This window comes from Rhinatrema bivittatum, unplaced genomic scaffold (genome assembly GCF_901001135.1).
Source record: "Rhinatrema bivittatum unplaced genomic scaffold, aRhiBiv1.1, whole genome shotgun sequence".
In the NCBI taxonomy this organism is placed as follows: domain Eukaryota; kingdom Metazoa; phylum Chordata; class Amphibia; order Gymnophiona; family Rhinatrematidae; genus Rhinatrema; species Rhinatrema bivittatum.
The window spans coordinates 212,317-279,495 of NW_021820345.1; the positions used below are offsets into that span (position 1 = coordinate 212,317).

Here is a 67,179-nt window from a genome sequence, read left to right on the forward strand (position 1 = left end):
CCATGGGGGGAGGTGGTGTATGCTACTAGAGCCCACATGTTGGGCTCACATAAACTTTGTGCGGGTCATAGCACGCCATGGCGAAGGTTAGAGTTACCACCATGAACGTAGATGGTATACACTCCCCGGTTAAGCGGAAAAAGTTATTAACTATGTTTAGTCGCATGCATTCACAAGTCGTTTTCCTTCAGGAAACACATTTGAATGATGCGGAACACCTTAAACTCAAACTGTAGTGGGTGGGTCAATGCATATATTCATCTTACACCTCTCGTAAGAGGGGAGTGGCCATCCTTATCCATAAGCACCTGCCCTTTCGCCTCATTAGAACTTGTCATGATAAAGAGGGGCGCTACGTGATTGCAGCTGGGGTTTTAGGTCACCAAAAGATAGCCTTTTGTAATGTTTATGGGCCCAATGTTTTTTCTCAGGAATTTTTTTCGTCCCTGGCGGGCTTGCTTACTGAGTTTTTGGATCATGTGTTGGTGGTTGGAGGTGACCTTAATGTTGTAGCGGATAATCTCCTGGATAGAAAGCCGCCCAAACCGGCCGAAGCCCGTGGCTGCTCATTGGGAGTTCAATTTTGTGCGACGAACTTCAGCTGTTAGATGTGTGGCGGGTTCTTCACCCTGGTGAACTTGATTTTACATTCTATTCTAACCCACATCAGGTTTACTCCCGCTTGGACTACTTGCTGGTGTCCGATAAGTGGTTTGCCAGGGTGGAGGAGGCGTCCATCAGTGTACGATCAATCTCTGATCATGCCCCAGTGTCTGTCTTGCTGCGGAGTGATATGGGAGAGAGGCCCCTATTCTCATGGCGTATGCGCCCTGACTTGTACCATGATGAGAAGTTTCGGGACCACTTACAAGGGTGTTGGAAGGAGTATGTCACACATAATTCTACACCGGATATTACCGCGGCTACCTTGTGGGAGGCAGGGAAAGCGGTGATGCGTGGGGAAATCATTGCGTACGTGGCCAAGACGAACCGTCAACGGAACGCTGAAATAGTCCGTCTTACTCAGGTCCTTAAAACGGCACAACAGCGTCACGTGGTTGATATGACCCCGGACGCTAAGGGTCAAGTTGACCAGGCGCGAGCCACGCTCAATTCTTTGCTCCATCAAAGGGCGTCTAAATCACTCAAATACTATCAATACCAACTTTATAAATATGGCAATCGGGCCGGTCGGTTGTTGGCCCACTTGGCTCGACCTAGGGGCCAGAGGAAGGCCATTGTCAGTATTAAAGACAGCCGGGGCGGGGGGGGGGGGGCGCTGACGTCACATACCAAGATGGACGCATAATTTGGGAGCTCCCACTATCTCCCGCTAAAAGCAGCGGAATCCGCACCCATCCGAGGCAGCACGCGCTTTAATTGTACTGCTTTGGCGGCGTTAACAACCAGCATGACGGCCAAAAAGAAAAATATTGACCTCCAGCGCTTCTCCTTTTCGAAAGAAGGAGCCCGGGCCTTCTCAGATATGCCTGACCGCGAGGTAGGGGATCAAGATGGCGCTGATCCGAGCTCTCCCGACTCGGACTTAGCCGGCAGTTCCGGCGAGCCGCTGCCTGCTCTTGACTCGACTCACCCCACTCGTGCGGAATTCCGCGAATGGTTCTCCCTCCTCCGTGCCGATATTAAAACTTATCGTAAGGAACTGTATGAACGGATGGAGGAGATGAGAGAAGATCTTACGGGCCTTGGGCGCAGGGTGGATGAAATGGACACTCGCATGGAGGGCCAGGCCGAGATAACCGCTGCCAACAAACAATCTTGTGCTGCCTTGAGCTCCGAAACCCAGGCCCTCACTACCAAGATAGCGGACTTAGAAAACCGCATGCGGCGCAATAATCTTCGATTCCGAGGATTTCCTGAGGCCGAGGGGCCCGAGAACTGCACGGAATTAATAATTAAATTCTGCTCTCATGTATTAAGGGAGTCAAACCGCTCGGACGACTACGTTCCTTCAGACATACGACTTGATCGGGCGCACAGAGCCCTGAGAGCTCCGCAACCAAATCGCAGCCGAGACATCATTGTCTGTTTTGCAGATTTCAATATCAAGGAACAAGTAGCGCAGGCGGCCCGGGCGCGTAACGCACGGGCTTGGGAGACCCACGACATCCTTATTTTCCCGGACCTCTCCGCCGCCACTCTGCAAAGCCGGCAGTCTTTTCGTGAAATCACCACCTTCCTACGCAGCAAAAACATAAATACCGATGGCTGCACCCTTCGGCTTGTCATACAATATGGAAGGCTCAACTCATAAATATATTTATCCGTCTGAAGCCGTACCCCACCTTTCCTCCTGTGGGTTCGCCGCTTCTTCAACCATGCCCAAGCCATCTGGAGATCGCTCTTCTCGGCTGTCAGTCCCAGCATGGCAGAGAGTGGGAAAACGCAATAGTAGGCTCCGTCGCCACTCTGGGAGTTCCCTCTCCCACCGTGATCCAACCTGAAGCTCCTGCCTCTTTCTAAAGAGTCGTTTTGCTGAGCATGCTGTAGGATCATCTAAAGCTATCAGTTCCTCAGTGCTCTCCTTTTGCGCTTTTTCATAGCTGTATTTTTTTACCAACAGCGTAATACTGGGTCCACACATCAATCTTTTCATGTTTGTATGGGTGTGTTGATTCTGCTAATTTCTGGTTTTACCTTATGAGTCCCGCTATAATAGCGGAAGCGGGAGAGGGTGTTACTCCTCTCCACCATTTTTTTTTTTGTTTTTATTTTTCATTTTTAGAATCTGGTTGTGTCGTTATCCCCCCCCACACAGGGGGTGTTTAGCGCCTGCATGGAGGTTAAGGCAGGTGATTGCTCTGTTTTGAGGACCCTTTTTAGTCCTCAGGGGTCTCATGCTACTCAAAATGTCTTTATTGTGCAGTCTCATGTCAGGTATTGCTTGCTGTTTGTGTTCACTATATATGTTTTATTGCTACGCTTGCTACACAGCCTCAGCTGCCCGTGCTCATTTATTGTGTTGTTCTATGTATTGGCGGGGGTTACCATTGATGGTATTCCATTTCAGCCTTCTATTTTGAGCGCCTACAGTCTGCGCTATGTTCCTCTCTTATCTCTGATTATGGCGAATCTAAACCTTCTCTCCGTAAATACAAAAGGTTTGAACTCGCCTCAAAAACGAGCCCTGCTCTTCAGAGAATTAGCTTCTTCTAAACCTGATGTTGTCTTTATACAGGAGACTCACCTCAAGACCCGATATGAATCCCTTATGAAGTCCCACCAATTTAACCATCAATACTATTCCCCGGCATCTAAAAATGCTAAATATACTGGCGTTGGCATATTATTTGCTTCTCATATTGTATTCGAATGTAAATTCTGTCTTAAGGATCCTGGGGGTCGCTACCTATTGTTACGTATTACTATCATGATTGTGATTTACATTGGTTAACATCTATGCACCACCACGGGAGCAGGCTACTTTTTTCCAAACCATATGCCCCTTACTCATTCAACATACAGTGGGTCACTTGGTGTTAGCAGGCGACTTTAATGTTACTATATATCCCCATCCCTAGACAACTCTAAGGCCACTCTCACACGTCTCCGATTCATATCAGAGCTCTTAAAGATTTGATGGAGGCTCATGAACTGATTGACCCTTGGAGGGTGACGTACCCTCATTCTCGTTCTTACTCCTTCTATTCTCCAGCCCATGACTCATACTCCCGTATTGACCATATCCTCCTGGATAAATCCTTATATCATGCGGTTACACACACTGACCTGGGCATTATTTCCTGGTTGGACCATGCTCCCATACGTCTAACTTTCAGACTACAGGGAGACGATCACGGCACCCGTTTTTGGAGATTAAACGACTCCATCCTACAAGACCCTCTATATATACAGTCCTCCACACAGACTATTCTGGATTATTTCCAGGACAATACACACGCGGTGCAATCCCCAGTTCTCCTCTGGGAAAGCTTTAAAGCCTTCATCAGAGGTCACTTTATTTCCCGAACCTCTTATCTCAGGAAGCAGAGAGAAGTGGCCTGCTCCACCCTTCGGGACCGAATCGCTGTACTGACTGCCCGCCATGTCAGTGAGGGTTCTCCTAGGATTTTGCTCAGCTCACTAAAGCCCGGGAGGATCTGCATAGGCTAGAGGTCGACCGTATAGCACACGCCATGAATATTACTCGCCAACGTTACTTTGAGGGGGGCAACAAAGCTGGGAAATTGTTAGCACACCAGCTAAAGAAAGTCTCTTGTCAAAATCACATTCTTAAGATTAAGGATGCTCAGGGCCATTTGCAACTACCAATAAAAATATCACGGCCCAATTTCTTAATTTTTATAAAAAATTATATGCAGCTGAAACTCAAATCCGGAGTGCAGATATCGAACAATACTTGCAATCTATTGATCTCCCCTCCCTGACCCCGGCTATGCGGGACTTTCTTAATGCTCCAATTACGAGTCCTGAAATCCTCCAGGCTATCAAACATCTCACGGTGGGAAAGGCTCCGGGCCCCGACGGCCTCACGGCTAAATTTTACAAACTTTATGGTCCGGCGGTGGTCACACACCTTCAGAACCATTTTAACCACCTTCGTGAAGGGGGAGCCCTACTACCTGAATCCAACAAGGCTGGTATTTCCATTATTGCGAAACCGGGCCGAGATCCCACCTTATGTGCCTCATACAGACCCATCTCCCTGATCAATTTAGATCTCAAGCTATTAGCCAAAATTCTCGCCGACCGCATGAATGGTTTTATTGGCCAGATCATTCATCCGGACCAAGCCGGCTTTATACCTGGACGGATGGCCTGCGACAATGTACGCAAGATTATAGATATTCTTTGGGGCGTCTCCAAACAGGACCAGGCTCATGTTCTTTTAGCTATTGATGCCGAAAAGGCGTTCGACATGGTCCATTGGCCTTTCCTGTTTGGGACCCTCACTCGCATGGGCTTCGGTCCTTTTTTCTTTAATTGGATTCAGGCTCTCTATTCCTCCCCCTCGGCCTGTCTAAAAATCAATGGTACTTATTCAGATCCCTTCTTAGTTCAGAGAGGTACCAGACAGGGGTGTCCCCTTTCACCCTTGCTGTTTGCCATATTTCTCGAACCCATGGCCATACGTATTAGACATAACCCCCGGGTCCAAGGGTACTCCTTAAATTCTCATCAATATAAATTGTCACTATTTGCTGACGACATCATGTTTACCGTCAGTGATCCTCTGCAATCCTTAAAGGAAATTGAAGACGAACTGGCCTGTTTCAGCATTGTCTCTGGTTTCAAGATAAACTGGGATAAGTCTGAAATTCTCAACATTTCTTGCTCTCCGGATTTGGCTCAGACTCTCCAAACTCTCCATCCATTTAAATGGGCTACTGCTAAATTGAAATATTTAGGTGTGAATATTGGTCGAGACCTCTCTAATTTATTTCAGCTTAATTATTCTCCCCTTATCCAAAAGCTTGATCAGGATTTTATCCGCTGGAACTCTCAACCCTTGACATGGCTGGGGCGGATTGCCACCCTCAAAATGAATGTTCTACCTCGTTTCCTGTATCTCTTCCAAACATTACCTATACCGATCCGCCCGGACATTCTGAAAACCTGGCAACGGAAGCTGCTACGGTTTTTGTGGAGGAGCAGACCCCCTCGCGTGGCACGAATGGTTCTGTACCAGTCCAAAGCGCAGGGTGGTTTAGCTCTCCCCAATCTACTCTGGTACTACGGGGCTGCCCAACTACGACCTCTTATCGACTGGCATCGCCCACTCGACGGCAAGCCCTGGGTTCAACTTGAGCAAGCTTGGCTATCTCCTATGCCGTTGTCGGCGCTGATTTGGCAACCCAATAACACCTGGAGGTCGCCACTGACTCTTACCCTCTGCGCCCGCCACACTCTCAACGTATGGCGCCAGTGGAAATGCCAGTTGGTGGGCTCGGATCTCTACTTTTTACAGAGCTCCCTCTTCCATAATACGCTCTTTCCACCGGGCCTTCCCCGTCACGCATATTCAACTTGGAAGACGAGAGGCATCTCCACAATTTCCCACGTACTCCACCAAGGAGCAATCTGTTCCTTTACTCAACTGCAGGACACTTTTCACTTCTCCAGTGCTGAATTCTTACCCTATATGCAAGTGCGCCACTTTCTACTTCATTTACAATCCCAGGGGATCTTGTCGACACGGCGCTCCCTTTTTGAAGGATACTGCTCCTCTACCCAGCTAATCAGGGGTCTGGTTTCTAAACTCTACAAGCTACTGGCGTCCCGCCCTACGGCCAAACCAGCGCACCTGCGAGCATGGGAAGCGGATCTGGGCAGATCCTTATCTGATGAGGAATGGGACATTGTCTTCCTTCGCATGTCACGAGGCCTAGTCTCTGCTCGGATATCAGAAGCTAACTACAAGTTATTATATAGGTGGCATTATACCCCGCTGCGTCTCCACCGCTTCTCATCTAGTCACGACCCCAACTGCTGGCGTAATTGCCGCCATCTAGGCACTTTCTATCACATGTGGTGGGACTGTGCTCTGATACAGAAAGTGTGGTCCTATGTTTCGCACATGGTTTCTGAGATCCTGGGCCGGACGATCGCTCTCCAACCCGCTCAGGCCCTTCTTCATCTTCCAGACGGGGATCTTCCACCTCCGGCGCAGACATTTATCCAGCTGGTATGCACGTCAACTGCTATGGAAATTGCATTCTCCTGGAAGAGGGCTCATCCGCCTACGCCCACTGAGATACTGTCACGTTTGGACAAGACGTGTACTCTATATCGCTTGACTGCATTTAAATGCCACCGTCTCGCTAAATTCTATCACATATGGAATCCCTATATTTCGTGGAGGGCGATCCCGCTGCCACCACTTTCCTATCCTTCCTGACTGCACGGATGCACGCAGTAATGCCGGGCATCTGCCGACAGCCTCTTCATATTCAATGCAAGCCTGATTTCTTGGACTTCTATATTGGACTTCTATATTTTCTCACACAAGTTTGAGTAGCATGATGGGGGGGAGGGGGGGAGGGGGGGAGGGTGCCCATTGTATCATTGTAAACCATGCCATGTACTCCTTGTTCTTGTACTTCCTGTTTCCACATTGTTTTGTAGTTTCGTCATGGCAATAAAAATTATAAATTAAAAAAAAAAAAGACAGCCGGGGCGTACGTCGAACGTCCTCTGGGGATATTGAGGCTAGGTTTCTCGAATACTATCGACAATTGTATGCGGAGCGTTGCAGCGATCCGCTGGTTCGGGAGGCTCTGTTCCAACCGATCGAATGGCTGAGGGTGACTCTCGATCAGTTGAATGCTCTCAATACTCCCATTACGGACCAGGAGGTGCATCGGGTTATCCACTCTCTTCAGTTGGGCAAGGCAGCGGGATCGGATGGGTTCGGCTCCGAGTTTTATAAAATCTTAAAATTCCAATTGCTTTCACCACTAGTGGCTTTCTATAATGCACTGTTGGAGGAGGGGGCCCTCTCCCCTGCGCTCAATCACTCGGTTATAGTTGTTCTTCCAAAACCAGGTAAGGACCCGGAGGAGGTAGGGTCCTATAGACCCATCTCCTTGATAAATGTAGATATTAAGCTCTTCGCAGCTATTCTGGCTGCTAGACTTAATGTGATTCTTCCTAAACTCGTTCAGGACGATCAAACTGGTTTTGTCCGGGGTCGACACGGGGTTCGGAATGTGCGCCGCCTGATGGCCTCTCAGTTATTCTGCTGGGGCTGACGCGGTTGTTCTGAGTCTTGACGCGGAGAAGGCCTTCGACTCATTGTCATGGGACTTTCTCTTTTGGGTGCTGCGCCAGTATGGCTTTGAGGGGGCTTTTGTACAGTGGGCGGAGGTTCTTTATAGCAACCCCAGTGCTACTATTTTATTGAATGGGGCAGTGTCCTCCCCGTTTGATTTGCATTGTGGAGTCCGGCAGGGGTGCCCCCTTGCTTTTTGTTTTAGCTCTGGAACCATTGGCCATTCGGTTGAGGGAGGAGCCTCAGATTTGGGGACTGCGTGTGGGCCAACAGTCCCTTCATACCGCTCTCTTGCTGATGATATTTTGCTTTTCGTTGGCAAGCCACAAACCAGTGTTCCCGTCATTATTAATCTATTTGACCAATTTCGGCGGGGGCGGGTCTGCATTTTAATTTTGGGAAGTCGGAGGCATTGGCCTTGAATCCCCAGCTGCAATCTTCCTGGGTGGGCTCTTTTCCATTCCGATGGGCGCCAGATAGGCTGAAATATTTAGGTATTTGGATTCCAAGGGATTTAAGGCATTTGTATGAGTTGAATGTTACTAGCCTCTTGGAGCGGATACGCTCACAGCTGGAGGCTTGGGCCCTGCTTCCCTTGTCCCTATTTGGTCGCTGCGCTCTCATCAAAATGATCATTGCCCCTAAGATATTATATGTCCTGTCTATGGTTCCCTGTTGGTTGCGGGATAAGGACTTAAAAGGGTTGTATGCGGCCATTCAGCACTTTCTTTGGAGGGGACGGAAAGCCCGTCTTAGTTATTTGACTATGACTTACTCACGAGATCAAGGGGGATGTGGCCTGCCTGATTTTCGTTTGTACAACGCTGCATGCCAGCTGCGCTTCATAGGGGAATGGGCTTACGGGGGGACTATAAATTCTGTGCACAGGGGCTTATATCTGGTATGGCTGCCCCTTGGTCGCCCCTGAGTCTCATCCAGTCCAGTGCCACGGAGCGTCGCAGGCTTGCATACCCTAGAGTTTTGCTATCTCCTTGCATTGCGGCCTGGCGGTGGTTACGGGGGCAGCGGGGTTTGGTTGGGGTGGCTTCCCTACTATTGCCCCTGACTGGCAATGTGGGATTTCTGCCGGGACGGGACTGTGGGGCTTTGTTTCATAAGTGGGCGTCTAATGGAGCGATGTTTGCCTTTCATTTCTATGACACTGACACTCATACACTGTTGGACTTTGCTACTTTGGCTCGCACATATCGCCTACCGACTCATCAGTTTTTGCGTATCTGCAAACCAGGCACTATTTGACCTCCTTTCACTGGACATCGGACAGGGTGAGCTTGGAATGCTCCTATGCTAACAAGATTTTGACACGGCTAACCTTGCCAATACCATAACGGGTTGGGCTACGCTTGGCAGATCGCTGCGTCTCAACCCGCGATTGGATGTGCTGGCGGTAAAATGGACTGCTACATTTGGAGAACCCATTACCGTGCAATATTTGGTGAACTGTTTTGCAGCGGTACACCGACAGCTACCGGACATTGGACTGCGCGAAGTACAGTTTCGCATACTTGAGCGGATAAACTGTGACGATGTGCGACGCTTCAAGATGGGGAGTACTGATTCTCCTCTTTGTATTAAATGTGGCCAAGAGGAGGGCACTTTGGTGCATAGACTGTATTCTTGCCCTACTCTCCACTCTTTTTGGGCCACGGTGGTGGGCGTGATTTCTACGTGCACTGGAGCGCCGCCGCCTATCACGGGGAAGTTTCTTCTCTCTAGCCCACAAGCCTGCACTGCCGAGGTCAGCCGATGAAAAGACCGCTTTGGACGCATTGCGGCCATGCTGGCATGCCGCACCATACTGTCCGGATGGGCGGAACCCGTGACGGCCCCCACTTCAGTCGAGTGGTTCCAGCGTATGGCCTTGGTTTTGCAGATGGAACGTTTGGATTTTTTGAAAGGCCATCGAAAGATTGACAAACTGTATGGTGCTTGTTGGACTCAATGTGTCTTATTGTTGCCGGCCTCAGTCCAGGCCGGTCTGCGGGAGAGTGGGTATACTAATGATTGGATTGACAATATGGTCTCTGGGGGGAAGGGGCTGAGCAAGGGGGGGGGGGCCCGGTGTGACTGAAGTATGAGTGGGATGGTTGTGGTGTATGAGGGTGGGAAGGAGGGGGGAGGGGTGGTAAATTCAGAAATAAGATAAGGGCAGAGAGCATCTACTGGCCTAGGCGGCTACTGTTATCTGGGAATATCATATGCCTTCTTGTTGTAGTTCCCCCATTGTGTGGGATTGCTTTTTGTCACGTTATGTTTTTACTTGGCAGGTTGGTTGTGTTTCTGCCAAAAAAAAATATTCTGAAAAAAAAAAAAGAATATAAAAAATAACAGCGGGATAAACACAGAAGCGAGAGATGGAGAGAATGAGAGATAAGAGGTCAGGAATATAAGCAGCTTGCTGAAAACAGAGCGAATACTCCAAATAAAACCTGAGAGGGAGAGAGAGGGAGGAGAGTGGGGGTAGGATAAGCTTGGAGGGAAAGGAAGAGAGTTACCATGGAGGGACAGGACTGAGTTATCCAGAGAAGGGCCGGTGTGATGACAGTAAAGACAGGAAGATTCTCTTAGCGTGAAAGGTGATGGCTTAATGAGAGGAAGAAAACTTTGTAAGCAATGGACAAGGCAGAAGACAGAATGCCGAGGATATGAAGAATATGGGAGGCTGACAGGCAACTGATGTTCTCAATGGACAGAAGTGGGGAATGAGATTGGGTAGGGTTAGTGTTAGGAAGAGGAAGGAGAATGGATCCGTAGGTAGGAGAGAAGGGAAAAAATGGCCCTGAGACAGCTAGAAGTATGCAGACAAGCTGAAACCTCCCTATTGTATCAGTGCATGGGGTAATGACATTCATGAAGCAAGCTCAGGCCTCTTGTTACTGCTGTTCATGTTCAGCTAATTGTAAAACAAGAATGTAAGCGACTGTACGTGCACGTGGGAGCCAGTGAGCAAAGATATGCTAGAGTTTTAAATCTCGTGCACAAGTACGTGGGTATGATGTAAAATAGGCCTAGCATATGTACTCGAGCAGATGTAAAGCACATTTCTTCCTTAAGAATTTGTCGGCTTTAACGCTTACAGGGAACAGGATTTTAAAACATGCTCAGGTTAAAGCCAGTCCCAGTTTTACCCATTAGCCTACCAGCTTGCCCAGTCTCTCTCGGGGTCATCCAGATGCTTCCAGTTCTTCATCCTGCACTCCCCCCAGTTGAGCAAGACCCCTCACCCTATTGTGTTAGTCCTAAAAAAGTGATTTCTGCAGACTTACACCTCATCAGGAGAAAACAGGAAATAGACGCAGCTAACAGCGTGCCACGAGCAGTGGCTGCCGGATTTACACACTGCACTGCTGGCCCCGCCCCTTTTTTAGCACGAGCAAGTAATTAGCAGCTTTTGAAATTCATGTCGCTCACATGCGGCCACGTATTCATCTTTTAGTGCCAGTAAACGCTTTTAAAATTTGGCCCATTCAGTTCTGTAACCGGGCAGGTGGGATCAGTAGTCCTGGGCCTGCTGCTGAGGGCTCAGTTAAGTCTCTTGAGAAACTTTGTGGATGCTCCCCAGCAGGTGCCTCACGTAACACATCTGAGATAAATTCCTAGACTGATTCACAAGGGGCCGTACACGTGAAAAGAGACAAACAACCAATCTCAGGTGCCAGCTCAGACACAGAGCAATGCTGGAGCTGGAGTCAGGAGGAAAGTCACAAACGACCTTCAGTAAATCAGTCCTAGAGTCCGCTAAACATGCAGATAATGCAATTTTTACCTAGGGAGATGAGGGTCTCATAATTCTCCTTCATCACCTCCCTGTAAAGCTCCTTCTGCCCTTCATCTAAATACCCCCACTCCTCCTGGGAGAAAGAGACAGCAATGTCCTCAAACGTCACCGGCACCTAAAACACAAACCAGAAACACTCAGAGACACGTGGAGGGGCTCAGGGTGCATTAGATCTCAGCCTGATTTATTCTCCTAACATTTTATCATGGAAAAGAGGATACCAGGACCCCTCTTCCCCAGGAAATGCCAGATTTGTTGTCCCTAGAATCAGTTCCCTCCATAGACCCCAGGGTTTTCAAATCAAACTGAAAAATATTCTCTAATACCAGAGACACAGAATATGAAATGTCATTGTGTGGATAAATCACATTATAATAAAAAGGAAGCTATAAGAGCATTATCCAGAACATCAGGAACATCTGGTTCTATTCCATCAGGAGGACTCACTGTGCTAAATCCGAACAGGACAGGAAGAGTTTGGTGTCCTGGGCAGTGACATATCTCCCATTGTGATGTACGAATTCTGTATTCAGGGGTGTTGCAAACCATGGGCACATAGGGATCGTGCCCCAAATCTCAAACAGCTGTTTGGTTTCATTCTCTGCGGGGCAAAGGAAAGGAGAAATTAATACTTACCTGATAATTTCCTTTCATCTACATTCAGGCAGGTCAATCCACACAAATGGGTTATGCATCTCTACCAGCAGGTGGAGACAGAGTAAAAGCTGACATCAAGAACATATAGCCCTGTCCCAACATCATTTATTTAACATTTTTTATATACCGAGGTTCTAGAGACAAAATCACTAAGCACTTCGGTTTACAGACAACTATTGAAATGACTGACGTGAGTCTTACAGAGAACAGGAAATATCAGCCTACAAGTATTCTCTAGAAAAGCCCAAACTGTACAAACTGCTCATAAGAACATGCCATACTGGGTCAGAACAAGGGTCCATCAAGCCCAGCAATCCTGTTTCCAACAGTGGCCAATCCAGGCCACAAGAACCTGGCAAGTACCCAAAAACTAAGTCTTTTCCATATTACTGTTGCTAGTAATAGCAGTGGCTATTTTCTAAGTCAACATAATTAATAGCAGGTAATGAACTTCTCCTCCAAGAACTTGTCCAATGAAGAAATTACTTACCTGATATTTTCGTTTTCCTTAGTGTAGACAGATGGACGCAGGACCAATGGGTATAGTGTACTCCTGATAGCAGTTGGAGATGGATCAGATTTCAATCTGACGTCAGCCCCTAGTACATATACCCCTGCAGGAAGTGCAGCTCTTCAGTATTCTCCTCGAAAAGCATTGTGGATATATGTGTGACTGACTAATTTGATTAACTTGGATAACTTCATAACTTGGTTAAACATTATAACTTGAATAACTTGATTAACTTGAACTGGTTGAATTGACTATAGCTGGAGACCGCCAGTGTACTGAACCGGAAAGCGTCGACACCCGGCAGGATGGATGCCCTAGGTAAATGAAAACGTGGCTTACCCCTGAATCATTTGAAAGGACCATGCGTTACGGCAGCCAAGGGTGGGATGCGGAGTCCATCTGTCTACACTAAGGAAAACGAAATTATCAGGTAAGTAACTTCTCCATTTCCTAGCGTGTAGCAGATGGACTCAGGACCAATGGGATGTATAAAAGCTACTCTCGAACTGGGTGGAAGGCTGCCCGTGACCCACTTAGTACTGCTCTTGCAAATGCCATGTTCTCCCGAGCCTGAACATCCAGACGGTAGAATCTGGAGAAGGTATGGATGGAGGACCATGTCGCCACCCTGCAGATCTCGGCGGGTGACAGCATTCTAGTTTCTGCCTAGGATACTGCCTGGGCTCTGGTAGAATGGGCCTTGACCTATAGATGCAGTGTCTTGCCTGCTTCTACATAGGCCGCCTGATAACTTCCTTGATCCAGCGGGCTATGGTTGCCTGCGAGGCCGCTTCCCCTTGTCTCTTTCCGCTGTGAAGGACGAAAAGATGGTCCGTTTTTCGTACGGGTTCCGACATTTCCAGATACCTGGATAGGAGTCTGCCGATGTTGAGGTGGCATAGACTACGGGCTTCTTTCGAACTCTTCAAAGTCATCCGCCGATGGTAGCGAGATGGTCTGGTTAAGATGGAAGTGTGAGACCACTTTGGGAAGGAACGAAGGGACCGTGCGTAGCTGGATGGATCCCGGGGTGAGCCTAAGGAACGGCTCACGGCAGAACAGTGCTTGTAGCTCCGAGATGCGGCAGGCAGAACAAACTGCCAGGAAAAACGCCGTCTTTAAGGTTAACAGGCGGACGGACAGGCCTCGGAGGGGTCTGAAGGCGGTTCCCGCTAGGAAATCCAAAACGAGATTGAGATTCCACAGAGGCACCGGCCACTTTAGTGGTGGGCGAATGTGTTTGACTCCTTTCAGGAAGCATGACACATAGAAAACATAGAAAATGACGGCAGAAGAAGACCAAATGGCCCATCTAGTCTGCCCAGCAAGCTTCACACATTTTTTCTCTCATACTTATCTGTTTCTCTTAGCTCTTGGTTCTATTTCCCTTCCACCCCCACCTTTAATGTAGAGAGCAGTGATGGAGCTGCATCCAAGTGAAATATCTAGCTTGATTAGTTAGGGGTAGTAGCCGCCACAATAAGCAAGCTACACCCATGCTTATTTGTTTTACCCAGACTATGTTATACAGCCCTTATTGGTTGTTTTTCTTCTCCCCTGCCGTTGAAGCAGGGAGCTATGCTCGATATGCGTGAAGTATCAGTTTTCTTTTTTTCTCCCCTGCTGTTGAAGCAGAGAGCCATGCTGGATATGCATTGAAAGTGAAGTATCAGGCACATTTGGTTTGGGGTAGTAACCGCCGTAACAAGCCAGCTACTCCCCGCTTTGTGAGTGCGAACCCTCTTTTCTTCTCCCCTGCCGTTGAAGCAGAGAGCTCTGCTGGATGTGTGAAGTATCAGGTTTTTTTTCTCCCCTGCCGTTGAAGCAGAGAACTATGCTGTATATGCATTGAAAGTGAAGTATCAGGCTTATTTGATTTGGGGTAGTAACCGCCGTAACAAGCCAGCTACTCCCCTCTTTGTGAGTGTGAATCCTTTTTTCCACATTTCCTCTTGATGTTGAAGCTTAGAGCGATGTTGGAGTCACAGTAAGCATGTGTATGTTTATTTAATAAGGGTATTGTCTCCAGGCAGTAGCCATCATTCTGGCGAGTCACCCACTCTTCATTGGTGGCCTCTTGACTTTATGGATCCACAGTGTTTATCCCACGCCCCTTTGAAGTCCTTCACAGTTCTGGTCTTCACCACATCCTCCGGAAGGGCATTCCAGGCATCCACCACCCTCTCCGTGAAGAAATACTTCCTGACATTGGTTCTGAATCTTCCTCCCTGGAGCTTCAAATCGTGACCCCTGGTTCTGCTGATTTTTTTCCTACGGAAAAGGTTTGTCATTGTCTTTGGATCATTAACACCTTTCAAGTATCTGAAAGTCTGTATCATATCACCTCTGCTCCTCCTTTCCTCCAGGGTGTACATATTTAGATTCTTCAATCTCTCCTCGTACGTCATCCGATGAAGATCCTCCACCTTCCTGGTCGCCCTTCTCTGTACCGCCTCCATCTTGTCTTTGTCCTTTTGAAGATACGGTCTCCAGAACTGAACACAGTACTCCAGGTGAGGCCTCACCAAGGACCTGTACAAGGGAATAATCACTTCCCTTTTCTTACTCGATATTCCTCTCTCTATGCAGCCCAGCATTCTTCTGGCTTTAGCTATCGCCTTGTCACATTGTTTCGCCGACTTCAGATCATTAGACACTATCACCCCAAGGTCCCTCTCCTGCTCCATGCACATCAGCCTTTCCCCCCCCATCGAATACAGTTCATTCGGATTTCCACTCCCCATATGCATGACTTTGCACTTCTTGGCACTGAATCTCAGCTGCCATATCTTCGACCACTCTTCCAGTTTCCTTAGATCTCGTCTCATTCTCTCCACTCCTTCCGGCATGTCCAGTCTGTTGCAGATCTTAGTGTCATCCGCAAAAAGACAAACCTTACCTTCTATCCCGTCCGCAATGTCACTCACAAAGATATTGAACAGGACCGGTCCCAACACCGATCCTTGCGGTACACCACTTAAAACCGCTCTCTCTTCAGAGAAGGTTCCATTTACCATCACACATTGTCTTCTGTCCGTCAACCAATTTGCAATCCAGGTCACCACCTCGGCACTCACTCCTAAGCTTCTCGTTTTATTCACCAGTCTCCTGTGCGGAACCGTATCAAAAGCTTTGCTGAAATCCAAGTATATGATATCGAGCGCTCTTCCTTGATCCAATTCCTTGGTTACCCAGTCAAAAAAGTCAATCAGATTTGTCTGACAGGATCTTCCTCTGGTGAATCCATGCTGCCTCTGGTCCATCAATTCTCCCGACTGTAGATAGTTCACTATTCTCTCTTTCAACAGTGACATCCAGGTGAAAAGCTATGCTGTCGCCCTCGCTCCTGGAGCCGTAGCAGGACAACGCGGCCACCTGTACCTTGATGGAATTGAGGGACAGTCCCTTCTGTAGTCCGTTCTGTAAGAATTCCAGGATCTCGGGAACTTTAAATGAGTGTGGCTTGATGTCGTGGTCTTCGCACCAGGCTTCAAATACTCTCCAAATCCTTATGTACGTTAACGATGTGGAGAACTTGCGTGCTTGGAGGAGGGTGTCGATTACAGCCCCCGAGTATCCGCTCTCTCTCAGGCGAGCCCTCTCAATGGTCAGACCATAAGAGAGAATTGAGCTGGGTCCTCGTGGAGGATCGGACCTTGTTTAGCAGTTCCCTGTGTGGAGGCAGAGGTGGGGAGGGGGAGGGGGGAGGTTTCCCTGCCAGCAGTCTTCTCATGTCTGCGTACCACGGTCTTCTTGGCCAATCCGGAGCCACCAGAAGAACTAGTCCCCTGTGTAGCTGTATCTTGTGAATGATTGCGCCTAATAGGGGGCTACGGTGGGAAGGCGTATAATAGGGTCCCCGGTGGCCAGGTCTGTACCAGGGCATCGATCCCTTGGGACTGCAGTTCCCACCTGCGGCTGAAGACTCTGGGTACTTGGGCGTTGGATCTGTTTGCCAGAAGGTCCATGTCCGGTGTCCCCCACCATTTCACTATCATTTGGAAGGCTGCGGACTACAGCCTCCATTCTCCTGGGTCTAGACTTTCCCTGCTGAGGTAGTCTGCCGTGATGTTGTCTTTCCCGGCAACGTGGATGGCTGAGATCGCCTGGAAGTTTACTTCCGCCCACGCCATTAGGAGGTCTATTTCCAGAGACACCTGCTGGCTTCTGGTTCCCCCCCTGCCGGTTGATGTAGGCCACTGTTGTGGCATTGTCTGACATTACTCTGACTGCTTTGTCTCCGGGTCTGTGCTCGAATCGTAGGCAGGCTAGTCTGACTGCCCTCGCTTCTAGGCGGTTGATGTTCCATCCAGACTCTTCTGCATTCCACTGCACTTGGGCGGTAAACTCCTCGCAGTGTGCTCCCAATCCTCGTAGGCTGGTGTCTGTGGTGAGCAGGGTCCAGGTTAGGGACGATAGTTTTGTTCCCCAGCTCAGGTGGCTGACCTGTAGCCGCCACTGTAGCTGGGTCCGGACTCTGCCCGGGAGTGATAGATGTACGGTGTAGTTCTGAGACTGTGGATTCCAACGTGATAGAAGTGAGCGCTGCAGGGGTCTCATGTGAGCTCGCGCACATGTCACTACTTCCAGAGTGGATGCCATCAGACCGAGGACTTGCAGGTAATCCCATGCTTTGGGACGAGGTTCGCTCAGCAGGATTTGTAACAGATTCCACAGTTTTGATCTCCTTGTGGGAGTCCGGTTGACCTTGCCTTCTTTGGTGTCGAACCGGATCCCTATGTATTCTAGAGACCTGTGAGGGTTGCAGACAGCTTTTATTTGTGTTGATCACCCATCCTAGGCTCTCCAGTAGAGTTTTGACTCTGTTGGTTGCTTGGCGGCTTTCCTCTGGGGATTTCGCCCTGATCAGCCAATCGTCTAGGTAAGGGTGTACAAGGATTCCTTCCTTCCTCAGTGCTGCCGCCACCACAATTATGATCTTGGTGAACGTGCGGGGTGCTGTGGCTAACCCGAAGGGTAGTGCCCGGAACTGGTAGTGATGGTCCAGGATTTTGACACGTAGATAGCGCTGGTGTTCCTGATGAATTGGGATGTGTAGGTAGGCCTCCAAAAGATCCAGGGATGTGAGAAACTCCCACGGTTATATCGCCCTTATCACAGATTGTAGGGTTTCCATGCGGAAGCGGGGAATCCTCAGGTGGCGGTTGACCGACTTGAGGTCCAGGATGGGTCTGAATGTTCCCTCTTTCTTGGGAACGATAAAATAAATGGAATAATGTCCAGTATTTATTTCTTGGGGAGGTACTGGGGTTATGGCCCCGAGGGCCATTAGTCTGGACAATGTAGCTTCCACTGCCGCCCTCTTGAAGAGGTTGTGGCAGGGAGACTCCATGAACTTGTCCGGAGGGGTTCGTAGAAAATCCAGGTAGTACCCCTCCCGAATGATGGCTAGGACCCACTTGTCCGAAATTCTCTCGACCCATCTGCGGTAGAATATTTATTTATTTAATTTATTTATTTAACATTTTTTATATACCGAGGTTCTGGTAACAATGTTACCAATCACTTCGGTTTAGGGTTAGTCTGCCCCCTATGGCTTCTTTCCTTGGACGGGTCAGCCGAATCTCATTGTGGGGTTCGGCTGGGGCCTGTACCCGAGCTGGTTTTCCTCTTGTTGTGCTTGTTCCGAAAGGACTGGTTCCTGCCTGTGGAACGGGGAGCTTAATAATTGCTCCTGTAAGGGTTGAAGCACTGTGAACTTCTGCCCCGGAGAACCTGGGGAAGGGTCACTGGTTTCTCTTTGTCTTATCCTCTGGCAGGTGCGGGTAATGGGGTTTCTGGGGGTGCCATGGCTGTCGGCGCGTAAATTCTTATGCGCTCCGGTGTGCCTAAGATGAGCGTGAGATATGCGCGTAGCTGTGCGTCTGGGTAGATATGCGCACAGCTCGGTATGTGTACAGGGTGCGAATATTCTTGTGCGCCCGGCCCTTGTGCGTGCAACTTATGCGCACAAGGATTAGTGCGTGTAAGCCTATGTGCACATGTGCTTTGTGAATCTAGCTCGGTTTTGTGCGCTCGGTCGAACGGCGTTGCGAAGAGGCCCAAGATGGCGATGATGAGCACGCGGGCAATATGGTGACTCCTTCGGATGGTCTCCACGTGGGTAGACCCTTGGAATAGCCGGGGCCTGGCCCTGTTATAGAGCGGATCAACCCGGTGGCACAGGTCCCGGCTGGTGACCTGTGCTCCTCCTCGATCCTTGGAGACCGGAATCAAGCAGAAGATTTCTACCTTACCTTGTCTTCGGCGCTTCCTGGTTTCGTCTCCGTCTGCGGGGGGGGGGGGGGGGGGGGGGAGAGCAAATACCTTCACCGCTGCGTTCCAAGGTGCACCTGCTGCCTCTCAGCCGCGCCCGAAGATCGGGGGCTAGGACCCTGCCACGATTCGGCCACTGGACCGAGGCTCACCTCCAAGGGACCACGGAAATCACCTCGGGAATCTCAACTGGGGGAGGGACCTGATGGTATCACCGCAGGAGAGCGGGGCTCGTCTTCAGGTAGGATTCTCCTGTAAATTTAGTTTTCTTATCTGAATTTGGTTCTCAAGCTATGAGAGTGTGCAGACAGTCCCTAACTGCTATGGAGATGGAAAATACTGGAGAGCTGCACTTCCTGCAGGGGTATATGTACTAAGGGCTGACGTCAGATTGAAATCTGATCCGTCTCCAACTGCTATCAGGAGTGCACTATACCCATTGGTCCTAAGTCCATCTGCTACACGCTAGGAAATAATGTATTTACTTCTTTCTTCTTTGGAAATGCAAATAATTTTAAATGATTAATTGCTAACTGCTGTAAACCGATTTGATATGCTTGCATGAAAAGTCAGTATATAAAATGTATTAAATAAATAAAGTATAAAGGCTTACAGGTTAAGGGTAGTAACCGCTACACCAGCAAGTTATTACCCCCATGCACTTTTCTCCTTTCTGGCCTACAAAAAAACAAAATAAAGAACAAACTACACCCAGGAAGAGTTATCTGGGTTACTACAGGACAGCGATTTCTCCAAACGGATTAACTTTACCCAGGTAGCACTGAATATCAAGTCTCTCCAGCTAAAATGTATCCTACCCAGAGCACCTCCACCAGCTAAATTTTTCTACAAATAATGAGTTATGAGCAACCCAAACAAAGTTTTGCAGGAGAGTAGGGGGAGAAAATTTATATCTCTAGTTCTGTAAAGGCAACTAAAAAGTTACCCAGACAAGCCCTTGGGAGCATCAAACTCTCAGTGTAAAAAGGCAAAGGTGAGAGGAGGAGGCAGAGGGGGAAGGTAAAGAAGTCACAGGAAGCAGAAACTGAGAGGCTCCTTAAGCAGGAGGAGCTGCTGCTGTATGAGGAGAGAAGCAGGAAGAAGAGCCTGAGCGGATGCAGAGAATGAGGAGCCCAAAGAATGGATTCAGTGAGAGGCTGGGGGGATGGGAACAGTCCCAGGCTGCATCCCCTGCCCCCTCCTACCTGCTGAGCAGAAAGCCCTGCAGCCATTCTCCCGCCCCTTCTCCAGAGCAGGATTTCCAGCCCCGGCTCCCTCCCCGCACGGTCAGGCTTTTCAGCTTTCGGACTCAGCACCACGTTCTGTACAGGAAGCACCGCCTCCTTCCAGCAGGAAGTGACATCACCAAGGAAGAGAAAGTGGGAACTGAAGCCGCTGCATAAGGAACTTTTAGAAACACAAAGTTGATGGTAGAAAAAAAACCCTATGGCCCATCTAGTTGGGATGGACGCTGGGAAATGTAGTCTTGCACTGGCTTTCCTCAGAGTTTTTTGGGAATTGTGGGAAATGTAGTCCTAGGGCGTGGGTTGTTGTCAATTGGCTGATTAATAAAGCCAAGTCTAGTTCCGTTCATACAAACCAAAATGGGTAACTCTGCAGCCTTTCAGAGAGACTGGGGAGCAGTGGGAGGGGAAGCAGGGGAAAAGAAAGGAGGAGGGGGGAGGAGGGAAAAGGGAGGGATTCTGGGGACAGAGCAGGGTGAGGAGGCACAGGAGGGAGGGAGGCTGGGAAGGATCAGGGAGAGGGTAAGGAAGAGAGGATGTGAGAGAGAGCCCCCTCTGACTGCTGCCCTTTGCCTCATTCGCCCAACACTGACAGCAGGAGCTGATGCTGCACACAAGACTGCAGGATTCAGGATCAGCTGGGACTGCACTCTCAGGAATATTGGGACTGGCAGACTGGGAGCTCAGATTCATACATTATATCTGGAAAGAGAGCATCAGCTTGATGAGGAAGGAAGCAATCCTGTAGCTAGGACCTGCCCTCAAGATGATGTATTATCCTCTAGCACTGAAAATAGGTTTTGCCCCCAACAAGATTTCGCAATGAAGGCGCGCAGACCCATTCCTCTCTTCCGTTCATCGGGGACCGGTTTTGGGAGGAATGGGTCAAGATAACTTCAGATCAATGGGTCCTCGATGTGATCAGGCACGGTTACAAGTTGGATTTTGCTCGTCCCCTCTGGGATCTTTTTATGACATCGCCATGCGGTTCTCCAGAAAAGCAGCGGGTTATCGCCCAAACCTTGGACCGATTGCGGAAACTGGGGGCAGTATTTCCGGTTCCACCGGCCGAGCGCAAGACTGGCCGGTATTCCATATACTTCGTGGTTCCAAAGAAGGAAGGCACGTTCAGGCCGATCTTGGATTTAAAGCGTGTAAACAAGGCTTTGCGTGTTCCTCGTTTTTGCATGGAGACGCTACGGTTTGTTATTGCGGTTGTCCACAAGGGAGAATTTTTGGCTTCTTTGGATCTAACCGAGGCGTATCTTCACATTGGAATCCGGGAGCGTCATCAGAGATTCCTGAGGTTCAAGGTGTTAGGGAACCATTACCAGTTTTGTGCCCTTCCGTTCGGATTGGCGACTGCTTCAAGAGTGTTCACCAAGGTTTTCGTGGTCATAGCAGCTTTCCTACGCCGTCAAGGAATACTGGTCCATCCCTATCTCGACGATTGGCTCATCCGGGCAAAGTCGGAAGCATTGTGCAAACGGGCGGTTCAGCTGGTAGTACAGTAACTGCAGTCGTTAGGTTGGGTAGTCAACTTCGCGAAGAGCCGGCTAGAACCGACCCAACAGTTGGAGTTCTTGGGTGCCCGATTTGATACTTTGGTGGGCAAGGTTTTTCTGCTACATCAACGGATGAACAATCTGATGACGCATGTGCGGAACCTGCTGGATCTCCCGTTACCTACGGCCTGGGATTATTTACAGGTCATTGGTCATATGGTATCTACTCTGGAGATGGTACCGTGGGCTTTTGCGCATATGCGACCTTTGCAAAGAGCGCTTCTTTCTCGTTGGGATCCCAGGTCCGAGGACTACGACCTGGAGTTGCCATTGCTGGAGCCGGCCCATTCCAGTCTCACATGGTGGCTAATTCCAGACCATCTTCTGCAAGGAGTGGACTTAGAGCCTCCGTCTTGGATAATAGTGACGACGGATGCCAGCCTCTCCGGCTGGGGGGCTGTTTGTCAGTCCCGAGCGGTGCAGGGACATGGTCTGCTCATCAAGCCACTTGGTCCATCAATTGACTGGAGACCAGGGCAGTACGGCTGGCTTTGTGTCTCCTCCTCCCGATGTTACGCGGTCGAGCGGTGCGAGTTCTGTCGGACAATGCGACCATGGTGACGTATATCAATCGGCAAGGAGGCACAAGAAGTCGTCCGGTGGCGGCCGAGGCGTCGTCGTTGATGGCCTGGGCAGAACGTCATTTGTCCCGCATCACGGCCACCCATATTGCAGGCGTGGACAACGTCCAGGCGGATTACCTCAGTCGGCAACACCTAGACCCAGGGGAGTGGGAGCTGTCAGCCGAGGCGATGGATCTCATTACCCAGCATTGGGGGTCCCACACCTGGACTTGATGGCGACTCGGCTAAATGCAAAGGCGGCGCGGTTCTTCAGCCGAAGGTGGGAGCATGGTTCAGAAGGCGTGGATGCTCTGGTGCTTCCGTGGCCTCTTCACATCCTCCTATATGTGTTTCCTCCGTGGCTCCTAGTGGGAAAAGTGTTGAGACACATCGAATCCCATCGGGGGCTAGTGATTCTCGTGGCTCCGGAGTGGCATCCGTGGTTCGCGGATCTCATCACTCTGGCGGTGGACGGGCCACTACGATTAGGTCATCTTCCGAATCTCCTTCAACAGGGTCCGGTATGTTTCGATCTGGCGGATCGCTTTTGTCTGGCGGCTTGGCTTATGAGCGGAGGCAGTTGAGGAAGAAAGGTTATCCGGACACGGTCTTTTCCACTCTTCTTCAGGCACGTAGATCTTCGATTACACTTACTTATGCTAGAATATGGAAGGTGTTTGACTCATGGAGTGCTGTCTTGAAGATCTCGCCACGACGGTCTTCAGTGGGGCACATCCTTACGTTCCTGCAGGAGGGTTTGAAGAAAGGTTTGGCCTACAGTTCGCTTAGAGTTCAGGTAGCGGCTCTGGGTTGCTTGAGAGGTAAGATTGAAGGGTTCTCTCTCGCGTGTCACCCGGATGTTGCTCATTTTTTGCGTGGAGTTAGGAACTTGCGCCCTCCCGTGCAGGTGCCCTGTCCTTCCTGGAACTTGAACTTGGTACTCCGTGGTCTCTGCGCAGTACCTTTTGAGCCCATTAAGAAGTCCTCGTTGAAGGATTTAACTCTCAAGATGGTGTTCCTAGTGGCCATTTCGTCAGCGCGTCATGTTTCAGAACTGCAGGCTCTTTCTTGTAGGGAACTGTTCTTGCGGATTTCGGAGTCGGGAGTCTCCTTACGCACAGTACCTTCTTTCTTGCCAAAGGTGGTTTTGGCCTTTCATGTTAATCAGACGGTGGAATTGCCTTCCTTTTCGGAGGAGGAGCTTAGGTCTACTCAAGGTCGGGACTTGAAGCGTTTGGATGTCCGTCGGGTTCTCCTCAGGTATTTGGAGGTGACTAATGAGTTTCGAAGATCGGATCACCTGTTCGTGTTGTGGAATGGCCCTAAGAAGGGCCTTCAGGCATCCAAGGCATCTATTGCTCGATGGTTGAAGGCCGCGATCACATCCACATACATTGGGTGCGGTAAGGCTGTTCCTGATGGCCTGAAGGCTCACTCTCTCCGTTTTCAGGCGACTTCGTGGGCTGAAAGCCAGTTTGTTTCTTCACAGGAGATTTGCAGGGCGGCCACCTGGAAGTCCTTGCATACTTTTGCGAGGCATTATAGATTGGATGTTTGTGGTCCGTCGACTCAGTCTTTTGGGAGCAGTGTGATTCGAGCGGGACTCTCGGGGTCCCACCCCATTTAAGGCGGCTCGGGTACATCCCAGCAGTCTGGACTGATCCTGGTACGTACAGGGAAAGGAAAATGAGTTTCTTACCTGATAATTTTCGTTCCTGTAGTACCAAGGATCAGTCCAGACGCCTGCCCAAGTCTGTTTTCTGAGAGTCCGCTCGTGTTTTTGGTGGCAGTGATCTACTCTTTCAGATTTTACTTACAAGCGTTTACACAATTTAACTGGTAAGCTGTTTGAGTTGCATTTTAATCTACTGTGTTTTCTGTTGTTCAGGGAGGTTACCGCTTGATCTGGTCAGTGGTTTAAAAAAACAAAACAAAAACAAGAGCACAAAAGATTTGTTGGCGGAAGTGTTTATTTAGTTCCTTCTGCTTTGATATCGCATATACTGAGGGATCGCAGGTGGCACACCAGTATATCTAGAGGGTGCTTTTCAGCTTTTCTCGGACTCCATCTGCTGGAGGGAAGGCATAACCCAGCAGTCTGGACTGATCCTTAGTACTACAGGAACGAAAATTATCAGGTAAGAAACTAATTTTCCTATTCTGTTTCCAATAGTGGCCAATCCAAGTCACAAGTACCCAAACATTAAATAGATGACAAGCTACTATTGCTTATTAATATCCATAATAGAAGTTTATGGATTTTTCCTCTACAACTTATCCAAACCTTTTTTAAACCCAGCTACACTAATTGCTGTAACCACATCCTCTGGCAATGAATTCCAGAAATTAACTATGCGCTGAGTGAAAAAGAATTGTCTTTGATTTGTTTTAAATGAGCTACTTGCTAACTTCATGGAGTGCCCACTGGTCCTTCTGTTATCTGAGAGAATAAATAACTGATTTACATTAATTGTTCAAGTCCTTTCAGGATTTTGTAGACCTCTATCATAGGGATGTGCAGAGGGACTACATACGTTGCATTCGGTATTCGTATTCGTCGGGGGGGGGGCAGATATGTTGTATTTGGCAAGGGGGGCCCCCGATACATTCATGTCTTCATTCTTATTCGTTTCCCAGCTAGAATTTAATAACTACAACCCCCCACCCTCCTGACCCCTCCAAGACTTATCAAAACTCCCTGGTGGTCCAGCGGGGGCTCCGGGATCCATCTCCTGCACTCACGTCGTCGGCTGCCAGTATTCAAAATGGCGCCGATAGCTGATCTTATGTCACAGGGGCTACTGGTGCCATTGGTCGGCCCCTGTCACATGGTAGGAGCAATGGACCTCCAACTCGTTACGATACTTAAACCAGCTGGCCCTTGCCTCCTATGAGTTAGCAAGAACATAAGAACATGCCATACTGGGTCAGACCAAGGGTCCATCAAGCCCAGCATCCTGTTTCCAACAGTGGCCAATCCAGGCCATAAGAACCTGGCAAATACCCAAAAACTAAGTCTATTCCATGTTACCGTTGCTAATGGCAGTGGCTATTTTCTAAGTCAACTTAATTAATAGCAGGTAATGGACTTCTCTTCCATGAACTTATCCAATCCTTTTTTAAACACAGCTATACTAACTGCACTAACCACATCCTCTGGCAACAAATTCCAGAGTTTAATTGTGCGTTGAGTAAAAAAGAACTTTCTCTGATTAGTTTTAAATGTGCCCCATGCTAACTTCATGGAGTGTCCCCTAGTCATTCTACTATCCGAAAGAGTAAATAACCGATTCACATCTACCCGTTCTAGACCTCTCATGATTTTAAACACCTCTATCATATCCCCCCTCAGCCATCTCTACTCCAAGCTGAAAAGACCTAACCTCTTTAGTCTTTCCTCACAGAGGAGCTGTTCCATTCCCCTTATCATTTTGGTAGCCCTTCTCTGTACCATCTCCATCGCAATTATATCTTTTTTGAGATCACTGTCTTGCTGAATCCACCTCATCGAGGACTTCCTGTTCCGAGTCTCAGTCTTGGCGTTCAATGCTTGAGTACCCGCTCCTCGGGGGCTCCCCTGCGTTGTGGCTATCTGCTCCTCGGAGGGCCTTTCTAACTGACTGCATCCAGACCTGCTCCTCAGGTTTCTCGCTTCTCTCTTCATGGAACATCCACTGTGAGTACCTGCAAGCTTCTACAGTTCAACTCTGCCAAGGTATCCCACGGGGTACCCCGCTCCCGGGCCACTACCGCCTACCTCCTGTAGAAGTTATTCAGCGTCTCAGCACTACCAAGTAGTGACCTATCTCCATCAGGAGCCACCTCCAAGTTCTGGCACGTCACCCTGCTTATTCAACATCTACAGTGAGTCTTCCTCTGCGTACCCCGTTCCATGGGCCACTACTGGACCTGTACCAGTGAGTTGCCTGCACTCCTCTGAGGAAATCCCTGGCGTACTCCGCTCTGCGGACCACGACTGGGTTTCTCCAACTACACACCTGCTCTGGGTATTCCTAGCTCTCTGGACTGTGCTAATCTCTCTCTTCTTCCTGTAATAAAGTACAGACTCTTAGCTGGGACCCACATGTCTGAGAATAAGCCTGCTGACGGTGACTCCCATGGGGCTCCTCTCTGTGGGCGGAGACATCGCTCATCTCAGCCCAGGGTTCACATAATCGCTAAAACATAACAATTTCAATGTAGCATCCACTATGATGCCTAGATCTCTTTCCTAGGTGGTAACTCCTAAGATAGAACCTAACATTGTGTAACTACAGCAAGGGTTATTTTTCCCTGCATGCATTACTTTGCACTTGTCCACGTTAAATTTTATCTGCCATTTGGAAGCCCAATCTTCCAGTCTGACTAGGTCCTCCTGCAATTCATCACAATCCACTTGAGATTTAACTACTCTACATAATATTGTGTCATCCGCAAATTTGATTACCTCACTCATCATATCCCTTTTGAGATCATTTATAAATATATTAAAAAGCACAGGTCCAAGTACAGATCCCTGAGGCACTCCACTGTTTACCTTTTTCCTCTGTGAAAACTAACCATTTAATCCTACTCTGTTTCTTGTCTTTTAACCAACTTGCAATCCACAAAAGGACATCACTTCCTATCCCATCCTTTTTAGTTTTCTTAGAATCTTCACATGCAGGACTTTGTCGAACACCTTCTGGAAATCCAAATATACAACATCTACAGGTTCATCTTTGTCCACGTTTATTCACCCCTTCAAAAAAATGTAGGAAATTTGTGAAACAAGACTTTCCTAGGTAAATCCATGTTAGCTGTGTCCCATCAGTTTGTCAATCAGGCCTACCATATCTTCCAGGTTCACCGTGATTTGGTTCAGTTGATCAGAATCATCACCCATGAAAACCTTCTCCAGAATGGGTATCTCTCAAACATCCTCTTCAGAAAACCCTGAAGCAAAGACATTGTTTAATCTTTCCATGATGGCTTTATCTTCTCTAAGTGCCCCTTTAACCTCTTGATCATCTATGGTCCAACCAACCCCTTTGCAGGCTTCCTGCTTTGGATATATTTTAAAACATTTTTATTGTGTGTTTTTGCCTCTATGGCCAACTTCTTTTTAAATTTTCTTAGTCTGTCTTATCAATGTCTTACATTTAACTTGATCATGGAAAAACTAGTGAACTCTCAACTCTCAGATTTCATCGAAGACAACAATCTTCTCTTCATCCCACAACACGGCTTCCGTAAAAATCGAGGCACAGAATCCCTCCTCACTTCGTTGACAGACCATATCTTACTGGGCCTCGACAAAGGAAACTCTTTTCTATTGATCTTGTTAGACCTATCAGCAGCATTCGACACGGTCAACCACACCATCCTCTTAAACCAATTATCGTCCATAGGAATCTGCGGCACCGTCCTATCTTGGTTCAAAACCTTTCTCAACAACAGAGGTTACAAAGTTAAACTCCAAAACAAGGAATCCTCAAGATTTGACTCTGCCATAGGAGTCCCACAAGGTTCTTCATTATCTCCGACTCTATTCAATATTTACCTGCTTCCTCTTTGCCAACTTCTCACTGACCTCAATCTAAAGTACTTCCTATACGCAGATGATATTCAAATCATCATCCCCATCAAAGACACATACTCTAAAACTCTTGACTACTGGGAATCATGCCACCAAAAAATCAAACAACTTCTCAACAGCCTTCACCTCATCTTAAATTCCTCCAAGACAGAAATCCTACTCATCTCTCCCGAGAACAATACACCTAACATTACTCTTCCCACCAACCTACCTACTGCACAAGTTAGAGACTTAGGAGTGTTATTGGACAACCGGCTAAACTTCAAGGCACACATCAACAAAACAACCAAAGACTGCTTCTATAAACTCCAGGTCTTGAAAAGGATAAGACCTCTCTTCCATGCTCAAGACTTCAGAACGATCATCCAGGCAGTCATTTTTTCAAAATTAGACTATTGCAACTCCCTATTGCTAGGTCTGCCTTCTTCCTATTCCAAACCATTACAGATGGTGCAAAATTCAGCAGCCCGACTACTAACAGGCACAAGAAAAAGAGACCACATATCTCCCATCCTGAAAGAGCTACATTGGCTACCCGTATACTTCCGTATCATGTACAAAACCATATGTATCATTTTCAAAACTATACATCAATGCACTTCCCTCGATCTTCAATTTCCTCTCCAAGTATACAACTCGACAAGACCTACCAGAGATGGTTATAGAGGCACACTCCAAGTTCCCCCTGCAAAAACGACTAGACACATTACCCTAAGAGATCGCGCCACCTCCACAGCTGGCCCCCTTCTGTGGAATTCATTGCCCACAGATCTCAGACTGGAACCTTGCCTCCCAACTTTTAGGAAAAGACTTAAGACTTGGTTATTCAAGCAAGCTTTCCAAGACACAATTTAATGACACAATCCAAGGACACAACCCAAGGACTCCTCAAAACATTCAGCCATTAATCATGCCATTTGTACATAACTTGTAATGTGACTTGTATATCGTTTAACCATTTATTCTTTCCTTTTTCTTCCTCTTCACCAAGTTCTGCCACCCTTGTTAATTGTAACTGTACTTTCGGTCACCTGAGTTCTAGTTTGATGTATTTAATGCACTCCCGTTTCATGTAAACCAGCAAGATATGTTCTCATGATTGCCGGTATATAAAAACCTTAAATAAATAAAATAAATAAACTTGCCAATGATTTGCTTTATCCTATTTTCTTCTGAAGGATCCTTCTTCCAATTTTTTAATGAAGATCTTTAATAAAAAAATAGCCTCTTTCACCTCACCTTTTAATCATGCCAGTAATCGTTTTGCCTTCCTTCCACCTTTCTTTTTTTTTTTTCCACATATGTTTATTAACCTTTTAACATAAACAAACACATACATGGTTGGAAGTGTACATGCTCAGGCGCAAAGCGACTGTATAGACTGACACCAAACAACACCAAACATTCTGGCAGAACAATACAAAATAGGTGTATCATGAGAGCATCATGATATGTTTGCAACAAATTGCCAACCAGTGGTCTGTAAAACCAATTGAATACAATAGATTTATCCCATCCCCCCTCCCTCCCATAAACCGTATCTTCCAGCTTTCTTAATGCATGGAATACATCTGGTCTGTGCTTCTAGGATGCTATTTTTTTAACAATGTCTATGCCTGTTGCACATTTTTTAACTTTGTAGCTGCACCTTTCAGTTTTTTTCTACCTATTTTCTCATTTTTCAGTTTCCCTTTTGAAAGTTTAGCACTAGAACAGTGGATATACATACTCTTCCCCTTCCACTCAATTTAAATTTGATCATATTATGATCACTTTTGCCAAGCGGCCCCACCACCGTCACCTCACCAAATTCTGTGCTCCACTGAGAATTAGATCTAAAATTGCTCCCTCCCTAGTCGGTTCCTGAGCTAATTGCTCCATAAAACAGTCTTTTATTCCATCCAAGAACTTTATCTCTCTAACATGCCCTGATGTTTCACTTACCCAGTCAATACTGCTTGACTTTCTGACTACTTATTTAAAATAAAATACACAAACACACTAAATAATATACCCCAAGACTTTAATTCTCCCCAATACTTTAAAGTTTAAAAAATGTCCCCAAGCAGTACTTACTGATTCTTTCCAGCCCCCAGCAAGGTGATCCTCTCCTCTCAGTGCCCCCACTGTATTTAACAGACAATCCAGCTTTATATGGACCTCTACAGTGTCTGGTAAGAACTGACTAGACACTAAAATTCATGTGCGTGTGACACTTCCTGTTTATAGATGGGAGTGGGAAGGACAGGGGTTGGGACCTCAGCTAGCACAGGTCTCTGCAACCTTCCTGAGGCCCCTCCTCACCTCCCCTGTGTAGGGAGAACTGGTGGGACCATTGCTCAGTTTTCCCCTCCTCACTGGCAGCAGCTCCCAGCTGCTCTAAATTATGCACCTCTGGCAGCCCAGCAGTAAAAGTCCTCACTGTCCGCTCCACTGTGTGCTGGGAGGTGAGAGCAGAGCTGCTTAATCCACAGGGGAAACAGAGAGGCAGTGGGGGTGGGAATGAGAGGGAAGGGTGTTCCAGATTCAGACTGAGACTAGGATCACTCGCCTTATATTAGTGACTGACAGGGCTTGCACCAGTAACTGACAAGGCTGGCTTACCTTAATACTCCTCTCTCTCTCTCAGACACAAACACACATTGAGTTTGAACACCTGAGTGCCAGGTAGGGATTTATTGGCTTATAGGAATAATTAGACAAAGGGAATTGGTACAAATAATACTAAAGGGCTGATTGCAATAATCAGAGAAGGAAATCAATCAGAATATACATTAGATAATAGGAATAATAATAATTTGGCACAACATATATTAGGTAAACAGTCCAGTGCAGAGACATGCAGGCTGGCAGCGCCTCAGTCCATCGGTCTTCTCTTGCTTGCTTGGGTCAGTCCTTTTATCTATTACTTTGCTGTGTTACTAGACAGCCTCATGGTAAGAGACACCTTGAAAGTGGATTGTGTCAAAGGTCACCTTATCTTTCTTCCAGCAGAAAGCAATCATGAGGGAGTATTAGGTGTCAGGCAGTCCTCTGCATATTTGTAAGTTGGGTTAAGCGGTTCTGAATTGGCCTGGCCCAGAAGTGGTTCTCTATACACCTCTGTTTGTTTTCTCTGTTTGTAGCTCTGAGTTAATCAAGAATGAGATTCAAGCAAAATAATCCCATAACAAGGGGGAAACAGAGCAGTGACAAGGAATGGAGGGGAGAGGGAGAGCGAGGGCACATGGGATGTAGGAGGGAGAGAAACACAGAGGAAGGAACAAGGCCTGGAGAAGGATAAGAAACAGAGGGGACAGAAGAGGGAGAGAGAAGGGCAAAGAGGACAGATAAGGAAGAGATAAAACAGAGCAGAGGGAAGAGACAGTGGTGGCACAAGGAACAGACAGAAGAGTGAAAGAGGTGGCAGATTCAGGGGCTGAGGACAAATATATGTAAATACATGCAAATAAGGGGAGGCACCCAGTACACAAGTGCGTAATCCTGGTCTGTGGAAAAGTTGGCAACCTTTGTCTAACCCCCATCCAAAAAATAAATCTCAGCTGAGTCCTTCATCAGATGCTGACATGATTTCTGACACATATTTGTATTATGTTTATATTTATAAAAAGTTTCATATTTAAAAGTACCCATTGTTACAGGATTGTACTGAGGTGGTGGTGCTGGGTTTCATGAATGATGAATGTAATTATCTCAGGGGTCTATGAGCCTGAAGTTATTTTGGGAGAAAGGGGTACAAGGCTGAAGGTTCACTTAGGGTATTTAATACTCTGGTACCAGCTATGCCCATGGCACAAAGCCCTTAACATCACACTGGCACCAGCCTGCATGGTCAGAATGTGGAAGTAGCCTCATGCTGCTCTTGCATGGTCCTACGAGGGCTGGAAAAAGGTAGAGATGTGTGTGCATTGGTCAGCATGGCCAGAGCGAGGAGGCAGCATGCGACTGCTGGGTGAAAGTGGCTCTGGCTGAGTCTGATCATGGTCTCTCTCGGGACAGGGTCTCCATATGAGTTTGTTTGTGCAGACCTTGATCAGAATGAACCTAATTTGTATGCCAGGATTTATTGGGGATCATCTCATGTCTCCCCTGTGTGGATTTTCATGTGTCTTCTGTGAGAATCTTTTATTACACTCATTATATGAAAAAGGTCTCTCATCTGTTTAAACTTTCCTGTGCAAGATTAATGTAAACTTAGCAAGAATTTCCTCCACTCAGGACTCAAGTGTGGACTTTATGGTGGGGTGAGAGCTCAGACTCCCTAATGTACATTTTCCACATTCAGTACATGAGAATGGTCTCTCTCCTGTGTGGATTTTCTGATGGGAAATTAGCATATAGTTATTTATGAAGTTTTACTACACTCGGTACAAGACAATGGTCTCTCTCCTGTGCAGCTTTTCTGGTGTGAGATTAGTATATAGTTATTATATGTACTAGGTGCTGACGTCAGATTGAAATCTGATCAGTCTCCAACTGCTAACACAAGTACACTCTACCCATTGGTCCTGAGTCCATCTGCTACACGCTAGGAAATGAAGCTTTACTCACACTCAGTAGAAGACTATGGTCTCTCTCCTGTGCTCTGGAAGAGCAGGAAATAATAAAATAAAATTTAGGGAAAGGCAGATTAGGTTTAGGAGTGGGGAGGAGAGGGGTAGTGGGAGGAAGTGTAAGTAGGAGGATAGGGAATTCTCTCCTACATCGCTCCTTAATAAACTGGGAGGGAAGCGGGGAAGGCCAAATAGCGTCGCCGGACATATATTACATAGTTTGCAACTCCAACATTACTCTCTGCATTAACGGTACTGATGCAACTCCAACATTACTCTCTGCATCAATGGTACTGATGCAACTCCAACATTACTCTCTGCATCAACAGTACTGATGCAACTCCAACATTACTTTCTGCATCAACAGTACTGATGCAACTCCAACATTACTTTCTGCATCCATGGCAGGAAATTGGAATCAAGCAGTTACCAACAAGGGCCCTGAACTTGGCAATCGGTGAAACAAATAAGTATGGGTAAATAAGTGTGAGAGCTTGCTGGGAAGAGTGGATGGGCTGTTTGGTCTTTTTCTGCTGTCATTTCTATGTTTCTATCCCGTGTGGATTCTCATGTGACTTGTGAGGGCACTCTTCAAAGTGAATCTTTTATTATATTCACTACATGAGAATCGTCTGTCACCTGTGTGGATTCTCATGTGTTTTGTGAGGGCACTCTTCACAGTGAATCTTTTATTACATTCAGTACATGAGAATGGTCGTTCCCCTGTGTGGATTCTCATGTGACCTGTGAGGGCACTCTTCAAAGTGAATCTTTTATTACATTCAGTACATGAGAATGGTCGTTCCCCTGTGTGAATTCTCATGTGACCTGTGAGGGCACTCTTCACAGTGAATCTTTTATTACATTCAGTACATGAGAATGGTCGTTCCCCTGTGTGGATTCTCATGTGACCTGTGAGGGCACTCTTCAAAGTGAATCTTTTATTACATTCAGTACATGAGAATGGTCGTTCCCCTGTGTGGATTCTCATGTGACCTGTGAAGTTACTCTTCATAGTGAATCTTTTATTACATTCATTACATGAGAATGGTTGCTCCCCTGTGTGAATTCTCATGTGTTTTGTGAGGTCACCCTTCACAGTGAATCTTTTATTACATTCAGTACATGAGAATGGTCGCTCCCCTGTGTGAATTCTCAGGTGTTTTATGAGGGCACTCTTCACAGTGAATCTTTTATTACATTCACTACATGAGAATAGTCCCTCACCGGTGTGGTTTCTCATGTGACTTATGAGGGTACTCTTCACAGTGAATCTTTTATTACATTCACTACAGGAGAATGGTTGCGCTCCTGGGTGGATTCCAATGTGACTTGCGAGGGCACTTTTCGCAGTGAATCTTTTATTACATTCAGTACATGAGAATGGTCGCTCCCCTGTGTGAATTCTCATGTGTTTTGTGAGGGCACCCTTCAAAGTGAATCTTTTATTACATTCAGTACATGAGAATGGTCGCTCCCCTGTATGAGTTCTCAGGTGGTTTGTGAGGGCACCTTTCCTAGTGAATCTTTTATTACATTCACTACATGAGAATGGTCGCTCCCCTGTGTGAATTCTCATGTGTTTTGTGAGGGCACTCTTCACAGTGAATCTTTTATTACATTCACTACATGAGAATGGTTGCTCCCCTGTATGAATTCTCAAGTGTCTGGTGTAGGCTCGCTTCACAGGGAAGCTTTTATTACATTCACTACATGAGAATGGTCTTTCACCTGTATGGATGCGGTGGTGCAACATTAGCATACTCTTTTGAGTAAAGGTTTTCCCACACTCCATACAAGTAAACGGTTTGTTTTGAGTGTGGAGTTGCTGGCAATGGGTGAAGTTTTTGTTTCTTAAAAAATATTTTCCACCTTTACTGCATGAGAATGGTCGTGCTCCGGTGTGGATTGTGTGTTGTAATTTTAATTTATACTTACTAATTAAACTTTTCCTCCTTTTACTGCAGGGTAAGGGGTGCTCTGGTTTATGTATGTTTAGGTGCACTTTTAGATTTTTCTTCTGCCTGAAGGTTTTGCCACATTTGTTACAAAGAAATAGTGTTTGGAGGGGGTGGGATTTCTGGTGCAATAGTAAATGCGATTCCTTACCAAAACTTTTACCACAGAAGTCACACAGAAAGGATTTCTTCCCTTTCCCCACCCTCTGGTGAAGGTCAGAAGTATTTTGATCATTGTTATTGCTCTGGAAGGGGCTCTCTGTGCTCATTTGTCTCTGGTGCTCAGGGATGACTTTGACCTCCATCTCACATGCAGTGACTCCATCCTGTGAGCCTCCTGCAGGGTCTCTCTGCTTCTCTGACTCCTGCTGACTAATCCTCGTGATTCTCCTCTCAGTCCCCTGTGAAACATTTTCAAAGACAGTTCCTGATTCTCTTGGGATCAGTCCTTCTCCCATAGGATATTCTTCTCGAATCTCCTCCTTTAGGTGCTGTGTGACCTCATCACTTGCTGGTGATAGAAGAAGACATTAATCATGCATTAGTGACCATGCAAAAGGATCTATGTTTCGGATCCTATAATCACTGCTCTAGCAGTGTCACACAGTGATAGAGCTGCGCATTTCTGACCAACCACTGGTGACCATGAAAATCATCTAACAATGGGGTTTGCACCAAAAGCCTTATGAAATGAGCTCCTAAATATGTATAACCTAGAGGAGAGGAGAAAGGGGGAAATATGATAGAGACACTTACATACTTGAAAGGTAATATTGCTCAAGAAGTAAACTTCTTTTGAATGGAAAATAATTTATAGAGCAAAGGTCATGATATAAAGTTCCAAGGGGGGGAGATATTTTTTGTTCATAGAAAATGTGGTGGATGCCTGGAATTACCTCATGGAAGTGTTGGAGATGAAAACTGTAATAGAATATAAAAAATAACAGCGGGATAAACACAGAAGCGAGAGATGGAGAGAATGAGAGATAAGAGGTCAGGAATATAAGCAGCTTGCTGAAAAGAGAGCAGATACTCCATAGATAAAACCTGAGAGGGAGAGAAGAGGGAGGAGAGTGGGGGTAGGATAAGCTTGGAGGGAAAGGAAGAGAGTTACCATGGAGGGACAGGACTGAGTTATCCAGAGAAGGGCCGGTGTGATGACAGTACAGACAGGAAGATTCTCTTAGCGTGAAAGGTGATGGCTTAATGAGAGGAAGAAAACTTTGTAAAGCAATGGACAAGGCAGAAGACAGAATGGCCGAGGATATGAAGAATATGGGAGGCTGACAGGCAACTGATGTTCTCAATGGACAGAAGTGGGGAATGAGATTGGATAGGGTTAGTGTCAGGAAGAGGAAGGAGAATGGATCCGTAGGTAGGAGAGAAGGGAAAAATGGCCCTGAGACAGCTAGAAGTATGCAGACAAGCTGAAACCTCCCTATTATATCAGTGCATGGGGTAATGACATTCATGAAGCAAGCTCAGGCCTCTTGTTACTGCTGTTCATGTTCAGCTAATTGTAAAACAAGAATGTAAGCGACTGTACGTGCACGTGGGAGCCAGTGAGCAAAGATACGCTAGAGTTTTAAATCTCGTGCACAAGTACGTGTGTATGATGTAAAATAGGCCTAGCATGTGTACTCGAGCAGATGTAAAGCACATTTCTTCCTTAAGAATTTGTCGGCTTTAACGCTTACAGGGAACAGGATTTTAAAACATGCTCAGGTTAAAGCCAGTCCCAGTTTAACCCATTAGCCTACCAGCTTGCCCAGTCTCTCTCGGGGTCATCCAGACGCTTCCAGTTCTTCATCCTGCACTCCCCCCAGTTGAGCAAGACCCCTCACCCTATTGTGTTAGTCCTAAAAAAGTGATTTCTGCAGACTTACACCTCATCAGGAGCAGCAGGAAATGGACGCAGCTAACAGTGCGCCACGAGCAGCGGCTGCCGGATTTACACACTGAACTGCTGGCCCCGCCCCCTTTTTTTAGCACGAGCAAGTAATTAGCAGCTTTTGAATTTCATGTCGCTCACGTGCGGCCACGTATTCATCTTTTAGTGCCAGTAACGCTTTTAAAATTTGGCCCATTCAGTTCTGTAACCGGGCAGGTGGGATCAGTAGTCCTGGGCCTGCTGCTGAGGGCTCAGTTAAGTCTCTTGAGAAACTTTGTGGATGCTCCCCAACAGGTGCCTCATGTAAGACATCTGAGATAAATTCCTAGACTGATTCACAAGGGGCCGGTCTCACGTGAGAGAGACAAACAACCAATCTCAGGTGCCAGCTCAGAGACAGAGCAATGCTGGAGCTGGAGTCAGGAGAAACGTCACAAACGACCTTCAGTAAATCAGCCCTCGAGTCTGCTAAACATGCAGATAATGCAATTTTTACCTAGGGAGATGAGGGTCTCATAATTCTCCTTCATCACCTCCCTGTAAAGCTCCTTCTGCCCTTCATCTAAATACCCCCACTCCTCCTGGGAGAAAGAGACAGCGATGTCCTCAAACGTCACCCGCACCTGAAACACAAACCAGAAACACTCAGGGACACGTGGAGGGGCTCAGGGTGCATTAGATCTCAGCCTGATTTATTCTCATAACATTTTATCATTGAAAAGAGATACCAGGACCTCTCTTCCCCAGGAAATGCCAGATTTGTTGCCCCTAGAATCAGTTTCCTCCATAGACCCCAGGGTTTTCAAATCAAACTGGAAACCATTCCCTAATACCAAAGACACAGAATATGAAATGTCATTGTGTGGATAAATCACATTATAATAAAAGGAAGCTATAAGAGCATTATCCAGAACATCAGGAACATCTGGTTCTATTCCATCAGGAGGACTCACTGTGCTAAATCCTAACAGGGCAGGAAGAGTTTGGTGTCCTGGCCAGTGACATATCTCGCATTGTGATGCACGAATTCTGTATTCAGGGGTGTTGCAAACCATGGGCACATAGGGATCGTGCCCCAAATCTCAAACAGCTGTTTGGTTTCCTTCTCTGCAGGGCAAAGGAAAGGAGAAATTAATACTTACCTGATAATTTCCTTTCTTCTACATTCAGGCAGGTCAATCCACACAAATGGGTTATGCATCTCTACCAGCAGGTGGAGACAGAGTAAAAGCTGACATCAAGAACACATAGCCCTGTCCCAACATCATTTATTTAACATTTTTTATATACCGAGGTTCTAGAGACAAAATCACTAAGCACTTCGGTTTACAGACAACTATTGAAATGACTGACGTAAGTCTTACAGAGAACAGGAAACATCAGCCTACAAGTATTCTCTGGAAAAGCCAAACTGTACAAACTGCTCATAAGAACATGCCATAGTGGGTCAGAACAAGGGTCCATCAAGCCCAGCATCCTGTTTCCAACAGTGGCCAATCCAGGCCACAAGAACCTGGCAAGTACCCAAAAACTAAGTCTTTTCCATATTACTGTTGCTAGTAATAGCAGTGGCTATTTTCTAAGTCAACATAATTAATAGCAGGTAATGAACTTCTCCTCCAAGAACTTATCCAATGAAGAAATTACTTACCTGATATTTTCGTTTTCCTTAGTGTAGACAGATGGACGCAGGACCAATGGGTATAGTGTACTCCTGATAGCAGTTGGAGACGGATCAGATTTCTATCTGACGTCAGCCCCTAGTACATATACCCCTGCAGGAAGTGCAGCTCTTCAGTAATCTCCTCGAAAAGCATTGTGGATATATGTGTGACTGACTAATTTGATTAACTTGGATAACTTCATAACTTGGTTAAACATTATAACTTGAATAACTTGATTAACTTGAACTGGTTGGCTGACTATAGTTGGAGACCGCCAGTGTACTGAACCGGAAAGTGTCGACACCCGGCAGGATGGATGCCCTAGGTAAATGAAAAACGTGGCTTACCCCTGAATCATTTGAAAGACCATGCGTAACGGCAGCCAAAGGTGGGATGCGGAGTCCATCTGTCTACACTAAGGAAAACGAAATTATCAGGTAAGTAACTTCTCCATTTCCTAGCGTGTAGCAGATGGACTCAGGACCAATGGGATGTATAAAAGCTACTCTCGAAGTGGGTGGAAGGCTGCCAGTGAACCACTTAGTACTGTTCTTGCAAATGCCATGTTCTCCCGAGCCTGAACATCCAGACGGTAGAATCTGGAGAAGGTATGGATGGAGGACCATGTCGCCACCCTGCAGATCTCGGCGGGTGACAGCATTCTAGTTTCTGCCTAGGATACTGCCTGGGCTCTGGTAGAATGGGCCTTGACCTGTAGATGCAGTGTCTTGCCTGCTTCTACGTAGGCCTCCTTGATAACTTCCTTGATCCAGCGGGCTATGGTTGCCCGCGAGGCCGCTTCCCCTTGTCTCTTTCCACTGTGAAGGACGAAAAGGTGGTCCGTTTTTCGTGTGGATTCCGACCTTTCTAGATACCTGGATAGGAGTCTGCCGATGTTGAGGTGGCATAGACTACGGGCTTCTTTCGAACTCTTCAAGTCATCCGCCGATGGTAGCGAGATGGTCTGGTTAAGATGGAAGTGTGAGACCACTTTGGGAAGGAACGAAGGGACCGTGCGTAGCTGGATGGATCCCAGGGTGAGCCTAAGGAACGGCTCACGGCAGGACAGTGCTTGTAGCTCCGAGATGCGGCGGGCAGAACAAACTGCCAGGAAAAACGCCGTCTTTAAGGTTAACAAGCGGACGGACAGGCCTCGGAGGGGTCTGAAGGCGGTTCCCGCTAGGAAATCCAAAATGAGATTGAGATTCCACAGAGGCACCGGCCACTTTAGTGGTGGGCGAATTTGTTTGACTCCTTTCAGGAAGCATGACACATCCGGGTAAGAAGCTATGCCGTCGACCTCGCTCCTGGAGCCGTAGCAGGACAATGCGGCCACCTGTACCTTGATGGAATTGAGGGACAGTCCCTTCTGTAGTCCGTTCTGTAAGAATTCCAGGATCACGGGGACTTTAAATGAGTGTGGCTTGATGTCGTGGTCTTCGCATCAGGCTTCAAATACTCTCCAAATCCTTATGTACGTTAACGATGTGGAGAACTTGCGTGCTCGGAAGAGGGTGTCGATTACAGCCCCCGAGTATCCGCTCTCTCTCAGGCGAGCCCTCTCAATGGTCAGACCATAAGACAGAATTGAGCTGGGTCCTCGTGGAGGATCGGACCTTGTTTAGCAGTTCCCTGTGTGGAGGCAGAGGTGGGAGGGGGGGTGGAGGTTTCCCTGCCAGCAGTCTTCTCATGTCTGCGTACCACGGTCTTCTTGGCCAATCCGGAGCCACCAGAAGAACTAGTCTCCTGTGTAGCTGTATCTTGTGAATGATTGCGCCTAATAGGGGCTACGGTGGGAAGGCGTATAATAGGGTCCCCGGTGGCCAGGTCTGTACCAGGGCATCGATCCCTTGGGACTGCAGTTCCCACCTGCGGCTGAAGACTCTGGGTACTTGGGTGTTGGATCTGTTTGCCAGAAGGTCCATGTCCGGTGTCCCCCACCGTTTCACTATCATTTGGAAGGCTGCGGACTACAGCCTCCATTCTCCTGGGTCTAGACTTTCCCTGCTGAGGTAGTCTGCCGTGATGTTGTCTTTCCCGGCGATGTGGATGGCTGAGATCGCCTGGAAGTTTACTTCCGCCCACGCCATTAGGAGGTCTATTTCCAGAGACACCTGCTGGCTTCTGGTTCCCCCCTGCCGGTTGATGTAGGCCACTGTTGTGGCATTGTCTGACATTACTCTGACTGCTTTGTCTCGGAGTCTGTGCTCGAATCGTAGGCAGGCTAGTCTGACTGCCCTCGCTTCTAGGCGGTTGATGTTCCATCCAGACTCTTCTGCATTCCACTGCACTTGGGCGGTTAACTGCTGGCATGTGCCCCCCATCCTCGTAGGCTGGCGTCTGTGGTGAGCAGGGTCCAGGTTAGGGACGATAGTCTTGTTCCCCAGCTCAGGTGGCTGACCTGTAGCCACCACTGTAGCTGGGTCCGGACTCTGCCCGGGAGTGATGGACGTACGGTGTAGTTCTGAGACTGTGGATTCCATCGTGATAGAAGTGAGCGCTGCAAGGGTCTCATGTGAGCTCGCGCCCATGTCACTACTTCCAGAGTGGATGCCATCAGACCGAGGACTTGCAGGTAATCCCATGCTGTGGGACGAGGTTCGCTCAGCAGGATTTGTAACAGATTCCACAGTTTTGATCTCCTTGTGGGAGTCCGGTTGACCTTGTCTTCTTTGGTGTCGAACCGGATCCCTATGTATTCTAGAGACCTGTGAGGGTTGCAGACAGCTTTTATTTGTGTTGATCACCCATCCTAGGCTCTCCAGTAGAGGTTTGACTCTGTTGGTTGCTTGGCGGCTTTCCTCTGGGGATTTCGCCCTGATCAGCCAATCGTCTAGGTAAGGGTGTACAAGGATTCCTTCCTTCCTCAGTGCTGCCGCCGCCACCACAATTATGATCTTGGTGAACGTCCGGGGTGCTGTGGCTAACCCGAAGGGTAGTGCCCGGAACTGGTAGTGACGGTCCAGGACTTTGACACGTAGATAGCGCTGGTGTTCCTGATGAATTGGGATGTGTAGGTAGGCCTCCAAAAGATCCAGGGATGTGAGAAACTCCCACGGTTATATCGCCCTTATCACAGATTGTAGGGTTTCCATGCGGAAGCAGGGAATCCTCAGGTGGCGGTTGACCGACTTGAGGTCCAGGATGGGTCTGAATGTTCCGTCTTTCTTGGGAACAATAAAATAAATGGAATAATGTCCAGTATTTATTTCTTGGGGCGGTACTGGGGTTATGGCCCCGAGGGCCATTAGTCTGGACAATGTAGCTTCCACTGCCGCCCTCTTGAAGAGGTCGTGGCAGGGAGACTCCATGAACTTGTCCGGAGGGGTTCGTAGAAAATCCAGGTAGTACCCCTCCCAAATGATGGCTAGGACCCACTTGTCCAAAATTATCTCGACCCATCTGCGGTAGAATATTTATTTATTTATTTTATTTATTTATTTAACATTTTTTATATACCGAGGTTCTGGTAACAATGTTACCAATCACTTCGGTTTAGGTTTAGGGTTAGTCTGCCCCCTATGGCTTCTTTCCTTGGAAGGGTCAGCCGAATCTCATTGTGGGGTGCGGCTGGGGCCTGTACCCGAGCTGGTTTTCCTCTTGTTGTGCTTGTTCCGAAAGGACTGGTTCCTGCCTGTGGGACGGGGAGCTTAATAATTGCTCCTGTAAGGGTTGAAGCGCTGTGAACTTCTGCCCCGGAGAACCTGGGGAAGGGTCACTGGTTTCTCTTTGTCTTATCCTCCGGCAGGCACGGTAATGGGGGTTCTGGGGGTGCCATGGCTGTCGGCGCGTAAATTCTTATGCGCTCCGGTGTGCCTAAGATGAGCGTGTGAGATATGCGCGTAGCTGTGCGTCTGGGTAGATATGCGCACAGCTCGGTATGCGTACAGGGTGCGCATATTCTTGTGCGCCCGGCCCTTGTGCGTGCAACTTATGCGCACAAGGATTAGTGCGTGTAAGCCTATGTGCACATGTGCTTTGTGCGTCTAGCTCGGTTTTGTGCGCTCGGTCGAACGGCGTGGCGAAGAGGCCCAAGATGGCGATGGTGAGCACGCGGGCAATATGGCGACTCCTTCGGATGGTCTCCACGTGGGTAGACCCTTGGAATAGCCGGGGCCTGGCCCTGTTATAGGGCGGATCAACCCGGTGGCACAGGTCCCGGCTGGTGACCTGTGCTCCTCCTCGATCCTTGGAGACCGGAATCAAGCAGAAGATTTCTACCTTATCTTGTCTTCAGCGCTTCCTGGTTTCGTCTCCGTCTGCGGGGGGAGAGGGCAAATACCTTCACCACTGCGTTCGAAGGTGCACCCGCAGCCTCTCAGCCGCGCCCGAAGATCGGGGGCTAGGACCATGCCGCGATTCGGCCACTAGACCGAGGCTCATCTGCAAGGGACCACGGAAATCACCTCGGGAATCTCAACTGGGGGAGGGACCTGAGGGTATCACCGCAGGAGAACGGGGCTCGTCTTCAGGTAGGATTCTCCTGTAAATTTAGTTTTCTTCTCTGAATTTGGTTCTCAAGCTGTGAGAGGGTGCAGACAGTCCCTAACTGCTATGGAGACAGAAAATACTGGAGAGCTGCACTTCCTGCAGGGGTATATGTACTAGGGGCTGACGTCAGATTGAAATCTGATCCGTCTCCAACTGCTATCAGGAGTACACTATACCCATTGGTCCTAAGTCCATCTGCTACACGCTAGGAAATAATTTATTTCTTTCTTCTTTGGAAATGCAAATAATTTTAAATGATTAATTGCTAACTGCTGTAAACCGATTTGATATGCTTGCATGAAAAGTCAGTATATAAAAAGTATTAAATAAATAAAGTATAAAGGCTTACAGGTTAAGGGTAGTAACCGCTGCACCAGCAAGTTATTACCCCCATGTACTTTTCTCCTTTCTGGCCTACAAAAAAACAAAATAAAGAACAAACTACACCCAGGAAGAGTTATCTGGGTTACTACAGGACAGGGATTTCTCCAATCGGATTAACTTTACCCAGGTAGCACTGAATATCAAGTCTCTCCAGCTAAAATTTATCCTACCCAGAGCACCTCCACCAGCTAAATTTTTCTACAAATAATGAGTTATGAGCAACCCAAACAAAGTTTTGCAGGAGAGTAGGGGGAGACATTTATATCTCTAGTTCTGTAAAGGCAACTAAAAAGTTACCCAGACAAGCCCTTGGGAGCATCAAACTCTCAGTATAAAAAAGCAAAGGTGAGAGGAGGAGGCAGAGGGGGAAGGTAAAGAAGTCACAGGAAGCAGAAACTGAGAGGCTCCTTAAGCAGGAGGAGCTGCTGCTGTATGAGGAGAGAAGCAGGAAGAAGAGCCTGAGCGGATGCAGAGAATAAGGAGCCCAAAGAATGGATTCAGTGAGAGGCTGGGGGGATGGGAACAGTCCCAGGCTGCATCCCCTGCCCCCTCCTACCTGCTGAGCAGAAAGCCCTGCAGCCATTCTCCCGCCCCTTCTCCAGAGCAGGATTTCCAGCCCCGGCTCCCTCCCCGCACGGTCAGGCTTTTCAGCTTTCGGACTCAGCACCACGTTCTGTACAGGAAGCACCGCCTCCTTCCAGCAGGAAGTGACATCACCAAGGAAGAGAAAGTGGGAACTGAAGCCTCTGCATAAGGAACTTTTAGAAACACAAAGTTGATGGTAGAAAAAAACCCTATGGCCCATCTAGTTGGGATGGACGCTGGGAAATGTAGTCTTACACTGTCTTTCCTCAGAGTTTTTTGGGAATTGTGGGAAATGTAGTCCTAGGGCGTGGGTTGTTTTCAATTGGCTGATTAATAAAGCCAAGTCTAGTTCCGTTCATACAAACCAAAATGGATAACTCTGCAGCCTTTCAGAGAGACTGGGGAGCAGTGGGAGGGGAAGCAGGGGAAAAGGAAGGAGGAGGGGGGAGGAGGGAAAAGGGAGGGATTCTGGGGACAGAGCAGGGTGAGGAGGCACAGGAGGGAGGGAGGCTGGGAAGGATCAGGGAGAGGGTAAGGAAGAGAGGATGTGAGAGAGAGCCCCCTCTGACTGCTGCCCTCTGCCTCATTCGCCCAACACTGACAGCATAGAAACATAGAAATGACGGCAGAAGAAGACCAAATGGCCCATCTAGTCTGCCCAGCAAGCTTCACACATATTTTCTCTCATACTTATCTGTTTCTCTTAGCTCTTGGTTCTATTTCCCTTCCATCCCCACCTTTAATGTAGAGAGCAGTGATGGAGCTGCATCCAAGTGAAATATCTAGCTTGATTAGTTTGGGGTAGTAGCCGCCGCAATAAGCAAGCTGCACCCATGCTTATTTGTTTTACCCAGACTATGTTATTAGCCCTTATTGGTTGTTTTTCTTCTCCCCTGCCATTGAAGCAGGGAGCTATGCTGGATATGCATGTGACTTGTGTGCAGCATCAGCAGGAGCTGATGCTGCACACAAGGCTGCAGGATTCAGGATCAGCTGGGACTGCACTCTCAGGAATATTGGGACTGGCAGACTGGGAGCTCAGATTCATACATTATACCTGGAAGGAGAGCATCAGCTTGATGAGGAAGGAAGCAATCCTGTAGCTAGGACCTGCCCTCAAGATGATGTAGTATCCTCTAGCACTGAGAATAGTTCTCCAGGAGCACGGGCCCAGGAGGGAAGATTCATACATTATACAATGAGCAGGCGAAACTCTATAATCTCATTGTATAAAGAAAAAACAACAGGTATAGCAGCAAAATACATGCTATCCTGCCACCAGACCACAAATGAAACCTGACTAGGGGAGATATGCAACATAAGAACATAAAAATTGCCATACTGGGTCAGTCTGAGGGTCCATCAAGCCTAGTATCCTGCTTCCATTAGTGGTCAATCCAGGACACAAGTACCTGGCAAGATCCCAACCAGTAAATAGCTCCCATGCTGCTATCATACACAGGCCAATTCAGTAAAGTACGTGGGAGAGCGGGCGAACGCACAGGCCACTTGCCTGTGCGCGCAATTCTGTATTTAAATTAGGCCTGGCGGTAGAAACGGGCAAAAGGAGGCGCTAGGGACACTAGCGCTTCCCTAGCGCCTCCTTTTTGACAGGAGCGGCGGCTGTCAGCGGATTTGACAGCCGACGCTCAATTTTGCCGGCGTCGGTTCTCGAGCCCGCTGACAGCCAAGGGCTTGGAAACCGGATGCCGGCAAAATTGAGCGTCTGGTTTTCGGCCCGACAGCCACGGGCCGACTTCAAATTTTTTAATTTTTTTTTTACTTTTTTTATCCTTCGGGACATCTGACTTAATATCGCCTTGATATTAAGTCGGAGGGTGCACAGAAAAGCAGTTTTTACTGCTTTTCTGTGCACTTTCCCGGTGTCCAAAGAAATTAGCACCTACCTTTGGGTAGGTGCTAATTTCTGAAAGCAAAATGTGCGGCTTGGCTGCACATTTTGCTTTCTGAATCGTGCGGGAATACCTAATAGGACCATCAACATGCATTTGCATGTTGAGGGCGCTATTAGGTTTGGCAGGTTGGACGCGCGTTTTCCACCCCTTACTGTATAAGGGGTAAGGGAAAACGTGCGTCCAATGACGGGTTAACAGTGCGCTCCAACAGAGCGCACTGTACTGTATCGGCCCGACAGTGAGAAGCAGTGGCTATTCTCTACACTTGGTTAATAACAATTTCTGGACTTCTTCTCCAGGAGCTTGTCTAAACCTTTTTTTAAACCTAGCTATGCTAATTTTCTGAACCACATTCTCTGGCAATGAATTCCACAGCTCAATTGTGCATTAAGCGAAAAAGAATTTTCTCCTATTTGTTTTGAATGTGCTACTTACTAACTGCATGGAGTGTCCCCTTGTCTTTGTAAAACACTGCTTTATATTTACCTATTCTAGTCCACTCATGATTTTATACACATCTGTCATATCCCCTCGCAACTATCTCTTCTCCAAATTGATCAGCCCTAACCTCTTTAGCCTTTCCTCATAGGGGAGCCATTCCTTCCACTTTACCATTTTTTTTGTACCTTTTCCAATATAACTATATCATTTTTGAGATACGGCGAGCAGAACTGCACACAGTACTCTAGGTGCAGCCTCAGCATGGAGCAATTAGAGACATTATTAATTCTACATTTTATCCTCCATTGCTTTCCTAACAATTCCTAGCACTCTGTTTGATTTTTTGACTGCCACCACACACTGAGCCAAGGATTTCAAAGTATTGTCCACTATAATACCCAGAACATTTTCCTGGTTGAAAACACCTTATATATGGAAGCTAACATCTTGCAACTACAGTGTGGGATACTTTTCCCCATGGGCGTGACTTGGTACATGTCCACATTAAATTTCATCAGTCATTTGGATGCCTTCCAGTCTCACAAGGTCCTCCTACAATTTTTTATAATCTGCTTGTGATATAACAACTTGGAATAATTTAGTGTTGTCTGCAAATTTGATGACTTCACACTCATTGCTCCCATTTCCAGGTCATTTATAAATATATTAAAAAGGAATGGTCACAGAACAGATCCCTGGGCTCTCCACTGAGAAAAAAAGACCATTTAGTCCGACTCCCTGTTTCATATCTTTTACACAGTTTGCAATCCACAACAGGACATTGCCTCGTATCCCATGACTTTACAGTTTTCTCTCATTGGCACTTATCAAACAATCTGAAAATCCAAAAAAACTACATCTATCAGCTCACCATGCTGGCTGTGTCCCATTAAAATATGTTTTTCTGGAGGAAGTGACGTCACTTCCCATGCCGGGAGGGTTTTAGCGGAGCTCTCTGCCCCCGGAGCGTTTTCAGCAGCTAAAACCACGAAAACCCCCCGAATCGCAGCGATTTTTAGCGATTCCAGCAGCAGATACCGGCAGGAGCATGGCACAAAAGAAAAAACTGGTCGACTTCAAAAAGTATTCTTTCACTAAGGGAAGTGAAATCCCGGACCCCTCTGATTCCAAAATGGCGGCGGCTGTCGAGACAGAAGACTCGGAGACTGAAGAGACCGCCTCAGAGCCCCTGGACTCCGATCGGCCTCTGCGTTCGGAGATGCGCTCATGGTTTATAGAGCTGAGGCATGACATCAAAGTTTTTAAAATGGAGATCGCAGACACGCTGCAACAAATGCGGGAGGACCATGCGGCTTTAGGCCGGCGGCTGGATGAGGCGGACACGAGGCTCGATGAACAGGAGGAGCGCTGGCAGCTGCAACAGACAGCGGTGGCCGGATTGCAATCAGCGCAGATGGATCTAGCGGACAAACTTGAAGACCTGGAGAACAGGTCCAGGCGCTGCAATCTCTGATTCAAAGGCATCCCAGAGACAGAGGAGAACCAGGACTGTGTCCTCCTAATTCAAAAACTATGCTCTTTGATCCTCGGAGGCGTGGAGAATGAAGCTGGTGGCACCCCTGCTGAGCTGCCGGTTGAACGTGCGCATCGGTCTCTGGGTCCCAAGGTGGGGAATCGGCCCCGCGACGTCGTAGTCTGCTTTCACTCGTTTGTGAATAAAGAAAAACTTGCAGCAGCAGCCCGGCGTCAACGTGTATGGATTTGGGAAGGCAATGAGATCTCCGTGTATGCTGATTTGGCGGCCAGCACTCTCCGCAAGCGCACTTCCTTCCGCCCAGTCACGTCGGCCCTGACCGCTGCATCCATACGTTATAGATGGCTTTTCCCTTTTAGCTTGTGGTTTCAGGTGGAAGGAAAGTCCTACAAGGTCCGTACGTTGGATGCAGCGGTACAAGCTTTAAAAGACCTGGGACTCCCAGTGGCCCTACCGACGACAACAGCAACAGGATCCTCTCAAGCGAGACCAGCGACGCCGAGATGGCAACGTGTCAACAAAGGAGGCCGCCGGCTTCGCAGGAATACCAGTGCAGTCGGGGTGGATGCAACAGATACCTGAACTTGCTGGAGGGCCTGCTGGTTTTGTTTCACATGGACCGGTTTTTCTAAATACCCATTTCTAACGTTTTTACTGCCTTTGATAGTAATGCTGGGCAATGGAGTGGGTAATTGCAGTTTCAGTTTGCTCTGCTATTGATATAAGTGACATAAAGGGATGCTCTGGGGGGGTGGAGGGAACCGCTCTCTGGCAAGGTAACTTCCTCCCTACTTTTTCCTGGCGGGTGGGAATCCATCCAGGGTACTTGGGGGGTGGGGGGCTGGGGGATTTTGCTTCACAGGGTACACATTAACATCGGGGTACTGAGGTTGATGGGAATCGACGAGATGCTGGGCTCATATGCCTCGGGGTATGCAGCGGCCCTATCCTGGGAGGAGCTAGGTCCATCTGGCATATATTGCTTGCCCCCGCAGGTGGTGAGTGGTGAAAGGATTTAAAAATTATGGCCACGATTACCTTTCTTTCCCTTAATGTTAAGGGTTTAAACTCCGGCAGGAAGAGAAAATTACTATACCAGGAGGCGGAGCGACTTTCAGCCGGGATCCTTTATTTGCAGGAAACCCACCTGCGTAGGAGATATGAGGGCCTATTACGCTCCGAGACATACCCGAAGCAATTTTGGGCTGCAGCGACCCCTGATTCTAAATATTCAGGTGTGGGTATTCTATTTCATAAAGATATTCAATTTGACGTACAGACTACCTTTTCTGACCCAAAGGGAAGATTTTTACTCCTCAATGTTATCATGGGTGGGGAACCTTACGCTTTATGCTCTGTGGGGCGGATTTTCAGAGCCCTGCTCGCGTAAATCCGCCCAAAACCGGGCGGATTTACGCGAGCAGGGCCCTGCGCGCCGGGAAGCCTATTTTACATAGGCCTCCCGGCGCGCGCAGAGCCCCGGGACTGGCGTAAGTCCTGGGGTTCTCGGAGGGGGGTGTGTCGGGGGGCGGGCCTGGTCGTCGCGGCGTTCCGGGGGCGTGTCGGCAGCGTTTTGGGGGCGGGTACGGGGGCGTGGCTACGGCCCGGGGGCGTGGCCGCGCCCTCCGTACCCGCCCCCAGGTCGCGGCCCGGCGCGCAGCAGGCCCGCTGGCGCGCGGGGATTTACGTCTCCCTCCGGGAGGCGTAAATCCCCCGACAAAGGTAAGGGGGGGGTGTAGACAGGGCCGGGTGGGTGGGTTAGGTAGGGGAAGGGAGGGTAAGGTGAGGGGAGGGCAAAGGAAAGTTCCCTCCGAGGCCGCTCCGATTTCGGAGCAGCCTTGGAGGGAACGGGGGGAGGCAGCGCGGCTCGGCGCGCGCAGGCTATACAAAATCGATAGCCTTGTGCGCGCCGATCCAGGATTTTAGGGGTAGATTTTAAAAGAAGCGCGATCAGCCTACTTTTGCTTGCGCATCAGACTCAAGCAAAAGTACGCTGGATTTTAGTAGATACGCGCGGAGCCGCGCGTATCCACTAAAATCCTGGATCAGCGCGCGCAAGGCTATCGATTTTGTATACCCTGCGCTCGCCGAGCCGCGCTGCCTCCCCCCGTTCCCTCCAAGGCCGCTCCGAAATCGGAGCGGCCTCGGAGGGAACTTTCCTTTGCCCTCCCCTCACCTTACCCTCCCTTCCCCTACCTAACCCACCCACCCGGCCCTGTCTACACCCCCCCCTTACCTTTGTCGGGGGATTTACGCCTCCCGAAGGGAGACGTAAATCCCCGCGCACCAGCGGGCCTGCTGTGCGCCGGGCCGCGACCTGGGGGCGGGTACGGAGGGCGCGGCCACGCCCCCGGACCGCCCCGGGCCGTAGCCACGCCCCGTACCCGCCCCCAAAACGCTGCCGACACGCCCCCGAAACGCCGCGACGACCGGGCCCGCCCCCGACACGCCCCCCTCCGAAAACCCCGGGACGTACGCGAGTCCCGGGGTCTGTGCGCGCCGGTAGGCCTATGTAAAATAGGCTTACCGGCGCGCAGGGCCCTGCTCGCGTAAATCCGGGCGGATTTACGCGAGCAGGGCTCTTAAAATCCGCCCCTTAGTGGATACGCACGGCTCCGCGCGTATCTACTAAAATCCAGCGTACTTTTGCTTGAGTCTGATGCGCAAGCAAAAGTAGGCTGATCGCGCTTCTTTTAAAATCTACCCCTGTCTATGGTCCCACTTCTCAGAAGGAGGCATTTTATCTTAAGCTGTATGACGTACTGGCAACCCATGCGGTGGGTAGTGTCATTCTGGGTGGGGATTTTAATCTTACGCTGAATCCCCGCTTAGATAATTCGACTGGGTCTAGCGCAGACCCTGCCCTTGCACGGAAGGCTTTAAAGAAAATACTTACTCTTACTTCTGGGGTGGATCTGTGGCGGTCCCGATTTCCCACATCTCGCTGCTACACTTTTTTCTCACCCCCACACAACAGTTATTCGCGTTTAGACATGTTCCTGCTTGATAAAACTAAACTCAATGCTGTCCAAACGATAGATATTGAGCCTAAGGTTTGGTCTGACCATGCTCCCATATGGTTCCAACTAGTGGTGGGTCAGTCAGATACTGGCCAACGCTTTTGGCGGCTGAATGATTCTCTGTTGGAAGATGACCTTTTTCAGAAACAGTTGTCTCAAGAAATTCAAGAATATCTTAGCTTAAATGACACAGGAGAGGTGGGAGATGGGGCGTTATGGGAATGCTTGAAATGTGTCTTACGTGGATCCTGCATAGCGCGGGCAGCTCACGTCAAACGGTTACGTGAGCGGGAGCGCCAGACTATGTTGACAGAGTTAGCGGGGCTGGAGCGGGCGCACATGCAGGGGGGGGTACCCAAGCTCTGCGGGGTCATATTCAGGAGCTGCGGGGTAAAATTGGGGCTTTAGACTCCGCACGATTGGCCCATCAATTGGAAATGGCCCAACAACAATTTTTTGAGGGCGGGAATAAGGCTGGCCGCTACTTAGCTCACAGACTTAAGAGGAAGCAGGCACAGGCTCATATTTCCAAAATCAAGGATGATTCGGGGGGACTCCTCACCGATAACACCGCGATTAGGCATTGTTTTCATAAATTTTATTCCACCTTATATAAAGGGGCAACCGATATACAGGTGGCCTCAGTTGAGGCCTACCTCTCTCGGATACCTATGCCTCAGCTGACCTCCGCCCAAAGACAATTTCTCGATAAAGATATTACGGCCATTGAATTGGAAGAAGCTATTAATTCACTGAAGGTGGGAAAATCGCCCGGTCTCGATGGGTTCACCCCCCGATTTTATAAACGATTTGCATCGGCCCTCTCCCCCATATTATTGAAGTTTTTTAACTCCCTGCGGACAGGGGCTACCTTGCCTGCCCAGACGAATATGGCTGGGATTACTCTGTTGGCCAAACCTGGCTGGGACCCTTCTATTTGCGGGTCGTATAGGCCCATTTCCCTGCTGAACATTGATGTGAAGCTCCTCGCCAAGATTTTGGCGAATAGATTAAATTGTTTTATTTCTCAATTGATAGGGGTTGACCAGGCTGGATTCATTCCAGGTCGAACTACCGCGGACAATGTACACAAAATTATAGATACTATATGGTACGCCCAAAAACATAGGATCCCGGCGGTGGCTTTGTCCATTGACGCGGATAAGGCATTTGACCGCGTTCATTGGCCTTATCTTTTTCACACCTTGGAAACTATGGGTTTTGGTGCCTCGTACTTGCAATGGTTGGGTCAGCTTTATAATTCCCCCCGGGCTTGTTTGAAGATTAATGGTGGTTATTCTGCCCCCTTTGAGGTGGGTAGGGGAACTCGGCAGGGGTGCCCACTCTCTCCTCTCCTGTTTGCTATCTTTTTAGAGCCCTTTGCTATCCATATCCGTAGCAATCCCGATATAGCCGGAGTGACAGTGGGGGATGTTACCACAAAAATTTCTTTGTATGCGGATGACATATTGTTCACGCTTACTGACCCAGCCAATTCCCTCGATTGTGTAATTGAAGAGATGGAGGCCTTTGGGCAGGTGTCCGGCTTCACGGTTAATTGGGATAAATCGGAGGTTCTCAATATTAACCTACACCCCCGTTCGGTTAGTCTCCTCTAGGAGTTGTTTCCTTTCAAATGGGCCAAAACCCAAATTAAATACTTAGGGATTCAATTAAGTGCCACTCAGGACCTGATTACCATTAATTATAACCCCCTATGGTGTACACTATCTAAGGACATGGAGGAATGGAGCCGCTACCAGATTTCGTGGCTGGGAAGGATGGCTGTTTTTAAGATGAATATTCTACCGAAGTTGTATCTTTTTCAGACCCTTCCTGTCCTGGTCTCCGTATCCATGTTAAAACAGTGGCAAAGGCGTTGCATGAATTTTATATGGGCGGGACGTCGACCACGGGTGGCCCGGCGAGTCCTACATCAGCCAAGGTGTACAGGGGGTTTGGGAGTGCCGGATCTTATTCGCTACTTTCGCGCTGCTCAATTTAAAAAAATAGTGGATTTGCATTTAACTAGACGTCAAAAGCAATGGGTGCTTCTTAACCAGGAACTTCTTGGGGATATACCACTTAGTAGTTTTATTTGGCAACCTAAACACACATGGCTGGTAGACTTGGATTCCGTGTTGCCCCCTTCTACACTTATGTTGTTTCAGTTATGGCACCGGTACGGTGCTTCCTTAGTGGGAACTAGGGCATATCATCTCACTTCGCATATCCACTTTAATAAGGATTTTCGCCCGGGCTTTGAGAGTAAAGCTTTTTCCGACTGGAGGAGAAGGGGCATCAGGATATGGGGTCATGTTTGGGACTCCTCCTCTTTACGCCCTTTTGCAGATCTCCAGCGGGTTTATGACTTACCGGAGTCGGCCAGGTACTCCTATGCTCAATTAGTGCACTTTGCTAAGTCTAACTTACTTGCTACACATTTGGTCCAGGGTGAGTTGGATTTTGAAAAACTGTGTGAAAGGGCGCATGGTTGTACTCGAATTTTATCCCGGCTGTATCGAATGTTAGGGTTGCAGGAAACCACTATTTTCCCATTCCAGAGGGCTTGGGAGCAGGACCTCCAGGTTAGCTGGTCCCCCCAAACTTGGAAATCGATATTTCAGCGGCTCGGCAGGGGATACATTGCAGCTTCTCTTATTGAAAACTCCTATAAGCTGCTATATCGATGGTACAGGTGTCCTTCCCAAATTCATAAATATACTCCTCTTTATCCGGATACATGTTGGCGAGGCTGTGCGGAGGAGGGCACGTTTTTCCACATGTGGTGGACCTGCTCCCATGTCCAAAGGGTTTGGGGGCAGGTGCATCAATGGCTCCGTGCAATCTTTCCTGGCATGCCTGTTTTCACACCTGCATCTGGGCTATTGGGTCAGGCGATTTCTGGAATGTCACAGTCATCTAATCAGTTAGCCCAGTATGTCTTCACAGCCAGCCGCTGTGAGAGAGCGCGATTGTGGAAATCCCCTTCCCCTCCTACAATTGAGGACATTCAGAGTAAAGTCCGGAAGATTTATAGGTTATCTCAAATTACAGCTTATAAAAATAAGAGAGTGGCCCACTTCGAGCGAACTTGGCTTCCCTACCACAAATGGTATACCAAGGTGTCGGGGGCAATGGGGACCTGAATATTGTGTTTTGAACCCCGGAATGGCTCAAATCTCGATCTGTCGATCCAGGATATCTTGAGTTGATTTTTTTGCATTCTTCTGGCATATACCTCATTTGATTATCTCCTTGATCTTAGTCTTTGTGTACAGGTAAAGCACTGGGGGGAGGGGGGGGGGTGGGTATAATAGTCAAATGAACCATGTATAGATAGTGGGAGGGGAAGGCCGGTATGGATTATGTTGTACTATGTTCTTGTTTACCACATTAGGTACAGGCTGTTCCTGTGTTACTTCCATTTAAAAGTGTACATTTGCATGTGAAGTTTGGATTGTACATACTTGTTGGTTCAATAAAAATCTTGAATACAAAAAAAATATATGTTTTTCTATATGTTCTGTGATTTTGTTCTTTAGAAAACGTTCCATGAGTTTTACCAGCATTGAATTCAGACTCACTGGTCTAGAGTTTCCCCAAACACCCCTGGTTCCCTGTACGTACCAGAATCAGTCCAGACCATTGGAATACACATTTCTTTTTACACAGTGCATACAGAGGACGCAGTATCTGTGAGAGATGGGGTACATGATTCCCCCAGAAATTAAAAATACCACAGACTCGCTGCACCTCCGTTGACCATTGAAATACACGTTTCTTTTTACACAGTGCATACAGAGGACGCAGTATCTGTGAGAGATGTGGTACATGATTCTCCCAGAAATTAAAAATACCACAGACTCGCTGCACCTCCGCTGACCATTGGAATACACATTTCTTTTTACACAGTGCATACAGAGGACGCAGTATCTGTGAGAGATGCGGTACACGATTCCCCCAGAAATTAAAAATACCACAGACTCGCTGCACCTCCGTTGACCATTGAAATACACGTTTCTTTTTACACAGTGCATACAGAGGACGCAGTATCTGTGAGAGATGCGGTACACGATTCCCCCAGAAATTAAAAATACCACAGACTCGCTGCACCTCCGTTGACCATTGAAATACACGTTTCTTTTTACACAGTGCATACAGAGGACGCAGTATCTGTGAGAGATGCGGCACGTGATTCCCCCAGAAATTAAAAATACCACAGACTCGCTGCACCTCCGCTGACCATTGGAATACACGTTTCTTTTTACACAGTGCATACAGAGGACGCAGTATCTGTGAGAGATGCGGTACACGATTCCCCCAGAAATTAAAAATACCAGACTCGCTGCACCTCCGTTGACCATTGAAATACACGTTTCTTTTTACACAGTGCATACAGAGGACGCAGTATCTGTGAGAGATGTGGTACATGATTCCCCCAGAAATTAAAAATACCACAGACTCGCTGCACCTCCGCTGACCATTGAAATACACATTTCTTTTTACACAGTGCATACAGAGGACGCAGTATCTGAGAGAGATGCGGTACGTGATTCCCCCAGAAATTAAAAATACCGGGGGGCGCTGTTTGCAGCTCATGTGAGAGGACGTGTGCCGGCTCTGCTCCTCCCTCCCCGAGCCTAAAAACCCCGGTAGACAGCCGTTTTTCACAGCGGATCCCAGCGATTTCAGACCAGACGGGGTGTCGGGGAGAGTACCGTGCTGTTCACGATGACATCCAAGAAAAAACTGACGGACCTTCGACAATTTTCTTATGGTACGGCCGCCGCGGAGCTCGCTCAAGATGGCGCCGACCTGCCGAGTTCAGCACAGGCAGAAACGGCAGACTCAGGCTTAGGGCCTAGCGATTCGGAGGGATCCGGAGCGGCGAGCCTAGCTTCTCTTCTCACCCGGGAGGAGGCCCGCCAGTGGTTCATCGACCTGCGGGCGGATTTAAAGCAGCACAGATCCGACCTCATGGCGTCTATGGCTGAAATAAAAGAAGACCTGGCAGCTGTGGGACGCCGCGTGGACGAAACGGAGACCCGGATAGACGGCCATGGAGACGCGATCAACTCCCTCATTGCCCGACAGGACATTTCTGCAACCGACATAGAAGCTCTGCAAGCTAAAGTTGAAGATTTAGAAAACCGGAGCAGACGAAATAATTTAAGGATCCGGGGGGGTTCCAGAGGATCCGGAGTTTGCGGATGTGGCAGGCACGGCAGCCCTGATTTGTAAAGACATTTTGCTTCAAGGAGGTGAAGGCACATCTGACCACGAGGGCACACACTCTGCAGTGCAATTCGAGCGGGCACATCGCGCCCTGGGACCCTGAAGAGACCAAAAGCCAAGGGACATTGTCCTGAGTTTCACCAGTTTTACGTTGAAGGAGCGTATTTATACACTCTCCCGCCAAATGAAGGATATCCAGTGGCGCAATCTTCATATTTCCATTTACCAGGATCTTGCACCAATCACGCTAAAGAAAAGGTTTGAGCTCAGGGAAGTTACTACAGCTCTACGGGAAAAGGACATCAGATACCGCTGGACTTTCCCTTTTGGATTGGCCTTTCAGATTCAGGGGATAACCCATAGGATTACAAACATCGCGGAGGCCACTGCAGCTTTTCACAAGGCCCAGCTGCCCATTACCTTTCAACCCCTCAAACCGATGGATAAGACCCCTGCCAGGGACACGGCACCTCGGTGGCAGCGAGCCGGAAAAGGGGGTAAAAGGCTTCGACGTCAGCCAGAGGAGGGCCATGTACCACACGTGGACCAGGGTTGAAGCCACATGGACTCACATGCCCACTGAGATACTGCGTGGATCTTGAGGGTCCAGCTTCACAGATGTTGGAGTCCTGAAAGGGTTCTGGTTCAGGACTTAAGATCATGAGGTTTTTCATTGTTGGTTTTTGCTGACTGGTGTTAGTTATATAAAGTTTGCTGGGATGCCACTTCTTACAGGTTCATTGTGAAGGGGTTAAATATTGTTCTATCTTATCCTGTATAGGATTATAAGCGAGTGCTCGGGGGGGGGGGGGGGGGGGGGGGGGAGGCGGGTCGGGCTCCGTGATTGATGCAGCAGGTCCACTGGAGCAGGGGATCCCATGGAGGATTCTGGGATCTTATAGGATATTGGGGGGCCATGGTCAATAATATGCTCTTTTGTCTAGCTGAAGTGATGGACACAATTGCTGGATCCCTATATCGGGGAAGGATTCTCAGGCTACAGCTCATTGAGAGGGGGATTATGGGCTGTTCGGGGGCGGATGGAGTGAGGGACACTTTCACATGTGCTAAATGGCCACTAAATTGTTCTCCTTAAATGTTAAGGGCCTAAATGCACCACGGAAGCGTTTATTGTTTAAAAGGGAAATGCAGAGACAAGCAGCGGGGATAGTGTTTGTTCAGGAAACCCATATCCGGAAACATCATGAAAGGCTGTTGGTTTTTTCACAATATCCGACTGCTTTCTGGGCAGCTAGTACTGCAAGCCTTAGATATGGGGGGGGGGGGGGGGGGGGGTGTGGATACTACTTTCGTTCACGAGCTGCTCTTGGTTGAGCGGGACCCGCAAGGCAGGTTCCTTCTGGTTAAATTTAAAGCAGACAAAAAAAATCATTACTTTGCTAAATGTGTATTTCCCCAACACTCACCAGGAGCCTTTTATCCACCGCCTTCACACGTTGTTACTTCAACATGCGGATGGGGAGCTGATAGTGGGCGGGGACGTTAATCTAGTGATGGACCCGGCGACGGACTCCAGCTCCGGTCGTTGCTCCCACTCTGGGGGGAGAAGAGAGTTGCGTGCCTTCTTGAGTAAGTGGGGCCTTGTGGATATATGGAGGGTCAGCCATGCCCACTCCAGGTCCTACACATTTTATTCGTGCCCGCACGACTCTTATACGAGGATTGATTATTTTTTTTATCTCCTCTTCCCTGCGACCCCGGACCCAAACTGCAGACATAGAGAACATCACCTGGTCGGACCATGCTCCTGTGTGGCTGACGTGCAGATTGGGGGACGCAGGTCTGGGATTCCGTTCCTGGAGACTTAACGATTGCCTCCTTAAGGACCGGTCCTTCTGGGTTAAGGTGGAGGACCAACTGAAAGATTACTTTCGGAACAATCAGACAGTGGGTATCTCCCCTCTTACCGTATGGGAATGTGCAAAGGCTGTGCTAAGGGGAACCTGCCTTGCAAGGGCTGCGTACTGTAACAAAGCACGGGACGCTCAACGGCGGAGGTTACTGGGCGAGTTAGCTAACCTTACCCAGCGTCATAGCGCTACGAGGTCTGCGGGGTTATACCAGAAGATCTTAGCAGTCCGGGATCAGCTTCGGGCCCTTGAGGATACTGCTATTAGTCATTATCTGACTAGGCTGAAACAACAACACTTTGAGGGGGGCAGTAAAGCCGGGAGATGTTTAGCCAGGTGCCTCAGGGCAGCGCAAGCTAAAACAGTTGTGGCCAAGGTGTATAATCAAACTGGACAGATAGTTACCTCTAAGGAAGAAATTTGGCTTGCCTTTACTGATTTCTATTCCCAATTATATATAGTAAGGACGAGGCTATTTCTCCCGAAGCTATACTAGATTATCTCTCGGAGGTGTCATTACCACAACTTACTCCCATGCAAAAGGAATTTTTAGACAAGCCCATTGAACCCGGGGAAGTTTTGGCGGCTATTAAGAAGCTGAAACCTGGCAAGGCCCCTGGCATGGATGGCTTCACGGGTCAGTTTTACCGCAGATTTGCACCGCTTATAGTGGACCCATTAACCCTTGCATTTAATTCCCTACTGACGGGTTCCTCTTTAACCACAGATGCCAACACTGCGGGTATTACCATACTGGCAAAACCTGGCCGGGACCCCACCAAATGCAGCTCCTACAGGCCGATATCTTTTTTTTTTTTTTTTTTTTACTGTTGTATAAAACAATTTTTATTGAACAAACAGGGAAAAACAACCACAGCGCCAGGTGATGACAATGAATCACCTTCGGCTATTTGTCCACAATGAAATGAGGAGTTCAATTTTTCCTTCTTATTTCCCCCCCCCCCAGGTCCCCCCCGCCCGCCCTCCACAAAGGTAAATATAGTACCAACATATATCCATGATGAGTCCAAAGCAGGACAGAGTCCCTGTTGTTTGGTATGTCCCACACTATCCCGACAATCCATCCCTGCCTTCCCCACCTTCCCCCCCCCCCCCCCCCCCCACCCCGTCATCCATCTATACAAAGGTGCAAGGCAACATCACGGGTAAATGATCCAACAAGTCTCACGGGCTTCAAGTGTTCAGAACCAGACTCCGGGCTCGATGAGGCAAGGCCTGTGTATAGTCACGCCAAATCTGAAGAAATTTCTTACGCCTCTGAGGACTGCCAGCAGACGCTATATGGTCCATCTGCATCATACGGTGCATGTGAATCCTCCACATCCAAAAGGAAGGGCCCTCGGTCTCTTTCCAGGCAAGCAAGATACACTTTTTCCCCACAGCAAATGCCTTCCGCAGGAACCAACGGTGTCCAAAGTCTCTAATCGATGGGCGAGGAATACAATCAAAAAGAATCATATAGGGATGTTTTAATGCTGTATGTCCTGTCCATCAGAAAAGATTGGAGCCAGCATAGGGCAGAGCCTGTAATGCCAATTTGTGAGAGGCGGGACAGGAGCGTGTCGTGGTTGACAGTGTCGAATGCCGAAGAAATATCAAGAAGAACCAGTAAGTAGGAATGACCGGAGTCGAGGGTTTTTAGAATAGAATCCGAGAGTGTTACTAGGAGGGTTTCTGTACTGTGGTTCTTACGGAAGCCATATTGAGATGGGAAGAGTAATAGATTTTCGTCTAGGAAATTTGTGAGTTGCTTGTTTATGACTTTCTCCATGATTTTAGATAAGAATGGTAGGTTCGAGACTGGACGAAAGTTGGCCGGTTCAGAGTGATCCAGATCAGGTTTTTTGAGTGTAGGTTTTATAATAGCGTGCTTGAGTTGCGTTGGAAATACACCAGATGATATGGATTTGTTGATGATGTTAGTAATGGGAGAAGCAATTCTTGTAGGTATGGAGAGTAGCGTTTTTGTTGGCATGATGTCAATCGGGTGCATGGCTGGTTTAATTTTTTTGAGAATTCCCTCAATTTCTGATGCTGTTGTTGTATATCTATGTAAGAGCGGTTCTTTCATGTGTTGATAGTTCCAATTACATATTGGGTGTTACTTGCTTGATCTTCTACTGGTTGACTTTACCTTTTCTTGCTTTGATAATGTTTATACTGAAGGGATGCAGGGTGAGCACCGCCCTGATATAGGACACCCTTTTAGTTTTTTCTCTATCTCCATCTGCTGGTCAGCAGGCTCAACCCACTGTCTGGACTGATCCGTGGTACTGCAGGAACGAAAATTAGCAGGTAAGAACCTATTTTCCTTTATTTCACCTTTCCAATCTTTTTAAGTCCTAAAATTTCCCAAAGCAATACTTACCAATCCTCTTCTGCCACTAGCAAGATGATCTTCTCGTCTCAATAATCCCGGGTTATCTGTATTTTAAGTTGCTTTAACTACTGTAAACCACTTGGAGATTTTTAATATCAGGCAGTATATCAAATTGAATGAATGAAGTTACCTGGATAACTAGCTAAATGTTCAGCAGGAGAAATCTCTCTGATAACTGTCCGCTATCAGTGAAAGTCCAATCTCCATTCAGTTCCAAATGAGACGTGGCCCTTTAGTAGTCAGTGAAGGGCCAATTAGTGAAGAAGTGAAGTGAATACAAACACAAGCACCAGGAACTGTTAGAGCTCTCGGCACTTACGGTGTGTATTAAAGTGGAAATAGATAAGCGACCACTTATACCACTTTGCATTTGGGAACCTTTTGGGAGTCCCACATGGGGGTGGAGGTTGTTGGCAATTTAACCGACATTATTTTCAATATTAAGGAAGGGGGGTTGGAATCGTTCCCTCTTAACTGGTAAATTTGTTTTAAGAGATTGGTTAGAGGGCTCAAGCAGTGGTAGGTACCTTATTTATTCATTTATTTATTTTAAATTATGTATAGTCATAATAAAATCATGATTTTTTATAACTTGATGGGGGGGGGGGGGCAGGGGGGGCTAGAATTTGGCCATGACTGCCATTTTTTTTTTGCCTGTTTGTTTTACTTACCCAGATATGTGTTTAATATAGTTAGGTTTAGTTTGAAGTCATTTGGCTTAAATGTACCTAGATCACCTTAGACCTGCCCTGCACTAGACTTACACAGAATTACCCAGAGAAACTTATCTGTGTGCCGCTCGATATCAGTCACCCGGCTAAATTTAAAACACACTGATGAAATATTTCTGTAGTGCCTCTTTTTGCCCAGCTAAGTTTTGGCCAGGTAATAATGATTTACCCATCTAAAACTGATCTGTTCCAAGCGAATGGGAAATTAAAAACCCCAGGTCTGTCCAGCCTAAGCCTCCGACCTCAAATCTCTAAACACTGTGTCTATGAGAAAAAAATGATTTGTGCGTAGGGACCCTTGTCTTTATCCCTCAACCCAGAATAAAACTTGCAGCCATAAAGTAGTAACAAAGCAATCGTTCAAGGAAAATCTCTTTATTACAAAATGTGACTATATCAGGCAAACAAAAGACAAAATCAGCATGCTCTCTTGACTTGATTGAACACAGACATTAATTTTAAGGAATATATATTTTTACTGTATAGAATATTTTACAGAAACAGAGAAAGTGAGGATTAATATGCATCTTTCAGCAAAAAGTGTGAAAAGCAAAAAATACACTGTAAGTGTCTCCATATATATATATATTTTCACTAAGAGATAGATATCAAGCATTGAGCCGGCTTAAGCATACTAGAAACCACTTGTGATGAGTTTCTTAGTTTTCAAGAACGTTTGGCCTTCTTCAGATGTGCGTTAAATAGGTCACTGGTTACTCTTGATCCAAGAAGGGTCCCTGACCACAGCAGAGTTGGATGTAGAGGGTTCTGTTCGTCTCGGGGACATCAGCAATCCTCCTTGATGAGTTCAATGTTGTGCCGAAGAGAAAGTCAATGAGGGGGTAGATTCTTTTGGTTAGAGGTCATTTTCGGAATGCTCAGATGAGCCCTTGGATTTGTTGCATCATTGCAGTAATCAGTATGTGCTTGTGAGGCTAAACTTTCAAACACTAGAGCACTAGTCAAATGTATAAAACCAGCATCTGGACATCCAGAATTTAGCAATGTATATTAAAAACTACAGCAATACCTAAGGATCTCCCCAAGGTTTCAGCTCTACAGGCTACACTTTTCTAGTTCTGCCCTTATCCTATGCCAGTCAAATGTTTCAGGGGGCTTCTGTTGCCAGGAGTGAAAAAAAAAAAAGAAAGATGGGGAAACCAAACCAGAAAAAGAATACGAAAATGTTAGAAAGATCATCTGTAAGTGATTTTCCAACTTTTCAGAAAACGTGTAAAGCTTGGCTGTCTACACACAAAGCCTTGGAAGAAAAGAGCATAATGAGTTGCCGTTCTGGGAAGGAGCGAGGGTCCAGCAAGCCCAGCATCCGGTTTCTAACCGTGGCCAATCCAGGACGCAAGGTAGCTGGCGAGTTCCCAAATATTACATCATCTCATGCCAAAAAGGGATAACATTTTCAAGAGATTCCGCTTTATTTAGATGTGGCCCGATGGAACATGTAAGCATTAAGGAGCTTTTGATGGATATGACTTTTTCCCATGTCAGTATATATATTGTATCTTTGATTACATTAAAGTGCTTTTTTTTTGTAAACTGCTTTGTGGCCTGTTTGGAGAGAGGCAGTCAATAAATCTTGAAGTAAATACATACAATTGACCATGAAGAGAATTAACGCGGCGCCCAGAGAGAGAAGCGTGGAGCTAAAGAAGCTTAGGAAAGCAGGTAAGGTCTGAGGGTTCCCTGGCGTGCGGAGCCGAGATGCAGGTGGGCCAGGACCAACATAGCGTGTGAATCTAGGTCGTTCTAATAAATTAGGAAGCTATAAAACAGTTCCAAATAAAGCAAAGGCATCAGAGCCAAGGAGGGAAAAAAAAAAAAAAAAGGTTGCTAGGAGGAAGCTGCTGCTGGGACTTGTCTGGCGTTGCAGTGGGAAACCCACAAGTAGAAAGTAGTATGAAACGGACTGCCCGGGAAACACACTCCCTTGGCTACAGTGAATGGCCACACCGGTGCCAGAAGTAGGATTAATTGTGAGAGGCTGACACCACAGCAAACAGACTTGGATGAGAAAGCAACCACAGACACAGGACAGAGCTTATTTCTTTCCAATATCCATTAAGCTTGCCTACAAGTGATGGGTCCCGATTGCATGCATTTCAAGAAGGAGAGAACAAGAGACATTTCCCCACCCCACCAAGATTTGGGATTAACTTGGTAAAGCAATTCCGATATCAGCTTGGGCCTGGGCCATTGTAACCATCTGTAATGGGATTTGAGTCTTTTCTGTTTTTTTTTTTATCTGCATTTCAGACCGGAGAAGCTTATAAGGACCCTGACACACCAGCAGGAGCGGCAACAATTAATGTTACGGTACATAAGAAATGCACTGAAATTGAAGCGCTGCAACACTTGGGTCAAATGACAAGAACAACAATTGCTCCAGGCGCAGAGAACACCACAGGAAGCTAGGCTAGTCCTGCTGTAGGGCTGAGTAACGTCTTGACAAAATTGACCCTAGACGGCGTGGAGGCTTACCTAACAGTATCGGAAAGGACCTCTACCTGTTACGTTGAACCTTGACTACGATGCCTCCCCACCGGCAGAGGCCTCCAGCGAGCTCCGCTCCTAGCCACCGAAGCTACCTCCTCACAGGTCATCCAACTCGGTCAGTGGTGCAGCCTCCTCTCCTCAGGGGAGTCCTCCGTGAGCCTTGTCTCCAGTCGTGCCAAGCTCCGTCTCCTGGCCTGCACCACACCCAGACTCCAACCCCATTTAACCCTGCCTTGCCAGAATCTCCCTGCCGTCGCACGGAGTCACTCCTGGCTCTTTGTCTTGGCCACTCCTTGCCTTGCCTTGTGGCCTCTGGGCCTTCTCACTCCTTACTTACCTTGTGGCCTATAGGCCTTCTCACGACTTGCCATGCATTGTGACCTCTGGAGCTTCTGGCTCCTTGCCTCCCCTTGTGGCATTTGGCCTTCTTGCTCTTTGTCTTGCCTTGTTGGCCTAAGGGCCTTCTTGCCCCTTGGCTTGCTCAGCAGCTTATCCAGGCCTATATTTGTCCTGTGACCTATCTAGACCTTATCCTGCTCTCTGGCCTAAGCCTTGCCTTACTCAATGCCCTACCTTGGTCTTTCCTGACTTAGCCCTTTGGGACCTCTTGTTTTGGTCGCTTAAATCCAGTCCACTCTATACTTGCACTCAGTTCCTATTCAGCCCACTGTCCTGTCTGCAGCTGCACTCAGATCCAAGCCAGCATCCAGTCCCGGCTGTACCTGCACCCCCTTATTTCCAGTCCAGCAACCAGCCCCAAAAAATCCTGCACTTAGTTTCAATCCTGCATCCAGTCCTATCTTTTCCTGCCCTCAGTTCCAGTTCCTGTGCAGCATCCAGCCCTGTCTGTACCTGCACTCAGTTCTAGTCCATGATTAATCCTCTCTATACCTGCACTCAGTTCCCGTACACCGCCGTGACCAGTCTGTACCTGCCTCGGTTCTAGACCATTGATTAATCCTGTCAATACGTGCACTCAGTTCCAGTCTAGCATCCACTCCTGTGAATACCTACACTCAGTTCCAGTCCAGCATCCAGCCCTGTCTATACCTGTGCTCACATTCTGTCCATCATCTAGTCCTCCCTGCACCTGCACTCACACCCAGTGCTTGCTATTCCTGCACTCAGTTCCAGTCCAGCATCCAACCCTGTCTATTCCTGCACTCAGTTGCAGTCCAGTATCCAGTCCTTTCTATATCTGTAGATGTGGATTGGTTATTTACTCTTTCGGATAATAGAAAGACTAGGGGGCACTCCATAAAGTTAGCATGGGGCACATTTAAAACTAATCAGAGAAAGTTCTTTTTCACTCAACGCACAATTAAACTCTGGAATTTGCTGCCAGAGGATGTGATTAGTGCAGTTAGTATAGCTGTGTTTAAAAAAGGATTGGATAAGTTCTTGGAGGAGAACTCCATTACCTGCTATTAATTAAGTTGTCTTAGAAAATAGCCACTGCTATTACTAGCAACAGTAACATGGAATAGACTTAGTTTTTGGGTACTTGCCAGGTTCTTATGGCCTGGATTGACCACTGTTGGAAACAGGATGCTGGGCTTGATGGACCCTTGGTCTGACCCAGTATGGCAATTTCTTATGTTCTTATGTTCTTATGCATTCAGTTCTAGTCACCTGTTTCCTCTGATCTGTGCCTTGATTCAGTTCCAGTGCAGTTTCCCGTCCTGTCTTTACTTGCCCTCATTTCCCTTCTAGCACCCAGTCCTCTCTTTACCTGCCCTCATTTCCCTTCTTTCCCTTCATTACCTGCCCTCATTTCCCTTCTTTCCCTTCTTTACTTGCCCTCATTTCCCTTTTTTCCCTTCTTTACCGGCCCTCGTTTCCCTTCATTACTTGCCCTCATTTCCCTTCATTACCTGCCCTCATTTCCCTTCTTTACCTGCCCTCATTTCCCTTCTTTCCCTTCATTACCTGCCCTCATTTCCCTTCTTTCCCTTCTTTACCGGCCCTCATTTCCCTTCTTTACCGGCCCTCATTTCCCTTCTTTCCCTTCTTTACTTGCCCTCATTTCCCTTCTTTCCCTTCTTTACCGGCCCTCATTTCCCTTCTTTCCCTTCTTTACCTGCCCTCATTTCCCTTCTTTCACTGCCCTCATTTCCCTTCTTTCCCTTCTTTCCCTGCCCTCATTTCCCTTCTTTCCCTTCTTTACCTGCCCTCTTTTCCCTTCATTACTTGTCCTCATTTCCCTTCTTTACCTGCCCTCATTTCCCTTCTTTACCTGCCCTCATTTCCCTTCTTTCCCTTCTTTCCCTGCCCTCATTTCCCTTCTTTCCCTGCCCTCATTTCCCTTCTTTCCCTTCTTTACTTGCCCTCATTTCCCTTTTAGCACCCAGTCCTGTCTTTACCTGTCCTCATTTCCCTTCTTTACCTGCCCTCATTTCCCTTCTAGCACCCAGTCCTGTCTTTATCTGCCCTCATTTCCTTTCTAGCACCCAGTCCTGTCTTTATCTGCCCTCATTTCACTTCTAGCACCCAGTCCTGTCTTTACCTGCCCTCATTTCCCTTCTTTACTTGCCCTCATTTCCCTTCTAGCACCCAGTCCTGTCTTTACCTGCCCTCATTTCCCTTCTTTACCTGCCCTCATTTCCCTTCTTTACCTGCCCTCATTTCCCTTCTAGCACCCAGTCCTGTCTTTACCTGCCCTCATTTCCCTTCTTTACCTGCCCTCATTTCCCTTCTACCACCCAGTCCTGTCTTTACCTGCCCTCATTTCCCTTCTACCACCCAGTCCTGTCTTTACCTGCCCTCATTTCCCTTCTTTACTTGCCCTCATTTCCCTTCTTTACTTGCCCTCATTTCCCTTCTTTACTTGCCCTCATTTCCCTTCTTTCCCTTCTTTACCTGCCCTCATTTCCCTTCTTTACCTGCCCTCATTTCCCTTCTACCACCCAGTCCTGTCTTTACCTGCCCTCATTTCCCTTCTTTACTTGCCCTCATTTCCCTTCTACCACCCAGTCCTGTCTTTACCTGCCCTCATTTCCCTTCTTTACTTGCCCTCATTTCCCTTCTTTCCCTTCTTTCCCTGCCCTCATTTCCTTTCTTTCCCTTCTTTACTTGCCCTCATTTCCCTTCTTTACCTGCCCTCATTTCCCTTCTAGCACCCAGTCCTGCCTTTACCTGCCCTCATTTCCCTTCTTTACCTGCCCTCATTTCCCTTCTTTACTTGCCCTCATTTCCCTTCATTACCTGCCCTCATTTCCCTTCTTTACCTGCCCTCATTTCCCTTCATTACCTGCCCTCATTTCCCTTCTAGCACCCAGTCCTGTATTTACCTGCCCTCATTTCCCTTCTTTCCCTTCTTTACTTGCCCTCATTTCCCTTCTTTCCCTGCCCTCATTTCCCTTCTTTCCCTTCTTTACTTGCCCTCATTTCCCTTCTTTACCTGCCCTCATTTCCCTTCTTTCCCTTCTTTACTTGCCCTCATTTCCCTTCTTTACCTGCCCTCATTTCCCTTCTTTCCCTGCCCTAATTTCCTTTCTTTCCCTTCTTTACCTGCCCTCATTTCCCTTCTTTACCTGCCCTCATTTCCCTTCTTTACCTGCCCTCATTTCCCTTCTACCACCCAGTCCTGTCTTTACCTGCCCTCATTTCCCTTCTTTACTTGCCCTCATTTCCCTTCTTTACTTGCCCTCATTTCCCTTCTTTCCCTTCATTACCTGCCCTCATTTCCCTTCTTTACCTGCCCTCATTTCCCTTCTTTACTGGCCCTCGTTTCCCTTCATTACTTGCCCTCATTTCCCTTCATTTCCCTTCATTACCTGCCCTCATTTCCCTTCTTTACCTGCCCTCATTTCCCTTCTTTACCGGCCCTCATTTCCCTTCTTTCCCTTCTTTCCCTGCCCTCATTTCCGTTCTTTCCCTTCATTACCTGCCCTCATTTCCCTTCTTTCCCTTCTTTACTTGCCCTCATTTCCCTTCTTTCCCTTCTTTACCGGCCCTCTTTTCCCTTCTTTACCGGCCCTCATTTCCCTTCTTTACTTGCCCTCATTTCCCTTCTTTCCCTTCTTTACTTGCCCTCATTTCCCTTTTTTCCCTTCTTTACCGGCCCTCGTTTCCCTTCATTAC

The 67,179-nt window shown here is 47.8% G+C and overlaps 1 protein-coding gene and 1 long non-coding RNA gene across 2 annotated transcripts; both read right to left on the reverse strand.

The window, feature by feature from the left end:
* Nucleotides 1-11,390: 11,390 nt before the first annotated feature.
* On the reverse strand, nucleotides 11,391-20,412 carry LOC115081537. The gene is made up of 3 exons (XR_003853817.1): nucleotides 20,202-20,412; nucleotides 12,000-12,153; nucleotides 11,391-11,667 (listed from the first exon to the last, which is right to left on the reverse strand). It is a non-coding gene; the product is annotated as an uncharacterized LOC115081537 (long non-coding RNA).
* Nucleotides 20,413-30,209: 9,797 nt separating this feature from the next.
* LOC115081549 (gastrula zinc finger protein XlCGF26.1-like) lies at nucleotides 30,210-36,899 on the reverse strand. Its single transcript, XM_029585982.1, has 3 exons — nucleotides 36,845-36,899; nucleotides 33,170-34,968; nucleotides 30,210-30,386 (listed from the first exon to the last, which is right to left on the reverse strand). The coding sequence occupies exons 1-3, from the start codon at nucleotides 36,876-36,878 to the stop codon at nucleotides 30,210-30,212; spliced, it is 2,010 nt and encodes a 669-aa protein (XP_029441842.1). The 5' UTR covers nucleotides 36,879-36,899.
* Nucleotides 36,900-67,179: the final 30,280 nt, after the last annotated feature.

Bases quoted from the DNA above. Each gene is read 5' to 3' on its own strand.
- LOC115081549 (XM_029585982.1), bottom strand. From the start codon at position 36,878: ATGAAGGAGAATTATGAGACCCTCATCTCCCTAG. The intron at 34,969-36,844 runs GTAAAAATTGCA...TTCTATCACCAG, and splicing joins TGAGACCCTCATCTCCCTAG to CAAGTGATGAGGTCACACAG. The intron at 30,387-33,169 runs GCCCTCACAAAA...CTCACCTCCCAG, and splicing joins AAAGATTCACTGTGAAGAGT to CACACAGTGGAGCGGACAGT.